At 39.1% G+C, this 72,089-nt stretch overlaps 2 protein-coding genes across 2 annotated transcripts; both read left to right on the top strand.

Annotated features, from left to right (window-relative positions):
- The first annotated feature begins 37,750 nt into the window (after nucleotides 1–37,750).
- Nucleotides 37,751–40,849, top strand: LOC130472084 (protein FAR1-RELATED SEQUENCE 6-like). The gene is made up of 2 exons (XM_056842511.1): nucleotides 37,751–39,404; nucleotides 39,612–40,849. The coding sequence occupies exons 1-2, from the start codon at nucleotides 37,751–37,753 to the stop codon at nucleotides 40,847–40,849; spliced, it is 2,892 nt and encodes a 963-aa protein (XP_056698489.1).
- On the top strand, nucleotides 40,623–42,008 carry LOC110787412 (uncharacterized). Its single transcript, XM_056827277.1, has 2 exons — nucleotides 40,623–41,078; nucleotides 41,159–42,008. The coding sequence occupies exons 1-2, from the start codon at nucleotides 40,869–40,871 to the stop codon at nucleotides 41,714–41,716; spliced, it is 768 nt and encodes a 255-aa protein (XP_056683255.1). The 5' UTR covers nucleotides 40,623–40,868; the 3' UTR covers nucleotides 41,717–42,008.
- The last annotated feature ends 30,081 nt before the right edge of the window (nucleotides 42,009–72,089 follow it).

Genomic DNA, 72,089 nt, shown 5'->3' with positions numbered 1-72,089 from the left:
AATAAATAACAAAGTAATGTAAGAGTCATGGATAACTACAAGCCTACTCTATTTACACTGAGGGTAGTTCACAATCGTTGAAGTAAGTAGCCCGCTTGTCTCGAACTTCATCCAACTCCTCTTTGGTAAAGTACCCCTCCCTTGGAGTTTTGAAAACCTTTAAAAGAACAACGTACGTACATGCAAACCAATAAATTAAATTAAGTTTCATATGCGAAAACAGAAATTATATTGGTAGCGAAAATAACTTTATGAGTTTACTAAGATTCATTTCAAGTTCTTTATGCACATCTGAGGCTCATTTGGCTCGATATAGATCATATTTGTCCAAAAGTAGCCTATGGGTCATTTGGGTCGATATAGGTCATTTATGGCCAAAAATGGCATTTTCGATCCCAACTACCAACAAGAGAACCTATTTCCACATTCTAACCCTGTTTCATGATTCATATGATTAGTTATATGTTTATGAAACTCATTTCAAGTTCGTTATGCACGCTTATGGTTCATTTGGGTTAATATAGGTCATTTATGGCCAAAAATGACATTTTCGATCTCAAATATCAACAACCGAACTTATATTCAAATTCTAAACCTTTTTCATGAGTCATATGATTAGTTATATGTTTATGAAACTCATTTCAAGTTCGTTATACACGCCTATGGTTCATTTGGGTTGATATAGGTCATTTATGGCCAAAAATGACATTTTCGATCCCAACTATCAACAAACGAACTTATATTCAAATTCTAAACCTTTTTCATGATTCATATGATTAGTTATATGTTTATGAAACTCATTTCAAGTTCGTTATGCACGCCTATGGGTCATTTGGGTCGATATAGGTTATTTATGGCCAAAAATGGCATTTTCGATCCCAACTACCAACAAATGAACCTATTTCCACATTCTAAACCTTTTTAATGATTCATATGATTAGTTTATGATTATGAAACTCATTTCAAGTTCGTTATGTACGCCTATGGTTCATTTGGGTCGATATAGGTCATTTATGGCCAAAAATGGCATTTTCGATCCCAACTATCAAAAAACGAACTTATATTCAAATTCTAAACGTTTTTTCATGATTCATATGATTAGTTATATGTTTATAAGACTCATTTTAAGTTCGTTATTGTGAGGGGGTCGAAAAAGCACGAGGCTAATGCGTGACCTCGTCCCTCGTAGGTGTGACGCTTCTTTTTGTCAAATCAAGTGTAATTGGATTTCATGTGAGTTTACACCCAATTGACTAGTAATATAGGAGTCGCCATTCAGTTTTTAACGACAATGAGAAAAACTGACAAAACCCGGTTATCGTGACATAAAGGGAGTGCAATTATGTTTGACCACGACGGCCGTTGGTTCCCTTGTGATCCCTGGTGGTGGGGATCGCTCAACGTACACCCGCAGGGTAGAGATTGAGGGTTCGGGGGACTGTAACTACCGAGAGGAGTACTCGCTCTTCGATAACTCCAGAGGCAGGATATCCTTACTAGCTCAGCATAAATAATTGAAGGGACATGCGTTAACTATTAAACTAATCTGAGTTGATTTTATCAATATTCAGCATATAGTACTAGATCGAACGCGATTATCTGATTTAGATTGTTTTAAGGGACCTAGCATGATAATCCAATTTCCCAAAAATATCATATTTGTTAAGCGTGATCGAACAATAAGATTTTAGTTAGTTTAACAGTTCATAAAAGGGCGAGGAAAGCAATTAAACCATGGAAAAGGGACACATTACGACGCACCCTTGAGAGGTGCGTCACGGTTCTCAGAAAACTAACCACTTTGACTTTGCTATTTCTCCTTTTATTTAACGAATCTCAAATTATGGGACGGGATACGTTCTGTTCGATTTATGGATTCGATTGCGACAGAACGCGTGATCAGTTTTGCAGCGTGAGGCTTAGGCTTAGGGGTTTAGAGTCAATACTTAGAATATAATTGTGTGTTGTGTGTCCTTTTCACATCGAACTTAAGGGTCTATTTATAGGAAAGAGTTCATGGAAAGATAGAATTGCAGAATTCTAATCCACGAGGAATTAGGAAAAAACACGTACCAGGTATTTTCAGCGTCCAGGCCTGGGCGCCGAAGATTTCGGCGCCCAGAGCCAGGCGTTGAAAATAGGGTCTGGGTTGTTTTTCTTAGTCAGATTCGGATTCCTAGAATCCGGAGTATTTGAGATTTAATTGAGTCCTTTAGTGCGTATTAACCTTGTGACGGGATGCGTCTGGGCCCGTTACGAACTCTAGGCTCGTTAGGATTTTAATTAATACGTGACTCTTACTTTTGAATCATATTAGGAATAGGATTCTCTCGCAATTTCTATCTCATTTAGGATTTATGTTGGAGTGCAACACCTAATTCTGACAGGTTTCTATCTTTTATGACTTGCCACTTTCAACAACTACCTATTACGGCAGTTACTATTTCTAGCAGGTTTCCATAAATAGCAGGTTTCTATAAATAGCAGGTTTCGGGTGAAATGAAAAGGGGATTTGAGATTCATTATTTTATAGGAGATGCGTTGTCAAGTGGAGATTTATGTTTTCATCATCGAACCTTTTCCCTTTCGGGAATGGGGACAAAAGTAGGTGTGTACAGTTAGCCCCCACTTTGACTGAGTCTCGGGATGAGACGATGGTCAAAGTACTAGACGGAATGCGCCACACAAGCCATGGTGTATGTGACCTGTTTTGCGAGGGTCTCACGAGCCCCCGAGTGATAACATTTGACTTAAGGGTCATCACTTGAAATGTCGACATATCCCTCACGTGTCATTGGGATTTGTCAACGGATAGTATAGAATACTCCCTCACTTTGTCATTGGAAGTATCTAAAGAGGCGTAGAAACTCCCTCACTTTGTCATTGGGAGTAGCTACAGATGTTTTCGAAATCAAAGCTATAAAGTGTAATTGGGCCTGGCCAAGCCCAACCACGAGGTAAAAATGTTTTTTAAAGATTCTCATTGTCAAGGCTAGTTAAAAGAGAAAACCCCCTTGTTTTTATGGGACGTAAAACGAAGGAAAATCCAGCACATCGTTCTTTTTTGGAAAAAAGGAAAACCAATCACATCGTTCTTTTTTTGGAAAAATGGAAAACCAATCCTTTAATTTTTGGAAAAAGGGAAAACCGATCCTTTAATTTTTGGAAAAAAGGGAAAACCAATTTCATCGTTCTTTTTTGGAAAAACGGAAAACCAATCCTTTAATTTTTGGAAAAAGGGAAAACCGATCCTTTAATTTTTGGAAAAAGGTAAAACCGATCCTTTAATTTTTGGAAAAAGGGAAAACCGATCCTTTAATTTTTGGAAAAAGGGAAAACCGATAAAGGTTATCGCTGCAACGACTAAGGACCTGCGCGGTTAGTGACGCAGACCCCGCCGGCTAAAGATGGCGAGCTTGTCCGCTAAGGGTAGACACCCCGTCCGATATAAGTGGACGAATCTGTTTTTGAAATTTGAAGATAAGGACCTACGCGGTTTGTGACGTAGACCCCGTCGGCTAAAGATGGCGAGCCTATTTTGAATTTGAAGACTTTATTTTTCGAAAACTGAGGACCTGCGCGGCTTAGTGACGCAGACCCCGCCCGTTTGAAGGTGGGCGAGCCCATTTTAAATTTCTTTCTTTCTTTTCATTTTGCCTATGTAGAAGGGCTTTTGTGATTACAACCTGTTGGTGGGACGCAACATTTCCTGATTAGGTGTGTCCTATAAGTATATTTCTGTTAGCGATATTTTTAAAATACCGTTTTTTTTTTTTTTTTTTGAGATTATCCAAACACGGGACTTGTGTATAACGCAGCCCGGGAATGTGATTTTGATCGCGCGCTCTCTGTTGGAGTATACTTTTCGTGAGCCCCCAAGCACTCGGGCTTTGGTGGTCATTTTTCGCATACTTCACAACGTTTTTTAATCATGTTTGGGGTCGAGCTCGTATGTGCGAGCGACCTTTCATAGTGGTCTGCTACTTTGGCGAAGTCATGGGGTGCGACTTCAGTCTTCGGGCGACAAGGTTTAATATCATTCGGTTCAGCTTGGCCCGATTTAATCCTTTGACAGACAAACATTTTTTATTTGAGAAACCAACGACTTAACAACATATTTTGGTGTTTCGAAGAATGACCTTGATATTTTTTGTTTCGAAAAGTGTACATATATGTTTCTTGAGACAAGTCTAAGTTTCGACCAAGTTTTACCATTCATTTTTGCTATTTGGGAACTTAAAGGTGCTTTTGGGCTTGATCTTAATTGTACATAGGGCCTCGTGTCTAGCAACACGGTTTTAAGTCTGTTCCTGTTCCGCGTTTTGTGAAATCTGGGCCTTGGGCTGCATTTTCGGCGCCCAAGGCTGGGCGTTAAATATTTCGGCGCCCAGCTTCGGGCGCTGAAAGTCTTTTCCTGGTGAATTTTGACTTTCGGATTTCTTAACGCGTTTCCGAATGGGATCAGGATGTCACTTGATGCGTTCAGCTATATATAGGGGCTAGATACGTCCCTTATTTTCCATCACTCTCAATTTCCTTCTCTCTTTGCTGTGTTTTAATTACTCCCTGCTTTTGTCATGTCAATTCCCACTTTCTCACTCCAACGGGCTGTTAGGCGTTGGCTACGGGCCCTTAATCCTACAGAAAATGCTTTATTGAAAGAATACCACTTAGAGGCACTTTTAGGCTTACAACAAATTAACATTGACTATAATTTTCTGCACGCAACCCTAAGCTTTTGGGATTCTGATCATCATGTTTTTGTCTTTCGGGGCAACAAAATATGTCCTTTTCCAGATGAATTTGCTGCGATCCTTGGTTATCCTACTAATGCTACCCCTGCCACTCCTGGCACTATTGAAGAGAGTAAAACAACCATAGGGGCTTTCCTAGGACTAGATGCTAACATGCTTGCTGAAGTTGTTGTAGGTGATGAAGTTAATTTGGCAAAACTTGTAAAACACCACTTTAGGCCTAGTAAGAATATGACCGAACATAAATTGAATATTCGAGCCCTTGTATTTTGCTTGTTGAATCATTATTTGCTGTCGAATAACAATGGCGAGTTCGGTGACATAAGGTTGATCCCCTTGATTAGCCAGATGGAAAGTTGCTATTCCATTATGCCGTTGGTTGTTGCCGAGACTTTGCTGAGTGCGGATGAGCTGAAGAAGGATGCCAAATCTGAACATTTTAAGGGAAGCCCCCTATTACTGCAGGTAATCGATTTTTTTTTTCTTGCGCACGTATACACGTTTTTTTTTGCGTACACATTTTTTATTCGTCCTGCCTTGGGGCTGAGTTTCAGCGCCCAGGGCTGGGCGCTGGAATTTTCGGCGCCTGGTCCTGGGCGTTGGAACTGCGCCCCAGGAACCGTTTTCTTGTATTATTATTTTTTGATCGTGCCCGTTTTTTGCAGATTTGGCTCGTGGAACGGCTTAGACTCTTGGAAGCTCCTGCCGATCCTAAACATTATCGCCCTATAGCCTTGGGTAACCGAAAATACTTGCACCAAGGCCAGGACGAGGCCGAATGGACCTCCTTTTTTACTTATGGCATTTGTTCTATTAAGTGGGTGGTACCATGGTGGGGTTTGACTACTATGACGGGGGGTTCTGATGTATCGGTTTATGTTTCCTTGTTGGGGTTATCTCGTCCCATTTATATTTTCCCTTACCGAGTCATGCGTCAATATGGTTTAAGGCAGACTATCCCCTTTTCTGATACGATACCACCTAAGGTAGCGGCCTTTTCACAAGCACGGGTTCTAGCGTGGGCTAAGTATTATGATGGTCTCCCGCGTTGGGCCGTACAAATGGCTTTGTGGGTCTTTCTGAAAACTACAAGTTGTGGATGAGCTCCGATGATAAAGCTGTGAGGACCGAGGCTCGAAATGGGGAGCCGGCTGAGCTTTTGATACCTCGTATTCGTGTTAAGTATGAGGGTCCTGATTCTGCCAAACCTCGTACCTATAGTATTAAGACTGTGAAAGCTCGTCCTGATCGAAAGCGAAAGGAAGTTCCTCCCCGTTCCAGTTTCAGGCCTAAAAAGATGCCTAACATGAAGGGGCCTGCTGTTGTTAAAAGAAATGCAAGCTCTCGCGGAGATCGTCGCCGGAACAATGTATGGGTTAGGAAGGCTCAGCCGCCTGTAGAAACAGTGGCTAGTCTAGTTGATGATAATAATCCTTCTCCCACCATTGTCTGTGCCCTTGAGGCTGAGCGGGCTATAACTGAGAATGTTTCTGAAGCCTTGACATCTTTGGAAGTTAGTGTCCAGGAGCCGGTTCTTATGGAGATTGATATTGGGGCAGCGCAGAAGACTGTGGGGGTGGATCCTGCGAACATTGCCCTCTACAAGACTTTATTTGATGATCCGGAAGAACTAGAGTAGTGTAGTTCTTGCTAGGGTGTAGGTGCCCTTTATTTATTTTAGTTGTGTTTGTTTTTTCATTCCTTAGCACTTTGTTTTCCTTCTTATTATTTTTCAATAAAGGTGTATTTTATTTTTTCATTTTCATTTTTTGTTTCTCCTTCTTTTTATATTTTTACATGTCTAACACTTTTTGCACAATTTATGTATGTTTGTTTTTTGATTGGAACGAATCCTGGTAAGGATTGCCTACGTATCTTGTCAGAATCAGGTCGCGCGTAGTTCTGGCTAGAATAAGTTCTAGGATGCCAGATTTTAATAGATATGCCCTGAGGTGGTAGCATATTACTTAATCGGTCAAACGAGTGAAGTATTATCATTATTTTCGTCTGCCGTTTTTTTTTGCCGTAAGTCGCGTAACAAATGAAATTCGACTACTTTTTGTATGGCTATATTTTTTGGTGAGCCTATTTGGATACGTGCTGTACCCCCCAAGTGTTCGTTATTTTTCCGTTATGTGCGGATAAAATGACGAGCACTTCTAAAAAAATTTAGGCAGGCAGAGAGTTTCAACGCCCAGGCTGGGGCGTCAAAGATTTCGGCGCCCAGCCCTGGGCGCTGAAAATGACTTGGGCGGTCAATTTTGACGCTTTGCTTCACGTGTTCTTGCATTTATTTCTTTTTTTTTCCTTTTTTAGTGCTTTGATTTTTCTCGTATTTAAAATCAATTTTGAGGCTAATTCGGGGGCTTTTTTGACTGTTAGCGTGAGATGCATTTTTGTCCGGATTAATTTTTTCTATCCGTGACTTGAGACGGATTTGAAAATGGAGTTAAGGTGTGGAAGATATGAACATTTTTGTGTAGGCTTTTTGAGTGGATTGAGGTGCGCGTTGTTAGTGAAGGGTATGATGGAATTATGTTTTATGAATCTGTTTTTTTGGTAATATTTGCATTGTTTTGGATTTTGATTTCCTTTGTTTTTTTGGGTTGCATGGATTGACTCTTGTGATAACACTGGTCGACTTTTTAGGTTTTTGGGGATATGAATGGGATGATGCGGTTTATTTTGTGGGTTTCGGGAACTGGTTCCCATAGCACTATTTCAAGACCGAATGGGCCTCGTTCGTTGGGCCTTAGAGTGGGCCGCCTCTTTGTGTTTTGCAAGTACATTTGGTGTTTACTTAGTGTTAGAATAAAATTTTAGGAGAAATATTACGCCTTTATTAATTTGGAAAGTAAGGAAAACACACTGAAACAAACTTGACCTATATTCTAAGGGGTCTTAGGACCATCTAAAGTCTTTATTATTTTTCTACCAATCTAAAGAACTACTAGGCGCTTTTTACTACGGTGCTCTATGTGGCTCAAGCCTTGGGTTTAGTCTCGTAAAACTTTGGTCCTTCACCAGTACTCATCTTGAATTCTATTCCTTTTGCATTGACCCACTGATATGTCTTCACCCATCCGTTCTCGATCTCTTCTAGTGTTGATGCAGGAGCGATTAACCGGGTTGGATCGAAACCTTCATCTTGTAAAGCTAGGGTAGTCGTCACAGTCTCGTCCTCCATAGGCCTCGATTCGTTAAACAATGTCCATAGAGCCTGGTCGTCCAATATTTCAGTTGTTTTAGTCTTAGTGAGGTGGGGTGCCTCATCCAAAGTGTGGCAGTCATGGAAGATTTCAAATCCTGGTTTTAGCAAGCCATCCTGAACGAAGGGTTCAGGGAAATCACAGCATGGCTGTCCTTCTCCTTCCCAAACGAACATCCCGTTAAGGGTTCTTTGATATGGGGAAAGGAGGGCGGTTTGTTTGGCCTTGTTAAGGCGTAGCCTAGACAGGCGGTCAGCAATATCTTCCTCCGTTGGTTCATAGCCTAAGCCAAAGGGAGTAGATTTGTTGGGTAAAGGATGGAATGTGCATTCCTTCTTCCTTATGGCCAATGGGGTTCCAGGGAAATAACCTTGAGCTAACAGCATTCTGGGGATGACTCGGGATGCATGCGGGTCTAGGAATGCTGGATCATAATCTTCGATGAACTGGATTGTTTTTTCCATTTGAAACCCGTAAAGGTCGTCTGCAGTTTCGGCCGTTCCAACCATAGTACAACTGACGTCGAGAGGAGGGGCGCGAATTTCTAGTATTACCCCGTTATGGTTAAGTTTAACCATTTGGTGCAAGGTAGAAGCTTTTCGCGATGTTCCTTTGAAGTACACATGAGATCCCATATGGTAATTTCAGCTTTGGTTCTTTTTAGTTGTTTCAAGAGAGGATTTTCAATGACTTCCGCGACGGTGGTGTGCCGTCCATTCTCAGGAGTTTGCCTAACTGGGATATCGCCCATAGGAGGTGGGTGAATATCCGGTTGGTATATCCTTCCGGATCGGGTGAGGTTGTCGACCTTAGGCTCCTGAGGGGTGGTGTCAATGACAGCATACCCGGGCCAAGTTTCAGTAAAGAGGTCCTGGCCCGACACTTGAGATAGGTAAATATCTTCAGCATCATCATTCCACACCACATACTTCTCTCTCGATTTGATCCATAGGGACCACAGCGGGTGGTGCACCTTGGGGTGTAATGTACACCACAGGGTCGAAGTTCTCATTTTCTGGTTGGTCGAGAGAGATGTGACAAGAGCCGAGTGGGCTCTTGTTGTTGTTGGGTTTGCCAACGTTAGGGAGAGGTATCACTTCATCCTCTATCATGTCCTGGATCGTATGTTTTAGATTCCAGCAGTTTTCGGTGTCATGCCCATTTCCTTGATGGAATTTGCAGTAAGTACCTTCGACCCAATATTTGTTCTTGACAGGAGGGTCACGGGTGGGGCCTATAGGTCTCAACTTTCCTTGATTGGTTAGCCTTTCGAAGGCTTGTACCAAAGTCGACCCGAGTGGGGCAAACTTTCGGTCTCGGACCCATCTTCCAGGGCTTCTTCGGGCGGGAGTCTCCTCTACGGCATGGACTTCTTGGGCTTGGGATGTGTTGCCCCTGTTGTAGGTATTGCCTTTATATGCGGGTTTACTTTGTATTGTTTTTGCGAGATCATCCTCGATCTTTATTCCCACATCATAAACTCTTTTGAAAGTGTCAAGTCCCAGGTACCTAAGGTGCTGTCTGTAGGCCGGGTCCAGGTTGTCAATGAATTTTTGGACCAATTCTGTTTCGGGAGGCCTATTGATTAGCTGGGCCGCCTGGTCCCTCCATCTAGCAAAGTAGGTTGTGAAACCCTCATTTTTCTTTTGGAAGAGAACATCCAGCTCGCGCATGGTGACTTGGAAATCCATGTTCGACGAGTATTGCTTGATGACGACATTGACAAAGTCTTCCCAAGTGGGGAAGAGATTAGGGTCCTGGTGATAGTACCATTTGAGCAGCACAGGTTCCAAGGACAAAGGAAAGGCAGGTAAAATACATGGACTTGTCCACGCCTTTCAAGTTCATGGCATTCACAAAGCTCAATAGATGGTCACGGGGATTGTCCGTGGCTTTAAACTTTGGTAAGTCAGATGAACTAAAATTTTCTGGTAGTTTGCCAGGAAAAGGTTCAGGATCGAGGGAGAAGTACTTGCTCCCCATGGTTTGCTATAGGACCATTTTTTCAATCCTCTTCTCGTTATCGAGGTCATTTTTGGCTTGTGCAGCCGCTAAGGCTTCGTTTTCCATTTTCAGTTGGCTCATGAGTTGGGTCATTTGAGCCATCTGCTCTTGAAATTCTTCGATGGACATGTTTGAGGGTGCGAATCGAGATTGGGGAAGCGGAGATCCTTGAAATGAGGGATAACGGACGGAGCTTGGAGTCACTAAACCTGGTGCTGGTGATGTATCTTCGAGGCGCACTAACCGTTGATTTCCTGATCGGCACCAAGTGGCAGGACCAGTCCTATGCATAAGATAAGCTAAAGTTTAGGTCCCAAAGTTTCAAGTGTTACTTAGTCTAGACTTCGACTCTCTCTATTGGTTTTTCACTCTTTCTTTTGTTGGTACACTTTTTAGTTTTTTTTTTCTTTTGGTCATTCTTTGGATTTTCGAAACACTTGCCCGTGTGACATTCATAATTATTAGCATGTTCGGTTTTTAGTGCCGAGCATTGTTGTCGTAGGAGGCCTAACAACGACGCAAAGAGTTATTAATTTTTTACGAGTCGCTTTTGAAATCGAGTGCTTTTCTTACGCCCCCGTAGCAATTCTTTTTACGAACGTTTTTTTTGTGTGCTACATATTTTCCTTTTGCGCGGGCACCGAGGCTGCTGCGCCTGACCAGAAGGCCAAGCAGCAACTTCAGCGCCCAGCGTAGGGTTTGAGAAATTCTGGCGCCCAGCCAGGGGCGTTGAAAATGCGTCCCTGGCTGGTTCTCGTTTTCTGTTTGCGTCTACTTTTGTTTACGCGACTTTGATCTTGCGTGCTTGCCTAATAACGTCCTTTACGCGTTGTGTAGTGTTTTGTGGGATTCGTTACAGGCCATCCCGAGCGTCGCTTATTTTTGTGGCGATCGTTCGGGTTTGCGGAACACGTGTTTCGGTATAACTCTTTGGCAAATTGGTTTATGAATGTTTGGGCAATTTTTAAGGTCGTTGGTTTTTCTAGGACGGTTTGTCACACACAATCATATATTTCGCTACACATAACTAACATTCCATCATGAGGCAATAATAATATGTCACGTAGTTTATGATAGGCTTCTATGGGTAGTTATTTGCGCCTGGCTTGGTACCGCTTCTATCGTAGATCCAACACATGCCCCGGTCGAGGTAGTGTCTTCAACAAACGAATTTCGCTCAAGAGGCCAACCCGCAAGTGCAAGCCAAGGGGGCATGCAGGCGAGAGGGACCTAATGGGCGAGCGATTGGGTTTGGGGCGGGTGTACTACTAGCGAAAGTGTCGAGTGGACAACATTCGAAGCGTATGCACCCCCCGGTTGGCGATGGGTATCCTTAGTCCCAACTCCCAAGATGAAACACCAAGGGAGCCAAGATTCGTTATGCGGTTCTGTCCGTTCACATTAATATGCTGATTTTCAGGTCGTCCCAACTTGATTGGGAAATAAACGCGGGGTAGGGTTGTTTCACCATTCGGCTATTTTGATTACCTACAAGCACGAGTATTTCCTTCACTATCCCCAGTGGAGTCGCCACTGTGAGGGGGTCGATAAAGCACGAGGCTAATGCGTGTCCTCGTCCCTCGTGGGTGTGACGCTTCTTTTTGTCAAATCAAGTGTAATTGGATTTCCTGTGAGTTTACACCCAATTGACTAGTATTATAGGAGTCGCCATTCAGTTTTTAACGACAATGAGAAAAACTGACAAAACCCGGTTATCGTGACATAAAGGGAGTGCAATTATGTTTGACCACGACGGCCGTAGGTTCCCTTGTGATCCCTGGTGGTGGGGATCGCTCAACGTACACCCGCAGGGTAGAGATTGAGGGTTCGGGGGACTGTAACTACCGAGAGGAGTACTCGCTCTTCGATAACTCCAGAGGCAGGATATCCTTACTAGCTCAGCATAAATAATTGAAGGGACATGCGTTAACTATTAAACTAATCTGAGTTGATTTTATCAATATGCAGCATATAGTACTAGATCGAACGCGATTATCTGATTTAGATTGTTTTAAGGGACCTAGCATGATAATCCAATTTCCCAAAAATATCATATTTGTTAAGCGTGATCGAACAATCAGATTTTAGTTAGTTTAACAGTTCATAAAAGGGCGAGGAAAGCAATTAAACCATGGAAAAGGGACACATTACGACGCACCCTTGAGAGGTGCGTCACGGTTCTCAGAAAACTAACCACTTTGACTTTGCTATTTCTCCTTTTATTTAACGAATCTCAAATTATGGGACGGGATACGTTCTCTTCGATTTATGGATCGATTGCGACAGTACGCGTGATCAGTTTTGCAGCGTGAGGCTTAGGCTTAGGGGTTTAGAGTCAATACTCAGAATATAATTGTGTGTTGTGTGTCCTTTTCACGTCGAACTTAAGGGTCTATTTATAGGAAAGAGTTCGTGGAAAGATAGAATTGCAGAATTCTAATCCACGAGGAATTAGGAAAAAACACGTACCAGGTATTTTCAGCGCCCAGGCCTGGGCGCCGAAGATTTCGGCGCCCAGAGCCAGGCGTTGAAAATAGGGTATGGGCTGTTTTTCTTAGTCAGATTCGGATTCCTAGAATCCGGAGTATTTGAGATTTAATTGAGTCCTTTAGTGCGTATTAACCTTGTGACGGGATGCGTCTGGGCCCGTTACGAACTCTAGGCTCGTTAGGATTTTAATTAATACGTGACTCTTACTTTCGAATCATATTAGGAATAGGATTCTCTCGCAATTTCTATCTCATTTAGGATTTATGTTGGAGTGCAACACCTAATTCTGACAGGTTTCTATCTTTTATGACTTGCCACTTTCAACAACTACCTATTACGGCAGTTACTATTTCTAGCAGGTTTCCATAAATAGCAGGTTTCTATAAATAGCAAGTTTCGGGTGAAATGAAAAGGGGATTTGAGATTCATTATTTTATAGGAGATGCGTTGTCAAGTGGAGATTTATGTTTTCATCATCGAACATTTCCCTTTCGGGAATGGGGACAAAAGTAGGTGTCTACAGTTATACACGCCTATGGATCATTTGGGTCGATATAGGTCATTTATGGCCAAAAATGGCATTCTCGATCCCAAATACCAACAAACGAAACTATTTCCACATCCTAACCCTTTTTCATGATTCATATGATTAGTTATATGTTTATGAAACTAATTTCAAGTTCGTTATGCACGCCTATGGTTAATTTGGGTAGATATAGGCCATTTATGGCCAAAATGGCATTTTCGATCCCAACTATCAAAAAACGAACTTATATTCAAATTCTAAATATTTTTCTTGATTCATATGATTAGTTATATGTTTATAAGACTCATTTCAAGTTCGTTATGCACGCTTATGGGTCATTTGGGTCGATATAGCTAATTTATGGCCAAAAATGGCATTTTCGATCCCAACTACCAACAAACGAACCTCTTTCCACATTCTAACCCTTTTTAATGATTTAAATGATTAGTTATATGGTTGTGAAACTCATTTCAAGTTCGTTATGCACACCTATGGTTCATTTTGGTCGATATAGGTCATTTATGGCCAAAATGGCATTTTCGATCCCAACTATCAACAAACGAACTTATATTCAAACTCTAACCCTTTTTAATGATTTATATGATTATTTATATGTTTATAAGACTCAATTCAAGTTCGTTATGCACGCCTATGGGTCATTTTTGGGTCGATATAGGTCATTTATGGCCAAAAATGACATTTTCGATCCCAACTATCAACAAACGAACTTATATTCAAGTTCTAAGTCTTTTTCATTATTCATATGATTAGTTATATGTTTATAAGACTCATTTCAAGTTTGTTATGCACGCCTATGGGTCATTTGGGTCGATATAGGTCATTTATGGCCAAAAATGGCATTTTCGATCCCAACTACCAACAAACAAACTTATATTCAAATTGTAAACCTTTTTCATGATTCATATAATTCGTTATATGTTTATAAGACTCATTTCAAGTTCGTTATGCACGTCTATGGGTCATTTGGGTTGATATAGGTCATTTATGGCCATAAATGGCATTTTCGATCCCAACTATCAACAAACGAACTTATATTCAAATTCTAAACCTTTTTCATGATTCATATGATTAGTTATATGTTTATAAGATTAATTTCAAGTTCGTTATGCACGCCTATGGGTCATTTGGGTCGATATAGGTCATTTATGGCCAAAAATGGCATTTTCAATCCCAACTATCAACAAACAGACTTATATTCAAATTCTAAACCTTTTTCATGATTCATATGATTAGTTATATGTCTATAAGACTCATTTCAAGTTAGTTATGCACGCCTATAGGTCATTTGGGTCGATATAGGTCATATGATTTTTATACTAGTGATTACAAGTTACTGCAATAGAAAATCCATAGATACGCATGGGTGATATCAAATAAATTGAGCACACAGGAGGATACATGTTAAATGACATGCTTCAAGTTTTCCAAAAAAAAAAAGATATGCTTCAAAGTTCAAATTAAAGAGTGGATTAGTTGCTTAAATTAGTTCTTGGTCAATTTGCAATAATCCAATTTTTAATTAGTCAACATTTTTAGTGGCATAAATTTATGTTAAGTGTTGATCATGGAATTTGCGTCAATAACAAAATGTCTAATCAAATACCAGCTTTAACTTGTACTTGAGATCGTCCACGTGGAATGCAATAATGACTTTTCACACTACAATAAGCAGAAGCTAATGATTTTTTAGTGGAGATCATGAAACACGTTCTTCAACAGTTTGATAACTTTGAAGCCAAAGCTCAACCAATGCAGTACTTTAAGTTGTATTGATTCATCTAGCCATCTGAATCAGTCATTGATGAGCCGAAATGGAATATTTATACTTTGAGGTCCTTTCAAGAACTTGCATCACAAGCTTCGGTCAGAATAAAATATTCGACACCAAGTCACCTACAACTTACCTAGTCTAGTATTCTACTGTGCTACTCCAACTGTACAATAAACCATGCTTCATATGTGCTTGTACATTAAAGTCCTTACTTCATACCTCTGAAAAAACCCTCATGTATGTAGATGTTCTAAAAATTAGAAGCACTTCAGTTGCTATTCAAGTTTGTTCTTTTATCATGCTTCCTACTCTCTATCTGACAATATTTTACTGTGTAACATTTTCTGATCAAGAATGAGCTTGCACAATCTTTCACCACATGAGCTAGCTATCTTTATGTAGTGACCAATAGAATTGCTATTTAAGTTATTAAGTACCCACAATAGGGTTGTTGTGTAGATTTTGGCTGGATGATTATAATATGATCAGGACCTCAATTTATAATGTTGAACTGGAGTTCAATGTGAACAAAGGAACACGTCATGAGGGTTATCATGGTCTTGTCAACTGTTGCTATGTTTTTTATGGTGACAATCTCTATACCAATAAGCTACATAACACTTGTATGTTGCTGATTTATGTTCTTGCTTTCAGATTGAAGTGGAATATACCATGCTAAGGAGTGCATTTGAAGGAATAAATATGACAAAGGAAAACTTGAAATGTATCCTCTTTATTTGAGTTAATTGCATAGTGTCAGCAATACATTCAATATTAGACGAAAAATCCATGAAGCAGCTGTGATCTTTGACAACACTAGTTTTATCGGAGCAATGGTTTGCTGGTGTGTTGGCTCGTATACGTATTAATGCATTTCGAATTGAAATGGTTGCTGGGTCATATGATGATCTTCATACACTGGCTGCAGCATCTATAGAAGGTGAAGCTGGAGTTGGGAATGCTGTTTATATTATTCCTTCATTCTACAATCATGATTGCGGTGAGCTCTCTCCTATCAAAAACAAGATTTGTGTATGAGTGTTCAAATTTTCTTGATCCATGTACATACCCGATAGAACCTATGTTACTAGGCACCTTCTTTTCACATCAAGTACCCGTGTCGGACCCTTTGAACTTTGACACTTTTGTTTGGGACTTTTGACTAGCTGAGATTGACACTTGGACAAACCCAGTGTTTGACAGTTTGACACCAATACTCGAGTCCAAGTAAGATAGGCTGAAGTTCAAATTTTTATACCTAAAAATATTGCCTATTTTAAAGCTCAGATTCTATGAGACTCCAAAAGTACCCCTAAATCCCCTAATCTACTGACCCCAAATTTAAAGTAATGAAAATGGACTGGGCTAGGGGTACACCGTACACCTAATGGAGCATTAAGTAAAATGTTCGACTTGTCATAATTGGTACTGATGAAAATAGATGTTTCTTTCAGACCCGAATGTGCATATTATGTGGATGGACTCTGTTCACGCAAGACTGAAAGCACTCCGTGACATTGAAGAAGGTTTGCCTAAATATTGCGTAGTTTATGTGCAATTTGATAGCTTGTCAATGAATTATATTTAACAAGTCATGCGCATTTCTAATCATAGCCATAACATACTATTTGAAATTATATTTGGGGACGATGCTTTGCTTGGTCTATAAGAACAGTGCATGTAAAGTAGAAAGTTTTATCACCTTATGTTGTTGCATATAAGTGCTAATAAACGATGGCGAAAATTCTGTGGTGTGGATTCTTTTGGCCATTGATGTTCAAAGATGTGTAGGGAGATCCTGCAACCAAGGGCTTCAACCTCAAGGCATGTGGGACTGGTGTAATGGACCAGTAGAGTTTTTTATGCCCTTAAAGAACAATCATAAATCGGGAATTCTTTGATGTTTGGTTGGTCATTTTCCTTCTTTATGCGGGAACAAGTACAACTTAGTTGTCTTCTATTATTTCTCGAATTGGTTTATCATCCGCTAATTACACTAAGGTGGTAGTATGGTATAGGTGTTCAAAAGGTTCCATCTATTTGGGTTTGGAGTGCCACACACGACAAGATTAGTGTTGCATGATCTATTTTTTTGAAGATCCTTCCAAACCGTTATTGCAAAATACGATGTGTGGCACGAGATTGCACTAACCGAGATATCTGACTTAGTAATATTTGTTGAAGTGTAATTAAAAACAGGTAACCGATCATTTTGTTGCTGTGAAAATTGCTCTTTCATACTCCGTATTACTTATGTTATCATGTAAGATATACTTGAGCTTGATAGGTTATGATACATATGACAAAGCATAAATCATGCGGAAAAACCATAAAGCCAGGAAAGCATATTATTTACACATAATCATTTAGCATAGTTTAGGTGCATACACTTTGTTGCGTGCCCTCCCTAGCTGCGCCCGAACCGAACAAGAACAAGTCTTTAGGACTCCAAGTGTCGTCCCTCCGTAGATAGTCCACAGCACGTCCGGATCCGCCTTAAGCTTGACCAACTAGAATCGCTCTTAAGGTAGTATAGATTTTCGGCTGGTTAGGGGCAAGAGAGTGGCTGATTTTTCTTCAAAATCTTACCTTTAGAATACTTCAATCGTATCTATAAATTATGACCCTAGGCACCTATTTATAGAGGTATGGAAAAGGAACTGGAATCCTATTAGGATACGAATTAATTTAATTAGAATCCTGCTAGGACTCTTATTAAATAAACTTTATCTAATAGGTTTAGGATTTAGTCTTTTATCGAATCCCGATAGCTTTAGGATTCGCACACGAGCATCGCACGAGCACCGTACACCCGCGCAGGCCTTGCAGCCCACGCTGAGCGCACAGCGCCTCGGCCCATGCCCGCTGCCTTTGTCCGCGCGCGCGCCCAAGGCCTTGGATGGGCCTGGCTTGCGCTGGGCCTGGTCGAGGCTTGGCGTGTGTTGTTGATGCGTACGGATTGCTGGGCGACGGCCTGGCTTCGTGCTAGGCCTTCTTCTAGCAAGCCTCGTCCGATGCTAATTTGTACGATACACTTCCGATTGAATTCCCGATTCCGGAATTCATTTCCGATACGAACAATATTTAATATTTCCGATTCCGGAATTAATTTCCGTTTCGATCAAATATTTAATATTTCCGTTTCCGGAATTATTTTCCGATTCCGATAATATTTCCGATTCTGACAATATTTCCGTTTCCGGCAATATTTCCGATTCCGGTAATATTTCTATTTCCGATAATATTTTCCGATACGTACCATGTTTCCGTTTCCGGTAACATCTACGGCTTGGATAATATTTATATTTCCGATACGATCCATATTTCCGTTTCCGGTAATATCATCGTTTCCGGAGTATTCTTTTCTTGCTTGTGACGATCTCAGCTCCCACTGAAACCAAGATCCGTCGATTCCGAATATCCATAGATGGGGTATTTAATGCCATTAAATACTTGATCCGTTTACGTACGATTTGTGTGACCCTACGGGTTCAGTGAAGAATAAGCTGTGGATTAATATCATTAATTCCACTTGAACTGAAGCGGCCTCTAGCTAGGCATTCAGCTCACTTGATCTCACTGAATTATTAACTTGTTAATTAATACTGAACCGCATTTATTAGACTTAACATTGAATGGATACTTGGACCAAGGGCATTATTTCCTTCAGTCTCCCACTTGTCCTTAAGGGACAAGTGTGCATTACCTAATTCCTTTGTCGCTTGATGCTTTCTCTTGAACATAAGGTAAGAGTTGTCATCCTTATTATGTCTAAAGGTGTTTCTCGGTTTCAGAGTTCAACTGATCAAATAAACAGATAATCATAACCTATGATTCATCCGAGCACGGCCATGCATTTTACAGTTTCTAGCTCTCCGAGTGGCATTGTACAACTTTTAAGCATCTCATCCCGATTTATGGGAGGACAATCCCAATCTTGCGATCTTGAGATTAGACTTCGTTTGATAGGTGATTACCTGAGCGTTGCCTTTGTAGCCTCCTTTTACGGTGCGACGGTTGGTCAACGTCAAAGCAACCAGTTCTCAAACAAGTAATCTCAAATCACTCAGGTATTGAGGATTTAGTGTCTAATAATTTTAATGAAATTTACTTATGACAGATTTTCATCTCTTACAGTAAAGTTTCATAGGTCTGTCCGATACTAGTCTTCCCGAAGTAAGTATCTATGCAAATGATTATGACATTGCCATGTCCACATAGTTCAAGAAACAGAACTAATAGTCATCTTGCATTCTAGTCGTCTAACGTTTTCTATGCGTCCAATTTTATAGAAAACTCCGACCAGGGACCATTTTCAACCTTTGACATTCAAGTTCACTTGATAGACATTTCTTAGTCACAGGACTGGTCCTGACAGTCTATCTTGAATATATCGTCAAATTGAAGGGACTCATCATTTAATAAACCACAAATTAAATGGAAAAATGAATTCTATTCATTTATTGTGAATGATTAACCAATAATGTTTTACAAAGAATTAAACTCTAAAACTTTAAAACATTAAACAAGGACATCAAAGCCATTCCCCAATATGCTTGATTCCCATAGCTGCAGTGTGCGAGTTGTGCTTCGCTTGCGGCTGAGGTTTAGTCAATGGATCTGATATGTTGTCATCAGTTCCAATCTTGCTTATCTCGACTTCTTTTCTTTCAACGAACTCTCGTAGAAGGTGAAATCTACGAAGTACATGCTTGACTCTTTGGTGGTGTCTAGGCTCCTTTGCCTGTGCAATAGCTCCGTTATTATCACAATACAGGGCTATTGGTCCTTTAATGGAGGGGACTACACCAAGTTCACCTATGAACTTCCTTATCCATATAGCTTCCTTTGCTGCTTCATGGGCAGAAATGTACTCCGCTTCAGTTGTAGAATCCGCAATGGTGCTTTTCTTAGCACTTTTCCAGCTTACTGCACCTCCGTTGAGGCAGAAGACAAACCCAGACTGTGATCTGAAATCATCTTTGTCGGTTTGGAAACTTGCATCCGTATAGCCTTTAACAATTAATTCATCATCCCCACCATAGACCAGGAAGTCATCTTTGTGCCTTTTCAAGTACTTCAGAATATTCTTGGCAGCAAACCAATGTGCCTCTCCTGGGTCTGACTGGTATCTGCTGTAACACCCCAACAATTCCCATTTTCTAAAATAACCTTTTTTTAAATATAACTGTAGGGAATTATCAAAGTATTATCGCCCGTGTGAAAACGTTACGGCTTATTCAGAATTTTGCAGCGGAAAACATAAAACTAACTTTTAGGTTCATAAATAATCTATTACATATTAGGTCCAAACCAATTAACTGAATTAAGGAAATACGAATAGTACGACAAATTTCAAATCCAAGTTAACAAATTAAATCACTTAATTAAACGAATAGGACTACAAGCTCTCTAATCCCGATCCCAATGATGCATCATCTTCAAACCTGTAGATGGGCAACGCTTATTGATCCTTAGAGACTGCTCACCAAAGATGGGTCATCACAGGATCAATAAGGCATAGCCATGATCAACACACACAAACAAAGCACGTAATCAGCAAAGCTGAGTACTACATACTAAAACAACAACAATCCTAGCATGATACTATCAAACCCACAACCCTAACATGATACTAATAAATATAAGTAAGGACAGACAAAACATAATAATTTGACGATTATACTTGACTAGACTAAGCTAGACTTAATAACCATAATATTATTTTAGTTGAAATAGACAATGGACCGAGTTGACCATCCAGAAGTCTTCACTAAGGAAGACGAGGTACGGGCGTGACTCCGTAACCTCAGTGACCTGCGATATCGAGGAACGTTTAAATAAAAATAGGACACGGTGATCAATCCGGTCCCAGAAAAGGCCATGGGCTACCACCATGAACCCCAACTCCTGTTTGTCCGTCACTTCAGACGTGCACAGTCTAAAGCTATTGCTATTCAGTTTCACTTTACATGATTTACAAATTGAGATTCCGTTATGACTCAACCATTACATAAGACAGACAATTCACATTTGTTCACAACTGTTTTTATCTTGGAATTAAGTAAGTGATCATAAAAGCATCAATCAAGACTCATTCCAACTTAACCAACCTTTCCTTTAACCATGAGCAACCCTGTATATGGGCATAAAGTTTCAACTTACTAAACAAGGTCCTCCGCCCTCATAAAGTAGTGAAAAGATAGAAAGGGAACACAATCAATCGATCCAACCCAATCATATAGAATTATCTAGTGTTCCCAACCAACATGTTTGTATCAACCATCCATACTAACATGTTACAGTCCTCAAAGTGCAAAATAAGTTCAATAAGTTTGTCCGACAGTATTAAACATGCACATTCAATATAACCCAGTTCGTCCATAATATCAACATCACCAAGTTCAACAATAATATCAACATAACCAAGTTCAACAACAAGATTCAACATGGTTTCAACAATTAGCACACATTCCAAGCACACAAGTATGTACGTACCTTGTGTAAACAAACTGATAGGCCACTTTAGCACTCTCAAAAGTCGCCTAAAGAGAATTCTCCGCCTAAAACAACCAACCAATAATCCCAATAAATCTCTAATCATTGACAACCATAAGAAAGCATTCTAAATGCATCCTAAACATATTTAGAACTATTCCCACTATCAAAACTTAAACATTTGATTTCCTAGAATCATGATTATTGAATTAGTGATTGAAATTCGTTGAAACTTTTGCAAACATCGTACTTTAAATTTTCAGCAACATAACTAATTTCACACTACTCCCTAAGCTTTGGAATCCTAAAAACAATAACTTTAATAATTTATAATCATCCTACCATGATCTCGAAACTATTAAAACCATTAAAATTCATACTTTAATAATTAAAACCATTATTTCAATCAAATTGCATAATCTGAAAATTAAATATATTATTTGAGCATACTACATAAATCTGAAAATCCAATTAACTCATAAAAATCATAAATTTATTAAATCAACTCATGAATTAAATAAACAAAAATAAAATCAAAATATTTAGTTTACTTAGGGTTCAAGAAATAACCAAGAATTTGAGAGGGGAGAGGAGGCTGGCCGGCGGACGGACGGTGGTTCGCGGCAAGGCTGAGCAAGGAGTTGCGTGCGGTGGCGGCACGCGGTGGTGGTGGCTGCGTGGGTGAACAGAGGTCAGCCACGAAAGGGAAGGGAACATGTACGAAAATAAAAGAAACAAGAGGGAGGAAGAGTGACTACCGGGACGGTGGCCAGGGACGTGCTGGCGGCGGCGGAGTATCGACGGCGGCGAGCTCACGGTGGCTGGTTCGCACAAACACACGGGTAAAGGGATTTGCAAGAACCGAAAAAAAAACAAAACAATATGGAGGAACGAAAATCAAGAACGAACGAAAGAAGAGGAACGAAGTATTACCGGCGTTATCGGCGGTGGCTGTGGCGGCTGGGACGGCGCCGCGAAGAGCAAGGTGGAGAGGAGGGCACAGCTGATGTCGTGCGTGAGATTGGAAGGAGGGTGGAGGATTTTTTTTTTTTCTCTTTCTTTGGTTTCACGTGAGAAATAGAGAAGAGAAGGGGATGGTTTGTTGGGTTTATTGGCTTGGGCTTTGCCCAATTGGGCTAGGAGTAGAATTTAGAATTTAGGGATTTGCTTTCTAATTCCAATAGAACGTGATTCCAAAATCCTAATTCGTTTTAACGTAAAAATCAAAAATCAATTTTGATTTCATAAATCATTTAAAATATTCAAAATGTAATAATATAATTATATTTTAATTACATATTCATTTCTAAAATTCGTAAATTACATTTAAATATATTAAATATACGTTAAAATATATAAATAGAATATAATAAAATTACGGGGGATTACAATCTACCCCTCTTAAAAGAAGTTTCGTCCCGAAACTTGACACGAAAATTCACATGTTTTTCCAAACTTCTCAACTTATTCTAATTGTAGAAGTACTTTGTGCCACTCTTGTGCACTCTTTTGCCACTAAGAGTTACTTATTATATTCACGAACACATTTCCTTATGCGGAGAATCTATTTACTTGCATCAACATGTAAAGGTTGCTAAAAATTAAGCATAAAATGCATAAAAATACCATGAAAATAGGTAAAAAGCGCGAATTTCTATCGCATTCTACCCCCCTTAAAGAAAACGAGTTACGCCCTCGTAACTCACCTCAGAAAATAACTCTGGATACTTGATCTTCATGTCATCTTCGGCTTCCCACGTTGCCTCTTCGTACTCGTGGTTCGACCAAAGCACTTTCACTATGCTGACGTCCTTATTGCGTGTACTACGCACTTTTCTATCAAGGATTTTCACAGGCCTTTCTTCGTATGTGAGGCTACTATCAATCTGGATTATCTCAGGCTCTAAGATATGACGCTCATCAGGGATATAGCGCTTTAGTTGGGAAATGTGAAACACGTCGTGCATCTTTTCGAACTCCATTGGCAAGGCTAACTTGTATGCTACTTTCCCTATTCGTTGCAGAATCTCATATGGGCCTACATACTTGGCACTTAGCTTGCCCTTCTTCCCAAATCTCATCACACCCTTGGTTGGTGATACTTTCAAGAACACTTTATCACCTACTGCAAATTCATCATCTCTTCTTTTCAAATCAGCATAACTCTTTTGCCTATCCTGGGCAGCTTGAATTCTAGCCTGAATTATTTTCACATTCCTGACAGTCTCCTCAATGAATTCCGTTCCCAAGACTATATTTTCACTGAAATCATTCCAGCAGGTGGGACTTCTACATTTTCTCCCATATAGTGCCTCAAAAGGTGCCATCTTAATGCTTGCGTGGTAGCTATTGTTGTATGAAAATTCGATCCAGTCTAGATGGTCTTCCCAACTACCCTTAAAGTCAATTGCACAAGCCCTCAACATATCTTCCATAGTCTGATTAGTTCTCTCAGTCTGACCATCGGTTGCAGGGTGGAAAGCAGTGCTCATTTTCAAAGTTGTCCCAAGGTTCAACTGGACTTTTTGCCAAAATTTCGAGAGGAATCTTGAGTCACGGTCTAAGATAATATCGGTTGGGACCCCATGCAACCTCACTACATGCTTAATGTATGTCCTTGCAAGCTGTTTCTTTTTCCAAGTCTCTTTAATCGGAATAAACACGGCTGATTTTGTTAGACGATCCACAATCACCCAAATGGTATCGTTTCCGTTCTTTGATCTAGGCAAGGCAGTAACAAAATCCATAGAAATGGAATCCCACTTCCATCCAGGCACTTCTAAAGGTTGAACTTTCCCCATGGGTCTTTTGTGGTCTATTTTGACTTTCTGACAGGTTAGGCATCTAGACACAAACTCAGCAACTTCTCGTTTCATATTAGGCCACCAATAGATTTGTTTCAGGTCTTTGTACAACTTGTCACCCCCAGGGTGCACAGAATATGGAGTATTATGCCCCTCGTCCATAAGACGTCTCTTGAGTTCTTCACACTTCTGTGGTACACACCATCTTCCTTTGAACCTCAAACTACCATCCTCATGAATTTTGAAATCCACTTCCTTCCCTTGACCCATCTTTTCTTTGATCTTCCCTAAGTACTCATCCCCAGCTTGACTTTCTCTAATCTCCTCGAATATGGACAACCCCAATGACAATGCACTCAGTTTTGCTTTGGTTTCCCGAGGATTTACTATTTCCAGGCTAAGTTTCTGCATGTCTCGACACAACTCTTCAGGCACTACCAAGACATTCATACTATGGCTAGATTTCCTACTCAATGCATCGGCAACTACATTTGCTTTCCCTTCATGGTACTGAATGTTCAAATCATAGTCCTTGATCAACTCTAACCATCTTCTTTGTCTCATGTTGAGATCTTTCTGGGTGAAAATGTATTTTAGGCTTTTGTGGTCTGTGAAGATCTTACATGTTGCCCCATAGAGGTAATGTCTCCAAATTTTCAAAGCGAAAACAATCGCAGCTAGCTCTAGATCGTGGGTAGGGTAATTAGCCTCATATGGTTTTAATTGACGCGACGCATACGCAATCACCTTCCCATTTTGCTGTAATACACACCCCAACCCATTCTTCGACGCATCACTATATACCTCAAACCCTTCATTCCCATCAGGCAAGGTTAAAACAGGTGATGAGGTTAAACGTTCTTTGAGAATTTGGAAGGCTTCCTCACATTTTTCGCTCCACTCAAATTTTGATTCTTTCTTCATCAAGTTGGTCATGGGTCTTGCTATTTTTGAGAAATCTCTCACAAATCTCCTATAATACCCAGCTAGACCTAAGAAACTCCGAATATCAGACACATTCTTCGGGGTAGGCCACTCACTCACAGCTTGAATCTTGGCAGGATCCACAGAGACCCCTTCCTTTGACACATAATGCCCCAAAAATGCTACCTTTTCCAGACGGAACTCGCACTTAGAGAACTTTGCATACAACTGGTTCTTCCTAAGCGTCTCCAAGATAACCCTCAAATGTTCGTCATGTTCCTTTTCATTCCTCGAATAGATCAGAATATCATCAATGAATACCACCACAAACTTATCTAGGAACTCATGGAAAATCCTATTCATCAGATCCATAAAGATGGCGGGTGCATTGGTTAACCCAAAAGGCATTACTGTAAACTCATAATGACCATAACGAGTCCTAAATGCAGTCTTAGGAATGTCTTTTTCAGCTACCCTCAATTGGTGATATCCCGAACGCAAATCAATCTTTGAGAATACACTTGCCCCGTTCAACTGGTCAAACAGGTCATCTATCCTAGGCAAAGGATATTTGTTTTTGATTGTTACGTTGTTCAACTCCCTATAATCAATACATAGCCGCATACTCCCATCTTTCTTTTTGACAAACAATACTGGGGCTCCCCACGGTGATGCACTAGGCCTAATGTACCCCTTGTCGAACAAATCCCGCAATTGTGTCTTTAACTCACTCATTTCTGGGGGTGCCATCCTATAAGGTGCTTTGGATATAGGTGCAGTTCCGGGATTTAACTCTATGGTAAATTCAAGGGTTCTAGCCGGTGGCATGCCCGGAATCTCATCCGGAAACACATCTACAAATTCTCTTACGACTGGGACATCCTCTATCTTTACCCCAACTTTCTTACTCACATCTTGGACACTACAGAAAAATAGCTCACACCCTTTATTGACCAGTTTCCTCACTTGTAATGCGGAGATTACCCCAAAGTTCCTAGACTTCCCAAAACGTCTATATGATATTGATTTCCCAGTAGGGTTCTTTAGGCTTACTTTCTGAATCTCGCAATCTATCCTGGCCTTGTATAAGCTTAGCCAATCCATCCCCAGAATCACATCTAGGTCCCCCAAACTAAATTCTATCAAATTAGATGGAAAAGTGCAATCTTTTATCTTCAAAGGCAAGTTCTTAAATGATTTCGCACACCTTATTGTTGCACCATTAGGCATACTAACAGGTAAATCAATTGCCTCAAAATCTACTAACTTCAAATTTTTAACAATAGAGGTCGAAATAAAAGAATATGTTGCCCCTGAATCAAACAATGTTTTAACAGGTAAGGAGTTGATAGAGAAAGTACCCGAAACTACGTCTGCAGAACGTTCAGCTTCATTTCTACTCATTACGAACAGCTTTCCGGGAGTCTTGTTGTTATTGTTGCTTCCATTGGCAGGTTTGTTTTGGTTTCCCTGGTTGTTTGGTGCCCCAGTAGACTTCGAACTTTGGTTCCCCGAATGGTTAAACCCTGGTTTCCCTGGGTTACTACTCCCAACACTATTTTGCTCTCTCTTCTGCTTTGTGAAGCATTCGAACTCCCTATGTCCCTTCTTATGACAATAGTTGCAAATTACCAATTCCCCCTTACAATCCATCCCAGGGTGGTTGTTGTTGCACCTCTTGCAGTGGTACACTCTGACAGTTTGGTTTCTGTTGTTATAGTTATTCCCCTGGTTGTTTCTTCCCTGGAAATTACCATTACCATTACCATTACCATTACCATTCCCATTTCCATTTCTATTCCTTTTGAAGTTCCCCTGACTTCCCCCAGCATTAAACTCTTTCCTTTTATCCCCAACAACAATATTCTTTTTGTCTCTCCTGGTCTGAAGGCCATAGATATGAGCAGCTCTCCCATAAACAATGTCTAAGGACGTAAAGGTTTCCCCGCCTAATCCCAGTTGGATCTCATCGGTTAACCCTTGCTCAAACCTCTGAGCCTTTAGTTCCTTAGTAGCTACCACCTCAGGTGCAAACCTCGACAAAGCTATAAACTTACTGTAGTATTCAGCAATGGTCATATTCCCCATCCTAAGGTTGATAAATTCCTGGGCTTTCTGCTTCCTCATAAAAGGAGGATAAAACTTCCCCCTCAAAGCAACAATAAAAGAATCCCAATTGAATCCCTCAGCAGCGCTTAGTCTAGTCCCATTTTCCCTCCACCAAAGGTCGGCCTCATCTTTTAGGTAGAGGACGGCTTGGCCTACTTTCATATGCTCAGGACAGTTTACTGCCCCAAATAGTTTCTCAAATTCCCTGATCCAGTTTTCAAGGAAGGTGGGGTCTGCCTGCCCCTTAAAGTATGGTGGCTTAACTTTCGCAAGCCTTTCAAACATGTCCCCTGCAGAATCGGGGCGCTCATTTTTTTCCTGGGTTAGTTTTTCCGCCAAGAGGCGAATAGCAGCAGCTAGGTCACTATTATTGGCCATCCTAGAGCGCGGCCTGAAATTTATATGCTCTAATTCAGGTTCAAAACTTTACTTACATTATCCTCTAGCAATGCAATATCACATTAACATTCAAAATGCACACGAAATGAACAATCATGTAAAACATTCAACTGAGAGACAAGGAATAACTTCAATCATCACGAATAATAAGTTAGAATAAAAGAAGGAAACATTCCCCTTGCGTGCCTGTAAAACTCTGATCTTTTAGATAGTCAATAATCTAACTTTTATTCCTCAGAAGAATGTCAATAACAATCCTAAATATTAACACACACACCTGTTCTCAAAATAAAGTAAAAAGGTTCTACGATATAAACATAAACTATGGTTGGGCGGATTGTCCAACATTTTTCTCACACACAACTAAATATGTAAGCAAAGCTAAAGGGAAACATCATCAGACTTGTCCTTTGATTCGCTATAACCTTCTAGGGTGAATAGCTCATATTTAAGTTCATCATCGTCATCCATATCAAAATAATAAGCTTCTTTTCTTGGCCTAGAGGATCTTCGTAGACCTTGAAGTTGATGATTAGCTTCCTCTGGCTCAGGCTCAGGTTCAGGTTCATGTTCGGGCTCAAACTCAAACTCAGGTTCAACCTCTAATTCATGTTCGAACTCAAACTCAAATTCTTGTTCGAACTCAAACCCAAATTCATGCTCAAACTCAGGCTCCGAATCGCTTTCAGGTCTCAAAACAGCTTGATAAATATCGACCCTAGTTTGCCCTCTAGCACGATCAAATTCACGAAGGGCTTCATCAACACTATCCGGTTCTCCTGCTCTTAAAACTCGACGCAGAACGAGTTCATGGCTGGTGTAACTGTTAATGTCAGACTCGTAATCCATTTCATTTTCATCGTCGCTTAGAACAATAGGGTTAGAATTGCTTCCTATTCTATTTCCTTGTATGCCAGACATGATTAGTGATCTATAACAATTAAACATAGTTTCTATGTTAGTAATTAGTACTCTCGCTTACCGTATGATCCCACAATACACAACAAGTAAGAATATGTATTAATGTCAAAGCATAGGAAAGACACGACAGTTAGCAGGTAGAGAAATTACAATCATGTTGACATAATGCAGACACAATGCTTCTATTCTATATGCCCTTTCCTATACTACCCAACTCTCAAAATAATCATAGCATATCAAACATTGAAGCATAAAAGAATAAAACACGAATGATTTATAAGAATTTGATTGATTAAAAGAATAATTATTAAACGATAAATAATTATTATTATTTTTTTTTTTTTTTTTTACGGTACTGTAGCAGCAGCAGCAGTAAATTTTTTTTTTTTTTTTTTTTTTTTTTTTTTTTTTTGAAAATATTAATTTGAATTTCAAAAGAATCGAAATACATTAATTCACATGAACAAGAACGCATTTCAAAGCACGTTTCAAGAGTCAATATTAAAATAAATTCAAACATTTCTAGCTAATAACTTTAAATTTATTCACTAGTGTGAAATTACTTTTACGTAACTAATTAGTTAGTTAGGCGCCTAAATTATAAAAGGTAGACACGAAATGTCAGTAAAACCTTTAGCTCAAAAATACCACTTTGTAACACCCCAACAATTCCCATTTTCTAAAATAACCTCTTTTTAAATATAACTGTAGGGAATTATCAAAGTATTATCGCCCGTGTGAAAACGTTACGGCTTATTCAGAATTTTGCAGCGGAAAACATAAAACTAACTTTTAGGTTCATAAATAATCTATTACATATTAGGTCCAAACCAATTAACTGAATTAAGGAAATACGAATAGTACGACAAATTTCAAATCCAAGTTAACAAATTAAATCACTTAATTAAACGAATAGGACTACAAGCTCTCTAATCCCGATCCCAATGATGCATCATCTTCAAACCTGTAGATGGGCAACGCTTATTGATCCTTAGAGACTGCTCACCAAAGATGGGTCATCACAGGATCAATAAGGCATAGCCATGATCAACACACACAAACAAAGCACGTAATCAGCAAAGCTGAGTACTACATACTAAAACAACAACAATCCTAGCATGATACTATCAAACCCACAACCCTAACATGATACTAATAAATATAAGTAAGGACAGACAAAACATAATAATTTGACGATTATACTTGACTAGACTAAGCTAGACTTAATAACCATAATATTATTTTAGTTGAAATAGACAATGGACCGAGTTGACCATCCAGAAGTCTTCACTAAGGAAGACGAGGTACGGGCGCGACTCCGTAACCTCAGTGACCTGCGATATCGAGGAACGTTTAAATAAAAATAGGACACGGTGATCAATCCGGTCCCAGAAAAGGCCATGGGCTACCACCATGAACCCCAACTCCTGTTTGTCCGTCACTTCAGACGTGCACAGTCTAAAGCTATTGCTATTCAGTTTCACTTTACATGATTTACAAATTGAGATTCCGTTATGACTCAACCATTACATAAGACAGACAATTCACATTTGTTCACAACTGTTTTTATCTTGGAATTAAGTAAGTGATCATAAAAGCATCAATCAAGACTCATTCCAACTTAACCAACCTTTCCTTTAACCATGAGAAACCCTGTATATGGGCATAAAGTTTCAACTTACTAAACAAGGTCCTCCGCCCTCATAAAGTAGTGAAAAGATAGAAAGGGAACACAATCAATCGATCCAACCCAATCATATAGAATTATCTAGTGTTCCCAACCAACATGTTTGTATCAACCATCCATACTAACATGTTACAGTCCTCAAAGTGCAAAATAAGTTCAATAAGTTTGTCCGACAGTATTAAACATGCACATTCAATATAACCCAGTTCGTCCATAATATCAACATCACCAAGTTCAACAATAATATCAACATAACCAAGTTCAACAACAAGATTCAACATGGTTTCAACAATTAGCACACATTCCAAGCACACAAGTATGTACGTACCTTGTGTAAACAAACTGATAGGCCACTTTAGCACTCTCAAAAGTCGCCTAAAGAGAATTCTCCGCCTAAAACAACCAACCAATAATCCCAATAAATCTCTAATCATTGACAACCATAAGAAAGCATTCTAAATGCATCCTAAACATATTTAGAACTATTCCCACTATCAAAACTTAAACATTTGATTTCCTAGAATCATGATTATTGAATTAGTGATTGAAATTCGTTGAAACTTTTGCAAACATCGTACTTTAAATTTTCAGCAACATAACTAATTTCACACTACTCCCTAAGCTTTGGAATCCTAAAAACAATAACTTTAATAATTTATAATCATCCTACCATGATCTCGAAACTATTAAAACCATTAAAATTCATACTTTAATAATTAAAACCATTATTTCAATCAAATTGCATAATCTGAAAATTAAATATATTATTTGAGCATACTACATAAATCTGAAAATCCAATTAACTCATAAAAATCATAAATTTATTAAATCAACTCATGAATTAAATAAACAAAAATAAAATCAAAATATTTAGTTTACTTAGGGTTCAAGAAATAACCAAGAATTTGAGAGGGGAGAGGAGGCTGGCCGGCGGACGGACGGTGGTTCGCGGCAAGGCTGAGCAAGGAGTTGCGTGCGGTGGCGGCACGCGGTGGTGGTGGCTGCGTGGGTGAACAGAGGTCAGCCACGAAAGGGAAGGGAACATGTACGAAAATAAAAGAAACAGGAGGGAGGAAGAGTGACTACCGGGACGGTGGTCAGGGACGTGCTGGCGGCGGCGGAGTATCGACGGCGGCGAGCTCACGGTGGCTGGTTCGCACAAACACACGGGTAAAGGGATTTGCAAGAACCGAAAAAAAAAACAAAACAATATGGAGGAACGAAAATCAAGAACGAACGAAAGAAGAGGAACGAAGTATTACCGGCGTTATCGGCGGTGGCTGTGGCGGCTGGGACGGCGCCGCGAAGAGCAAGGTGGAGAGGAGGGCACAGCTGATGTCGTGCGTGAGATTGGAAGGAGGGTGGAGGATTTTTTTTTTTTTTTCTCTTTCTTTGGTTTCACGTGAGAAATAGAGAAGAGAAGGGGATGGTTTGTTGGGTTTATTGGCTTGGGCTTTGCCCAATTGGGCTAGGATTAGAATTTAGAATTTAGGGATTTGCTTTCTAATTCCAATAGAACGTGATTCCAAAATCCTAATTCGTTTTAACGTAAAAATCAAAAATCAATTTTGATTTCATAAATCATTTAAAATATTCAAAATGTAATAATATAATTATATTTTAATTACATATTCATTTCTAAAATTCGTAAATTACATTTAAATATATTAAATATACGTTAAAATATATAAATAGAATATAATAAAATTACGGGGGATTACATCTGCTCGTAGCACTGAGTGCGTACGCAACATCCGGGCGTGTACATATCATAGCATACATTATTGAACCAATCAATGATGCATATGGAATCCCATTCATTCGTCTACGCTCATCAAGTGTTTTTGGGCACTGAGTCTTGCTTAGATTTATTCCATGAGACATGGGTAGGTAGCCTCGCTTGGAGTCTGCCACCTTGAACCTATCAAGCACCTTATTTATATAAGTGCTTTGACTAAGTCCAATCATCTTTTTAGATCTATCTCTGTAAATCTTGATGCCCAATATGTACTGTGCTTCTCCTAGATCCTTCATCGAAAAACATTTCCCAAGCCAAATCTTGACAGAGTTCAACATAGGAATGTCATTTCCGATAAGTAATATGTCGTCGACATATAATACTAGGAAAGAAATTTTGCTCCCACTGACCTTCTTGTATACACAAGATTCGTCTGCGTTCTTGATGAAACCAAAGTCACTGACTGCTACATCAAAACGTATATTCCAGCTCCTTGATGCCTGCTTCAATCCGTAGATTGATTTCTTTAGCCTGCATACCTTTTTAGCATTCTTTGGATCCTCAAAACCTTCAGGCTGTGTCATAAACACAGTTTCTGTTAAAACGCTGTTTAAGAAAGCGGTTTTGACATCCATCTGCCATATTTCGTAATCGTAATATGCAGCGATTGCTAACATTATCCGAATAGACTTTAGCATTGCAACTGGTGAAAAGGTTTCATCGTAATCCACACCGTGGACTTGCCTGTAACCTTTTGCAACCAATCTAGCTTTGAAAACTTCAAGTTTCCCATCCTTGTCCTTTTTCAGTTTGAAAACCCATTTGCTTCCAATGGCTTGGTAGCCATCTGGCAAATCGACCAAATCCCATACTTGGTTTTCTGACATGGAGTCTAATTCAGATTGCATGGCTTCTTCCATTGCTTGGAGCTAGGGCTCGTCATAGCTTGTTTGTAAGTCGCAGGTTCATCACTTTCAAGTAATAGAACATCATAGCTCTCGTTCGTCAAAATACCTAAGTACCTTTCCGGTTGAGATCTATATCTCTGCGATCTACGCGGGGTTACATTTCTAGATTGACCATGATTCTCACCAGATACTTCTAAAGATCTCTGAGTTTCATCCTGAATGTCATCTTGAGCATTCTCTAGAGTTTGTTGTTCGACTCGAATTTCTTCGAGGTCTACTTGTCTCCCACTTGTCATTTTGGAAATGTGATTCTTCTCCAAAAAGACACCATCTCGAGCAACAAACACCTTGTTCTCAGATGTATTGTAGAAGTAATACCCCTCTGTTTCCTTTGGATAGCCCACAAGGATACATTTGTCAGATTTCGGATGAAGTTTGTCTGAAATTAATCGTTTGACGTATACTTCACATCCCCAAATCTTAAGAAAATACACTTTTGGAGGCTTTCCAAACCATAACTTATATGGAGTCTTTTCGACAGTTTTAGACGGAGCTCTATTTATAGTGAGTGCAGCTGTATTTAGTGCATGTCCCCAAAATTCTAATGGAAGTTCGGCCTGACCCATCATTGACCTAACCATGTCTAGCAAGGTTCTGTTCCTCCGTTCTGACACACCGTTCCATTGTGGTGTTCCAGGAAGAGTTAATTCTGATAGAATTCCACATTCTTTCAGATGGTCATCAAATTAATAGCTCAGATATTCACTGCTAGGTTATGATACATATGACATTACATAGATCATGCGGAAACAACCATTAACCCAGGACAACATATTATTTACACATAATCATATAGCATAATTTAGATGCATACTCTTTGTTGCGTGCCCTCCCTAGCTGCGCCCGAACCGAACAAGAACAAGTCTTTAGGACTCCAAGTGTCGTCCCTCCGTAGATAGTCCACAGCACGTCCGGATCCGCCTTAAGATTGACCAACTAGAATCGCCCTTAAGGTACTAGAAAATTTCGGCACTTTTATGAGCAAGATGTGTGTTTTAATTTTCTCTCAAAAACTCACTTTTTGAATACTTTGAAACTTCTTATAAATTGTGAGCCCTAGCCTCATATTTATAGGGGTATGGAAAGGGAATCGAAATCCTATTCAGATACAAATTAATTAAACCTAGAATCCTACAAGAACTCTAATTTAATTAATTTATCAAATAGAATTAGGAATTTAATCATTAACCGAACTCTGCATGTTTTAGGAAACGTGCACGAACACAAACACTTGCACACACACGCACGGCAGCCACGATGGGCCCCCATGCGTGCGCGCGAGCAGCAGCCCACGCAGCGCCCGCGCGCGCTGCGCGCTGCGCGTGTTGTGCGCGCTGTGCGCGCTGCGCAGCCTGCTGGGCCTGGCCTTGCGCTGGGCCTGGCGTGGCTGTTTGTGCGGCGCGCTTGGCTTGCTGGGCGATGGCCTGGCTTCGTGCTGGGCCTCGTCCGGCAGGCCTCGTCCGATGCTTATTCGTACGATGCGCTTCCGATTAAATTTTCCGATTCCGGAATTCATTTCCGATACGAACAATATTTAATATTTCCGATTCCGGAATTAATTTCCGTTTCGAACAAATAAACAATGCAAACATATTAATTGAAAACATAATCAATCTAGAATAATAAGAGAAGGAATGAATTAATACCAAAATTGTGAACGACGAATTGAATGAAAGGTTCGAACTTTGAATTGAAGAAATTAAAGTGTTTAACAAAGTTTGAGAGAATAAAAGTGTTATAACGGATGCAAAGAAATAATAAAGAACGTAATAAAGAACGCAGAGAATTTAACGTGGTTCACTAACAATGTGTTAGCTACGTCCACAGGCAGAAGGGAGGAAAGTTTTATTGATCTTGAGGAGTACAGATTACAGAATACAAATAGGTTATGACCTAGAGAGTTTATATAGTACTCTCTAGACAGATGCGGAAAAGCCCAGAAAATAGGCCAAAAACAGATAACCCTAGTCCAGAATAACAGATATCGTGCTGGGGAGTTGCAGTAAGGGGCTTGACCGATTCAAGGCATTATTCTAACAAAAAGCTAAGTGAAAATAAATTAAGTGTTGAAAATTAGATGTCTTACAATGAACTAAGGGCTTAATATTTATAGTCTTGCCCAAAAAACAAAACAAAAACCAGAATTAAACTAAGTAAAACGCGCCCAAGGTTGTCGTCGCCCGATCGGGCATCCAGCTCGCAACCCGCCCGACGGGCAGGCATCCGCTCTTAGGGCGGATTTAAATCCTTCCTTGTTTGCAGCATGACAGGCGCCCAATGGGCGCCAGGCGATGGGCGCCTGATCCGGCGCGTGCTGAAAGGGGAATTCTCCTTTTAGCTCGCCCGATTGGTCTCCCTTCGCCCACCGGTCGTAGGGAGACCGGCTCGACGCGTCATTCTTCATCAATATCACCAAGTCTAACTCTTGGAGCTCAAACATGAACATCCTAGGCTCTCAAGAGGTGACAATGATCGTCCTGAACCTACTCGGGATCGTATAGTGGCCCGTAATATCACGAAACGAGCTAAAAAGGCCAATTTCTCTTCAAACAACCTGAAACTCAAGGCACACTCCACAACACATATTAGTACTAAAAATGGCTCCTAAGAGCTCATTTAACGCAAAAAAGTACTAAGGGACGAGGGTAAAAACACTATAAATAATGTATATATCAAACTCTCCCAATTAAGCTAGATTTTTGCTTGTCCCTAAGCAAATAAATCATCAATGAATACATAAATCAACTTCACCCCACAGACATCTCAAAACAATGGATACAATTCAAGGTAAAATCCAACAAGTATGCTTCAATGCCAACCAATCAAATCCATTCGACCATAAATCCTCCCTAACAATCGTCACGCAGAGCGAACCACGAGTGCACATGGAATTCAAGACTAGTGCTTACACACTCTTCACTCATTTATGTGGCGGGTAAAATATATACCCGTTCTCTCTCCTCCCATGCAACAATGTATGCGAACAATGCCCTTCCAAACTCACAACACTCGTGTGTTTAAAAGGATATGCACTCAACCTAAAAGTCGATTCAGATTGATTTTGGATATTTGGTTCGCATCAGTTACGGGTTGATTCAAATTTTACAGTTATTTTCGGTTCGAATTACTTCGATTTCGGATGAAGATCGGTTCGAGTTAATTCGATTCGGGCCGATTTGGAAATCGGGTCTAATAGATCAAATCATTCGGATCGGGTCAGTTTGGCCAGGTCTACGATCCTGATTCTTCTCTGAATACTTAAATAAAATAAAATCAATCACTACAAAAAAAAGAACTAAATGTCTAAATCACTACATGGACCATTCCAACTCACTCCATTATTGATACGGAGTATCATATTTTTTTACTTGTAGATTAAATAAAATATATAATAGATAGTATACCATAAATAAAATACATATTTATCGTTTAGATTGTAATATATATTGTTCAGATAGTACCATATATTGTACAGATTCTACCAGATACAACGTACCATAAATAACACACATGTATTGTTATGATTGTACCATATAGTACATATTGTACCATATATTGTACATATTCTACCAGTAGAATTATATCATTAATACAATACAAATTGTCTATTATATCAAATTTGATGTTTCATAACACAAATCACAAGTAACTGTGAACTTTACCAATAATACTCCGTATGGAGTAATTGTGAAAATTTATGGCTTCAACACTGAAGAAAGCCCATTCACAAGAAGAATCATACTATACAAAATTCAAACTCAAAATTCAGCTCCCAATGTGATAGCCTCTGACAAATGCATCTGTTAAAGACTAAAGAATTTGTGATGGGAAAATGCTCCTACCTAATTAAGGAGAGTTTCTGAATCTATAATTATTATAGATTGCAAAACCTATAATGGCAATTAAATAATGGTATATATTCATATGGTACAATTGTGGGGCTACTAAACTGAGAAAATAAAAGCAAAATGGTATATTACTTGGCGCCAACTGAAATCCTAGAGAGAGAGTGAAATTTTTACCAATTGCGCCAAAGTTCCGTGAAATTTTGTTGGCGGCAAAACCAAAGGTTCCCACTTCCTCTTTCATTTGTTAGTTCTTCATTTTAGCAGTTCTTCTTGTTCCTTCCTCCAAAAATTTGTTTCTCTTAATATCCGCGATCCAAAAAAATTATTACAAATTAATCTTCTCTACTCCAAATTAAAACAATTACAAATGAATTTGATCCAAATAAAAACCATTTATTAATTCTACGAAATTATTTTGTCCAAAATCTTGAAATAGTTCTTCATTTGCAAATGGGCACTGAAATAGTTCTTCATTCGCAAATGGGCACTTAAAGGGCATCCATATCCGGTTCAGTTTCCGTTATTCCTATTAATTTAAATCCAGAGCTGGGTTGGGTTTGGACACTTAAAGGGCATCCGACCCGGTTCAGTTTACAAGCTATGGAGGGAAGCAGGACAGTGGAGGGAAGAAGGAGAAGATTACAACTAGACGAGGTAAATTTGCAATAATTTGAAAGATTTTCATCTTCCTAGAATTGTAAGTTTACAAGCATGAATGAATCATTTAATTTAATAATTAGGGTTATGGTTAATAAATTTATTGATATGATTTGCTTTGGAACATAATCAGATTAGGAACACAATGAAATTAGGAACTGAAATGAAATAGTTTTAAAGCATAATGATGTATTGATATTCTATACGATTGAATTATGATGAATGAACGATTTTATTAATGAGTGATTATACGATTAATGATTTATTATTACTGATTAAACGATGTTTGATACATTATACATTATTATTATTGAGTTAGGATGTTATTGTTACTGTACCAAACTATATACATTTATGGAATATATATAGTTTAGTACTTCTGTTGTTTATTTTGTTTAGTCAGTAAGTAAGTTGTGTTGGTAATGAAGGTTGTTGATAATCAACTGGATGAAGATTCTTTAGATGAGCATTGGGATTTACTTGGTGATGAGGATGATGAGGTTGAGGGTGATGAGGGTGATGAGGGTGAGGGTGATGAGAGTGATGAGGGTGATGAGGGTGATGAGGGTCATGAGGTTGATGAGGATGTTGATGAAGATGTTGATGATGGGGTTGAAGATGGTAATGATTACGAAGTAATTGATGATTATGATGAGGAACTGGATGCAGGTGATGAATTGGATGAAGAAGTATTTGTGGCAAATGATGATGACCTTAATGAGGATACGGAGTTGGATGAGGTTGTTGGAGATTTAGGTAATGGGGAAGGTGGAGAAGGAAGAAGTTCTGCAGTTTATAGTACCCCTATTAAGAAGACAAAAGGTACAAATGGTCCGGTCATGGCGACCCCTGTTGTTGGTATGAGTTTTAGTAGTTGGGAAGCTATGAATAACTATTATCGTTTGTATGGGGAGCAACAAGGATTTGGTGTAGTTTGTGTTGGTGGAAGTATATCTAGCAAAGAAAGGAAAGAAAGTGGCAAAGAAAGTGGGAAATCAAAATCCCTTAAGAGCTATGTATGGAGGTGTGAATGTTATGGGAGAACCACTTACCGGCGCATGATTAATGGGAAAAAAGTGACTTGTTTTGAAGAACCAATGGTTAAGAAGAAGTCGAAGAAGTGTAATTGCCCTGTGATGTTGTATGGTTCTCGTACCAGTGAGAATAACTGGGTTGTGAAGACTGTTGTAAACGAACACATGAACTATAACCCTACGCCAATCAAGTCTAATCATATTTCGATGTATAGGGTGAAAAAGATTACAGATGTCTTATTGAAAAATATGGAAAATGATCATGATTCAGGGACGCCCATTGCACAGATTTTCAACAACTTAGCAGGAAGAAGGAATGGGGTTGAGAATATAGGATTTTCGAAGAAAGATATTCATAATGTTTTGAATAAGAGGATGAGACTGAGGCTTAGGGATGGTGATGCTGCAGCAATGATCAACTACTTAGATAAAATGACCAAGGATAACCAAAACTTTTTCCATCTGCACCGGTTAGATAAAGGAGGAAAGTTGCAGGACGTAATGTGGGTGGATGCTCGTAGCAGAGCGGCGTATCAGTATTTTGGTGATGTTGTATGTTTTGACTCGACCTACTTGACAAACAAGTATGAGTTGCCGTTCTCGAACTTTGTGGGGGTAAATCATCATGGACAAACTATATTGTTAGGATGTGCGTTATTGTCCCATGAAAATGCAGAGACCTTTGTGTGGTTGTTTAGGGCTTGGTTGTCATGTATGGGAGGAAAAGCTCCAGCCGCAATAATGACTGACCAAGATGCAGCAATGAGGAAGGCAATTCGAATAGTGATTCCAATGCCACATACCCGACATCGGTGGTGCATGTGGCACATTATGCAAAAGTTCAGCCGGAAACTTGGTTCTCTTACAGATTATCCCCAAATTAAAGTGGCGTTACAGAATGTAATCTACATCAGTTTATCACCAGAAGAGTTCGAGGAAGGTTGGGCTGAAGCAATTAAAAAATATAAGCTGGAGGTATGTGTTGATGACACAAACAAGGACACAAACAAGGACACAAAGCAAAGCTCTAAGTGGCTTCAAGGTATGTGTTGATATTATCAGTTTCAGTGATTCTCTGCTAATCCGTTTGGTATAATTACTTTATATATTTGGTACTTATTTAATCAATGAATCATACCATAGGTAGTAACAGTAGTTTAATTGAATAAGTAGTTTAATTTCCTGGAGGACACAAAATTGTTCATAGTGTATGTTAAATTGAATATATTTCATAATTTGTAAATGGCAGTTCTGTACAAGCAGAGAGATATGTGGATACCGGCGTATGTCAAACATATATTTTGGGCAGGGATGCAGACGACTCAGCGGGTTGAAAGCATAAATAGTTTTTTCGACAGGTACCTGAAGAACAACACGAGATTGTATCAGTTTGCTCCTAGATATTGCAAGGCCATGGAGAGTAGGGCGAATGATGAAAGAGCTGCGGATGTGAATTGTAGCCGTTTTACAAGGCCCTTGGTTGGGGAGTTTGCGTATGAGAGAAAATGTCAGAAAGTATATACGGATGCGAAGTTTGTTGAAGTTCAGGTCCAGTGCACGCGGGTATGTTATGTGACCCCTGTTAGTAAAAAAGACATTTCTGATGTAGAGGTAGAGCATACCGTCTCCGATAGAGTGTGGATATGGTCGAAGTTTTTAAAAAAGGAAATATCTTTGGGTGGCCCTAAGCGTACTTATGTGGTATTGTTCAACAAAGAAACCTTATTTGGGAAGTGTGACTGTAAATACTTTGAGTGCCACGGCATTATTTGTAGGCATATAATAAAAGTGTTAGACATGGAGAATGTGGTAACAGTTCCTGCATCATACATTATGGATCGATGGAGGAAAGATATTCAACGTAAGCACACCCTTGTGAAGGTAGCTTATCATGATCCTGAGAAAACAGAGGAAATTAATCGGTATGACAAAATTATGAATGCAGTAGAACCTGCTGCTTTACTTGGGTCCCAGAATGAGCAAAAACTTGACATAATGCTTGAGATGGTTCGGGCTGCTATGTTACGGATGGATGTAAGTGACGTAGTGACAGCAGAAGTGGCCGATAATGAAGGCGGTGCAGCATCCGTCCTTAACAGAAGGGGCAGTGACGGACCACCAACGCCTGGGTCGGTTAATAAACCGCCTAATAGTTCTAGAGAAGAAAGCCCTTGTCATTCACCACCCATTATTGCCAAAGATCCTGTTCCGCGAGGTGGGGTAAAGGCTCATAGGCCTCGTGAGAAACGTTTTATCCCTCCTGGTGAGAATACAAAGCCAGATAAAAAGCAAGTACGGAAAAACAAGAAAGGCGTGGCTGAAGATGCTCCTCCTGAACAACCTGCTACTAATCTTCCTGTACCTTTTAAACAACCTATGGATCCGGTAGCTATGAATCCTGATTACACCGGGCACCAAGGAATAAAGTACGGTAACGCACAGAACAACTTCCATCCCGGCTGGCCAAATCAATTTGTAAGTTCCTGACTGCGCAACATATTGTTCTATGATTATTTGTTGTTTGTTGTTTGTAAGTGATATTGTGTTGTCCCCTCCCCAACAGCAGGTAATGGCTGGGTATAATACGGTGAATGTAGTGGATCCGCAACATCAAGTTGGAGGAAGCAATGTCCGTGCTTGTGTAGGTCAGATGAGTGGGACTCTTATATATCCGCAACACAACTACAACAATGGAGCACCCATGCAAAACTATCAGGTGATTTTATTGATCATGTATTATGCAGTATTATGAACTACTTCACGTTTTTTGGTCAATGACTTAATGCTCTGATTCAGGCATCTGCTACTAGAGTAGGAGGTGGTGTTGCTACAAATTTGTTTCCACAGTCTCAAGTTCGCATGTCCGTCGGTGGGATTCGTATGTCCAAAGATGGGGATGGTTTGATAGGGTCTCAAGATCCATGTGTTATGCCCCTGTCACAAAACATGAGTGGAGTTCAAATGTCCCAAATATCTTCAAATGTAGGTGGTGTTCATATGTCACAAAACCTAAGCGGACAGGGAATTTTTCATATGTCACAAAACCAAAGTGGAACTCAAATGTCCCAAAACGCAGGCAACATTAGGTACTTCACCGGCAACGTAGGTGGAACCTTTGAAGGATCCGGAAATCAGTTTATACAGGGAGGCAATGGTAACCACAATTTTCAAGGTACTCCAGGTTTTCAAGGTGACGGTAGTGACATAAACTATCAACGCACAGATAAATATCAATGCTTTGCTGGAAATAATAGCAACCAGGTTCAACGCAACAGAAATCATACATTTCATGGAAGTCGTACTCCTATATTCACACAAGACCTATTGAGTTGTCATGACTTGACGAAGAACTAATACAAATAAGACTCAAATTCAGAAGTCCTCTCAGAAGTCCTGTTATACCTTAATAAACGTTGTAGTTGAGTTGTCTAATATTTGTGATTATGTACCATTCTGTATGAATATGTAAGTTTAATTGTTGTTTGGTTTACGTGTGTAACTGTACCATTCTGTATGAATATTGTACGTTTAGATAAATGTATGTGAGACTAGCTACCTGATTTTTTTACTCAACACGTTTTCGACTGATTGATTAAAGTAAAATTAGCAAGTACAATGCAAGTGGATGAGGGTAAAATAGTCAATGTACAAGGGAAAAGATGAGGGTAAAATAGTCAATGTACAACGAAATTTTTTCCAAAAAAGGAAATTTGTATATATCGTGTTAACCATGTATTAATACGTTGATGTTGTTTATATAAAACAACTAGATTTTAACTCGTGCGATGCACGGATTATATTAAATTGTTATGTTTAAATAAAAATCCTATGTATATACAACTTTTATATATTAGATTAGATTAGTTTTTGATTTTGCATTGAATTTTAATTTAGATATTTTTGTTATTATTATGAAAGTGTCTGTTTTTGGATGAAATTGTATATACGTAATATTAATAAATAATTAATAAAAAATATCTACGTGAATGTTAATCATTTCTTTACGTGGCACTCGACTTTTTTAATTCAAAATATTTTGAAATCTTATACTTCATTGGCCGAAACCATCAGATTTTTCTATGTGGGGCTCTAATATTGGATTAATGTTTGATTTTAAATTGAATTTTATTTATTTTATTTTAGATTATTGTTTGATTTTGGATGAATTTTATTTTAGATTTATTTTTTAATTATTAGAGTGTTTGATTTTAGACGGAGTTGTATATATTAGTAATTAATCAATTAATTAATTAAAATATCTACATGGCACCTAATTGATTTTCTACGTGGAAATCGTTTATTTTTTAATTATTAGAGTGTTTGATTATCGATGGAGTTGTACATATTAGTAATTAATTAATTAAAATATCTACGTGACACCTAATTAATTATCTACGTGTCAGTTGGCTTTTTAAATTCAAAAAGAAATTAGAAATATTATTTTTTCATTGGTAAACAACCATTAGTAATCCTAGGTGGCGCTCTAATATTTTAGCAAATATTCTTCCATTGGCCGAAGCCATTAGATTTTTCTACGTGGCGCTCTAATGTTGGATTAATGTTTGATTTTAAATTGAATTCTATTTATTTTATTTTATATTATTGTTTAATTATTAGAGTGTTTGATTTTTGATGTGAAATCTCATAAATTATTATTTTTTTACATCTAAAATGAAATTTCATACAAAATCAAAAACTTATTTTTAATTCGAAGTATATAAAATTGGTATATGCATAACAATTTAATAGAATTCATATATCGCACGGGTTAAAATCTAGTTAGAAATATAATAAGATGGCAAGAGAGTTATTTTTCAAACTCGAGGTCTAGGGAAACCACCAAACATTGTTGTATGATTTTTAGTTGTCAACAATATCGCATAACCTTGCCTAACAGATCACGTAGCGTAAGCATGATCGTTCTACGTGGCATATGAGCGTAAGCATGATCGTTCTACGTGGCATATGAGCGTAAGCATGATCGTTCTACGTGGCACCCTAAATATCATAACCCTAAATGACCAAACGTCACAGTACATAGTACCATGTCTTGGCTTCACGCATACCAAACCAATCTTATGTTTTATTGGAATATAGTAACTATAATAACATGAAAGTTGAAATTTTTATGTTTATTAATTCTAATATTTTTTTATTTGTAATGTATGTTTGAATCTTATGTTTGAATCTCATTCACAAGCGTTCTCCTTATTCCAAAAAAACCCTAAATTACCAAACTACACAGTATAAAGTACCATATCATATACGCACGCGATTCGTGTGAGAGTACATTTGACCTCTATTTTATAATAATATCATTCCGTATCCCTTTCAATTAAATAAGAAGTCAATTATAATGAATTAAACCCCGTGCCGGTCAAACGGTTTCAAGTATTCCGGGACGGAGGGAGTATTTACTAAAAAACATAAATACTACAAAATATTTACTAAACATAAATAAATGTAACATATGGGCTAAGTATGATACTAAAAATATAATATCAAATTGTAACATATGGCCCATATGTTTGCACCTTCTTAATTCACTGGTATATAATTGAAAGAACATATGGTTACGAGAAAAGAACATGTTATAACAAAAAAGTGAAATATTATATCGCATGTTCTTTTGCTTATGCACATATGTTCTTTTTGTGCACCATGGTGCACCATGCTCTATGTGCACCACGGTCCATAGTCCACGGATTTGGTAGTAGGGTTGTTGGGCCCTTAGATAAGGTAAATAATAAAATATTATGTAAATTTTCCATTTTTAGAAGCGTTCAAGTAATCCGGGACGGAGGGAGTATTAGACAACGATGTTAATTGATTTGGACCACCGTTCCTTTCGGGAGGGAGTAATAGGGTTTAGGGTTCAAGGGTAGTGTAGACGTCTACTTTGTCCCCATTCCCGAAAGGGAAGGTTCAAGGGTAGTGTAGAAGTCTACTTTGTCCCCATTCTTGAAAGATGTAAACATAAATCTCCACTTGGCAACGCATTCCTCCTATAAAAGAAGAACGAATCTCATTTCCCCTTTCATTTCAGCCAAAACTGCTAAAAATAGTAACTGTTTTACTTATTTAATTCTTGTTCTTTAATTTCGTGATGTATATTCTGTTTTGAGGGTTTTGTAGGCAATCAAATTAACCCTAAATTACCATACTTCACAAAAAAAAGTACCATATCATTGCCTATACGCATACCAAACTGTTTTTTCAGGGTATTTTTTTTATCACTGAGTACCATACATTGCCTATACGCATACGAAACTGACACTTATGGTATTTTTATATCATTCCGTACCATATCATTGCCTATACGCATACCAAACTGGACACGTATGGTATTTTTACATCCTTGCCTACAATTTTGATGATTACAATTATAAGGCATTAGTATTCGCAAAAAACATTAGTCTCCGCAAAACCCAAAAAAAGATCTTAGTATTCGCAAGACATTTAACCCAAAAATACTTAATGTTTCAAAAAAAATTCAACTTCATTACTGTTAGAGGCTGCAATCAGTGACAATGGGTCGCCATAATCTCCGGTAGCAGAGGGCGGCATAAGTTGTAGTCGGAATTCAAATGGGACAAAAACAGAGATTGACGAGCACTCCGAACATCACCCTAGGCGGTACAATAAAAATATTAGTATATAATACAATGTTAACTCACGAAATCGTACTTATTTTTGGAACAGATTAATAATACTCACGATGTTAATGGATTTCAGAAACGATTCTGCAGTCTCTCGAATTGCAATGAGCATCACCACCCCGCATGCACGACTGAGAAATAACATAACAGATTACATGTTCAAACCCATTAAATTATTAAAATCCACAAGTATAGACATGAATACCAAGTTACCAAACCACTAACTTGTCATTATAATCGGGAAACTTTACAGAATCCACTGGCCAAATACCCATTTGATTCGGTTTCCAAGCTGGGACTGCGTTGAACTCCTTGTCATTTTCTTGCAAAACGTAATCCAACGCCGGAATCTGGAAATTTAAAAGAATAGTCAATGACTGACATTGAATAATTACAAGAATTTGGAACCCTAAATCCCTACAAATCTATCCTCCAGTCCATATACCAATTTCTTTACTTCCTCAGAATGCTCGCAAGCGGGATTATTAAACATGATGTCAATGAACCATATCTTCTTGTCTTTCAATGCGAAAGCAACACACCACCAGTGTTCATGTTGTACAACTAGAACATAAACCTGGACCATCATATTACAAAAATATATAACATCTTAAGATACAGTAAACCAGTGTTTATACATAAGCTACAAAACCAGATATTTATTTATGTATATATCATTACTATGTGTAGGTTGTTTACTCCCTATGTGTTAGAAGAATTTAAAAACCTCATATGTTTATTTATTAATTAATTAATGTATCACATACACACAAACACCATTATGTTTCATACTATGTTTCATACAAGTCAACATGAGTCAACTTTGGTAAAAATATCATACCACAGAGATGTCCGAAGAAACCACCTTCCTAAGGGGCTGCGACCACTTCTTCAACAAACCCGCATAGGTCTCCCTTGTGTTCAGCTTCTGATACTATAAATCAATATAATTAAAATGGATTGACTACCCAACACAACAATCAATTATGTATTAGTATTGTTAAATTGTCAAGTGTAGAACGTACTGAAAAGGAGGAGTCCAACATGATTCGTCGGGAAGAGTTCGGGTAATCAGCAGCCCATTCCTTGTTGTATAGATTTGCTACGGTCCGAACATACTGGGAATTAACACAGGCTCTAGGATTAACAACTGAATAGCACATCCTCTGACTAGCGTCATTCCCATCACATTCAATCAACATAGCTCCCCTTGAAAACAAATTAACAATCATTATTATACATTTATTTCAAAGAAAATTAAGAAATTAATACAGTAGAATAACATACTCTGTCTTTGTTTTAGGGTTGCAAGACTCCACGTATTTCAGAATTGAAATCTCAACCTCATTCAGGGGCTCCTGTATGAATGCTTGTGTACGTGTTCGGATTGAACTGGGAATTTTAGGTGGTTTACTAGACCTTCCACGACCACGTGTGTTGGGTGGTGCATTTGTTTTACTGATCACCGTCAGAACCTTGTTTTCTAGAGCCAGAACAATTTTTGTATTGCCTTCCCCAGAACCTTGACCATCTGCACTATCACGTTGTTCTTTGTCCTCACTCGGCGGTGGTTTCTGATTGTCACTGGGAGTACCAGTACCAGAATTAAGGTCCATCACAGGTGCCGTTCCACCAGTACTACCATCACCTCCGTCACCATCTTTCTTGTCCTTTTTTAGATGGCCATCGTCATCTTTCTCTTCATCATCTTTCTCTTCATCATCCATCTCTTCATCTTCTTTCTCTTCTTCTTGTTCGTCATCCTCCTTGCCTGTAGGGTTTGGCACAACATTTGCCAGAGGCACCAACTTGCCAGCAGTATCAGTTGGCACATACACTTCAACAGACACTGCTTCAGCAGGCTGAGCCATTGCAAAAGGCACTGTCACAGGCACAGAGACTTCTGAGGGCACTTGGACAGGGATGGGTACTTGCACAGGCTGAGCCATTGCAAAAGGCACTGTCACAGGCACAGGCACAACCACGGGCACTTGTGCAGGCACATGCACAGCCACAGCCGGGATAGGTTGTACCTCTGAAAAAGAAGGAGTGTCAATACTAAAATCCCCTACATAATCAAGCATACTCATAAACGAATTTCCCAGTTCACCTCGGAAATTTTCACTAGCATAAAAACCAGGATCACGGAACACCAGAACTTTTTCAGATTGCTGCCTTACGAACTCAGAGAATCCGGGAAAATTTGGATTTCCTGAGGGGTGGAAACCACCCTCCGCAGGAACCTTTTCACGCAAACCCACCGTTGTGTGTACATCTTCTTCATCACCAGAAACATCGTCAGAAACATGAACTAAGTCGACGTCTAACAGCACGTTTTTAACACACTTATTAACAACCACTTGCTCCCCATTCACATCAACACGCGCATGATCGATTACACGCTCACTACTGCCAGAAGTCTGCGTATATTGCTCAGGTTCCTTGGCCCCCAGTCTGCGTATAATGATCTGAACACTGCTTCGGAGTTCTTGAAGTTGTTGAAGTACAGGGGTAAGCTTTTCCATAAACCTAGATTCCACACGAGTATAAACCTACAGTACAACAACATTCACAGGGGTCACTTATGGTGTACTATTATACTTTGGTTTGGTACACATAGAATACTTTTTTTCAGTACTATTTCAACGTGGTTTGGTACACATAGACTAGTAGTTCACTGTGGTTTGGTACACATAGACTACTAGTTTTCAGCATACAAAAACTTGACTGTTCCCAAGTGTTCAGGGGAGTTTACTGAAGTATGTCTCCACCTTCTGAAGTCTTCATTCGCTCTTTAAGACCTCATAATAATACTTTGGGGGATTATGCATTCCTTAAATAAATTAACTATCCATTCATTGTCATTGGACTGCAGAATCCCCCCAAGGTATTATTATAAGCCTCAAGATAGCTAGATCTAGAGATATTAACGCAATTTGGAATCTTGCCTTAATAAGTAATAAGCATACCAGTTCTAAATAACAACACAAGAAGACAGGTAATGAATGCAAATAATTATACCAGTTCAGCAATCTGTTCAGCAACCTCTTCTGCTATTGGCCGTTTCCCTTCTTTACCAAAAAGTGGATGAGGTTCCGAGTACACAACGTCATCAAGCGTCTGGTGAAAAACACATGAACTTAACAGATTAATTAAATAACTAACTACATTTCATTTATAAACTCAGGTGGATGGTTACAGATTACACACCATCAACTTCCCATAATCATCGGTGGGTTTCCTATCTTGATATTTCACCTTGTCCACTTCCTCTTCAGTCCAGACTTTAAGTCTTGGGAACTCTCTTCACCGGACAGGTTGCCGACACAAACGGTCAAGGTAGAATATATACACAACAACGGAAAGAACGCAATATGTGCTAAAACAAGTGGAAATATATTGTGTGCAGACACATAAAATATTTGCAAATACTCCAACACATTCAACAACAGATAAAAAACAAAACTATAGCTCTTACCAGCAAAAACAACACACAGCCACCCGTCCCGGCAGCATATCCCTGAACTTCAAACTTCCTCTGGCAATTAACGGCGTACACCAACAGCCATTTGTGACAAAATTCACACCAATTATACTTATCGGCGTCCTTCGCAACGCATACAGCCCCAAGTAGTTTGGTGGACATGTTGCCACCGTCAGTGGAAGGACACAAAATCTGTCCCAGCAGCACAATCATGAAGTTCTCCATGAACTCGGTTCTTTGACGATTATTTGCCAGGGGTTTTATCTTACCCGACTCGTCCAAGGGACCTTGCAAAGCACGGGTTGAGTTTGATATACCTATAAATGTCTTGCTGTTTTTTGCATTTTTCTCACCGTATTTAACAGCAATGTCATGAGCCCCCCCAGGGTTGGGCAAATCATCATCGTTTGCCGGAACAGGCAGCCCGCTGTTCTTCATTCCAAAAACATATTCCCAATGGGCAGGGCTGATAGGCATGAAATTCCCGTCACCACCAACAAGAAAGCTGTTGACTCCATCTACCCTGGTCATCAGCCAGTAGCAAAGCTGTCGCGGAAGCTTCGAAATTTTCAGCTCCAAAAGTCCACCAAATCCCATCTTTTTCACACAGTCCTTCCTTGTTTGATCAAACCCAGCTATCAACTTCGAGAACGCATCGGTGCGACAAATAACACTTGGTTGCTACAAAAAATGGATTTATTATAAACACACAAGACAAACAGATGAAACATACCCATCCAACAACTACACAAACACTAAAACATAATTTTATACCTTACGCTCACAATTAGCCATTTGAGTGGCAACTACCAAGTCATGTTGTCTCGCATATTCACCCCTTAACATCCGCTGTACTGGAATAGGAACCTGTTTCAACACAAGTTCATAACCAAATTAGTATATCAAATGGGGTATATAGTAAAATTTAAAATTTTTAAGTCACTCTACTAACCCGCAGAAAATCTTTCTTTTTCGGCCCTCTCTTTTGTTTCACGGGACACTCTCTTTTCCCTCCATCTGTTACTCCTCCCTGTCTTATACGCCCACTTTCCTCAACCTTCCTACGCTTATTCTTCTCCAGCACCATCTTCTTCACAACTTTCCCCCCCTCATCCTCCTTACGCCTCTGCCTTAATAACTTCAAACGCTTCAATAACATCTGTTCTTCATTTGAATTCCCACCCCTAACAGTCTTCCCTGGATGCCTTAACAACTGTTCCTCCTCATAACCAGCATCCTCTGCATACTCTTCCACATCATCTACAGCAGCACGCCGGCTCTTAACATACAATTTCTTATTGTTCTGCTTTCTCTTATTTGACTTACCACCACCTTCATCTTCAGAATTTGTAAAATCATCATCATCATCATCTACATCTTCATCTTCCACTCCTTCATCCTCATACAGAGAATCCTCACTATCATCCCCTGACACAGCCTCATCAGATTCATAGTGTTCTTCGTTTTCTTCATTTTCCGGTTCCGGTTCCGGTATACGCCTCTTACGCTTACTGGTGCCAGCTTCCAGGGGTTGGCTACCAGCAGGCACAACATCACTAGCAGCAAACTTCTGCATCAAAAGCATCATATGCCACAGTTAAGGATTACACTACATCATACACTCCATTTTTAGACTTACACTGCATGATATATACACTCCAAATATAGAATTACACTCTGTGGGTACAACCCAAATTTAACAACTAATAACACTCACCCATGGTTGTTTGGCTCCAGTGTGTCCCTTTTTGAAAACCATCCTGAAATAATTTAGGTAAATAAACAATAAGATTAAGAACAGTACTAATTGAATATTCCTTTTAGATTGAATACCAAACTATATACAACTTTCCATTTAAAAGAACCACCATGTACCAAATTTATTATTTGCCACACATTCTATGTGGTTTGAACTCAAGGCAGTCACATTCTCAATCAATTTTGAACAATACATTCGTAAAATACATAATAATACAAGTTCAACACCCGCCCTTTCACCAGAAAACAACAAATATTTAAATTCAACACCCGCCCTTTCTTTACATTCACCAAATATGATAAAACAGGCCCCAAAAAATTACAATATAATATCAAATTTGATAAATTCACACTCCAAACCAAACATTCTTTATCTAAACCCTAAAGATTCATGCATCTCCAAAACATAAAACCCCAAAAGGTTGAAATTATTTGATTAACCCTAACTAAAACACACTGGTAATTGAAAAAAATGATGAAAACATTCCAGCATGAAATGATGAATTACCCAGAAACAAACGAATTTCTAGCAGGATAATCTACCCAGAAACAAACGAAACCCTATAAACCAAAAAAAAAAACAAACAATTCTTCATCAATCCAAACCCTAACTTCAACAAAATTCAGCAAAAATACCCAATTATACACAAACTACAACAATGAAATCAAAAAATTACGGAATTAAAATGAAATATTTCATCTTTACCTGGAATTGAATGAAGGATTAGTCTTCGCTCCAACAAACTCGCCCAAACTTCAAGCTTCGTTAAACTCGCCAAAATTACTCAAATTCGAAAAAAAAGTAAGTTTAAGAAAATCTGATGATAAAGAAATCGTGGTGTAGCAATGGGGATGAACAATTTTGCGGGAGATGGTGTTTTCTTCTATGGTAAATAACGAAGGAGAGAGAAAATGAGAGAGTAAATGAAAATAACGAAGGAGAAGGTTTTACAATTACTGATGTGGGCAATTTTTTAAATTCAAAAAACAAAAAATTTTGAATTTCAAATTTTTGCATCAGAAATGTAGAGAGAGAAGCAGAAATAAAAAGGAGAAAGGAAAAAAGGTGGGCCAAAGCACAAATGGTACTTGAAAATACCATTTTACCCCCATTATAGGATTTGCAATCTATAATAATTATAGATTCAGACTTTCCCCCTAATTAAGTTTCAAATTACTCTCCTCTATCTAATTTTAATTGCTGCTATCTATCTACTCTCCATTCTATGGTTGCTGCCCTCTCTCTCTTTTATCGCTGATGAACTTCGAACAGCCCTTTTATGCGCTGCTCCTTCAAAACCCCCCTCAGTTCGCCAAAAATAATCAACCCAGAAATGGGGGCAGCTCCGTGTTCATGCGTGGGTGCGTTAAATTGGTGCGGGCTCGTGGCTACGCAAACCTCAAATCTAACACAAACAGAATGAATTTCAGATAAACGTTTGGTGAGGCTGCGGGCGCAGTGTGTAGGCGCATAGCCTGCGACGCTGCTACTTGTTGATGCTTAGCTGCTGTGGTGTGAGCATGACAGTAGCTTCGTGCACGATGACTGAAAAAGCTTTAGCAATGACAGATACGGAAATTCTATGAGAGCATACGCGGAGCTGCTACTGTGCTTGTTGTAGATGCCCATACTTTGGCTCGGGGATGCTGCGTTGTAGCTACGTGCAGTACAGTGGGCCTGATTGGTTGTTGCTGTGATGCGTGTAATGACAGTAATTTTGTGAACATTGACAGAAATGCAAGAGCAATGACAATATAAATCTCGTAGCTGCTGCTTGAGCTTTATGATGTATCAAAGTATCAAACCAATGGTTCACAATATGCATTGGTACTTGGTTGGCTATTGCCAAATGATGCTATACTACCCAATACCACATTTATACATCATCTTGCAAGTCAATGCTACATCCAAGTATTGACTATTGAGACTATTGACATTGAACGGAATTGTTGATTGACCATAAACATCTCATCAACTTAAAGGCTCGAAACTGATAGGGAATGCAGAAATGGACATACATGAGCAAAAAGTGAATGCTGAAAGCTTCTATTAGTTGGATATTGAAACTTAGGCACTCAGCTTATCAAACATATGTCTTTATCAGCTTGACTGAATGAAGAACTATTGCACATAAACCAACTCAATTTGTGCAAACCTTAAAGTAGTTTTGTCCATTCAAAAGGATTGTATACCAACCTCAGTTTTTGTCTCGCATTTCACATCTAATTGTTGCAACCTCAGTGTGAGATACCCAGCAATGTTACTCCCCAAAATCCAAGGAACAAAGTGGCATCCTAGCTCAAGCACCTCAGAAAATCTGTCAACCTTAACAGCTACTAGTGCGCCCAACTTGTGGACGGCAAAATAAGTTGCCCATTTCAGTCTATCCTGCACAATTAGTTTGGTTAAACTGCTGGTTTTGTGTTATCAGGCTTATAGTACCCAAAATTTGGATTTTGATTATCCTGCACAATTAGTTTTGATTAACTCACAACTATTTATCTATCTATTTTCAGCTTTAGCTAAGTTTCTAGTGCATCAATCTATTATAACACGATATGACAAGAATGCAGCACAAACCCATATTCTTTAAGACTACCAAGGTTACAACATTCTAAAAAAAATGACATGCATCTTTTACCACATTGCCAAGGGACGAAGGTGCTGCAACAGATAGTGGTATAGCCAGGTCACAGTACCTGCATCTTTTACCACATTGCCAGTGCCAAATAAACAGTCCTGAAAAGTTTATGCCTCTAATTTAGCTAGTTTATGTATATTGTATGATTATGTAGAATGTATTAACTTCTAGCCCGCAAGAAAACATAAACAAACCTAGAGAAAAGAAACTACTCCTACATTTAAGTGGTGGTTGTTTGTCAATAAATATATGAAGGAAATAATGCCCTTGGTCCAAGTATGCATATAATATTAAGTCTAATAAATGCGGTTCAGTATTAATTAACAAGTTAATAATTCAGTGAGATCAAGTGAGCTGAATGCCTAGCTAGAGGCCGGTTCAGTTCAAGTGGAATTAATGATATTAATCCACAGCTTACTCTTGACTGAACCCGTAGGGTCACACAAATAGTACGTAAACGGATCAAGTATTTAATGGCATTAAATACTCCATCTATGGATATTCGGAATTGACGGATCTTGGTTTCAGTGGAAGCTGAGATCGTCACAAGCAAAAAATGAATACTCCGGAAACGATGATATTACCGGAAACGGAAAAATGGATCGTATCGGAAATATAAATATTATCTAAGTCGTAGATGTTGCCGAAAACGGAAACTATGGTACGTATCGGAAAATATTATTGGAAATGGAAATATTACCGGAATCGGAAATATTGCCGGAAACGGAAATATTGTCAGAATCGGAAATATTATCGGAATCGGAAAATAATTCCGGAAACGGAAATATTAAATATTTGTTCGAAACGGAAATTAATTCCGGAATCGGAAATATTAAATATTGTTCGTATCGGAAATGAATTCCGGAACCGGGAATTTAATCGGAAGCGCATCGTACGAATTAACATCGGACGAGGCTTGCTAGACGAAGGCCCAGCACGAAGCCAGGCCCGCGCCCAACATGAAGCTGCCACAGCCTCGCCAGGCCCAGCGCAAGGCCAGGCCCAGCAAGGCCTTGGCGCGCGCACGCTGAGCGTGCTGTTGGGCTGCGAGCAGCGACTGCTCACGTGGGCCGCAAGGCCTGCGCGGGTGGTGCGATGCTCGTGGCCATACGATGCTCATGTTCGTAACGAATCCTAATCCTATCGGAATTCGTGTATTGATTAAATCCTAATCCTAATAGATTACGTTTATTATTTAGAGTTCAAGTTGGATTCTAATTAATAAATCCAAATCCTAGTAGGATTATAATTCCTTTTCCATACCTCTATAAATAGGTGCCTAATTTATAGAGACAATTGAAGTATTCTAAAGGTAAGATTTTGAAGAAAAATCAGCCATACACTTGCACCTAAATAGCCGAAATTCCTAAGCAACCTTAAGGGCGATTCTAGTTGGTCAAGCTTAAGGCGGATCCGGACGTGCTATGGACTATCTACGGAGGGACGACACTTGGAGTCCTAAAGACTTGTTCTTGTTCGGTTCGGGCGCAGCTAGGGAGGGCACGCAACAAAGTGTATGCATCTAAACTATGCTAAATGATTATGTGTAAATAATATGTTTTCCTGGCTTTATGGTTTTTCCGCATGATTTATGTTTTGTCATATGAATCATAACCTAACAGTGGTATCACGAGCCTCTTATTATTTTCATAATCTAAATTGCATAAACATGGTTAAATATTACAAATTTGCAAGGAATTAAAAGGGGTGATTAATTTTCGTAATTGTTAAGTAATTGCAAATTGCGTTTATTTAATTATATGTACGCAGTTTTTCGGCAGTTTCTTCGTTACTCATCCAAATCGAGTGATTTTTGTGTCAATTCCACATGTAAAAGGCATTCTAAATTTTTTGGCCGAACCCAGAATTCCCAAATTCGAAGCCTAACTATGACTTTCGGAGGTTTTAGTTTTTCGAACGCAAAAGTTTGTAAATTTAAGATGTTAAATTAAATATTTGCGATTCTTGTTGATAAATCTTGAATATTTGATTGACCTACTGTATATGTTTAACAAGTTTGAATGTCTAGCCTTGTTAATTATACAACCTAATTTGTAATTATGATTAATTTGTTGAAATTCGAATAATTTAGAATTGATATTGATTTTCATAATTAATTAATAATTTAATTAGGTACCAATGATTAAAAACCACCATAAAAATTGTTAATTTGTGTTAAATTTTAAATTTTTATGACCTAGATTTGAATCCATGTTAATCGGAAATTAATTGATTAATAAATTTTCGATTTTTCACCCTAAAATTATGAAATTAATATGATTTATTAATTTGTCATTAATTTTGGAAATAAAAGTTTTAATTTTTATGCAATTCGCTCATAAAACTTGCACGCATAAAGCAATGGACGCTACGTGTAACCCTTAAGGGGTGTTGTAGTGCGGGCATGCGACGACGAGCAAGGGAGCTCGTCGCCCATGCGGTACGAATGCAGCGAGCAAGGCGAGTAGCACGCAAGCACAAGGCAGCAGCCCTGCCTTGCGTCGAGTGCTGCGATGATGCATGGGCGGATGGGCGAAGAAGCAAGGCGAGCGAGTAAAGGCAGGCGCGCGCGCGCGGGCAGCGAGGGGTGCCTCGCAGCAGCGAGCGCTGCCTCGCCCAGCCTCGCCAAGCAACTGCTGCGCTACGAAGCAGCGAGCGATGCTGCGCGCAAGTGTGGCTCGGCTTGCTGCGTTTGCGCGTGGCAGCTGCTCGTGCCTTGCTGTGCGATCACTCGTGAGGGGCGATGCTGCCTCGAGGAATCGACGGGGCATTGGCGCAAGCCCATGGCCTCGTCTTGACCCGATTGATGCGCTTTGAATTTAATTTTTAATTTTCAGTTCGGAAACGATTTTAATTAATTTTAAAATTCGTAATTTAAATTGTTTTCTTGGATTTTAATTTTGAATATTATAATTATTATAAATTTTATTTATACTAATTATTTTACTAAAATTAAATCTTGAATTAATTTAAATTCGTTTAATTCAACTAAAATAAATTAAATAAATGGATTCGATTATAAATTTATATGAGCTTTAAATTTTAATTAAATTTGTATGTTTCCGTTTAGACTAGAAATACATTTTTATGTTTAAAATTAGTAAATCATATGAATTTATTGGTTTAAGTGGGAGCATTTTTAGTCATAAACTCTTGATTAGGTCTACAAATCCTTTAAGGTTAAACAACTTGATTAGAATTAATAAGGAATGAATAATTGGTAGATTATTGGTGCCCTTAATTAATTGCTGCAAATATTTATGTGATGCATAACGTGTTTTACTAGCCAGCTATGTGGGCCATTCATGATAATGAATGGGTGAATGGTATATATTGTATATGTACTGTTTTGCAGGTTATGGAGTGACTAGTATGGCCCAAATAGGATAGAAAATATGGTCTGCGTACCATTAATTTGAATGTAATTGGTCTAATGCACCAAAGTTTGTTTTTCAATTCAAATACGGTCTGCGTACCATCAAATAGTTGTAATTAGTTTAATTATTGCTGATCCTATTTGAAGAAAATGGCGCCTCCCACGTTGAAATTCAAGACGGAGTTTCCAATCCATTTTCAAGACGGACTTTGAAGTTGAAGCTTCAAGATGAAGTCGGGCCATACTAGATCACATTTATCTTATGCATGCTTTAAGTTATTTATTGCTGTTAAATATGTCTTAATTATGCATGAGATTGTGGCTTGATTATGTTGCATGATTAAGGATTTTAGTTCACTTAAAATCTAACCAACATAGTAAGAGCCTTAAGTTCCAAACTTAAAAATTGAGTTAAAAGGTGCCATGCCAAAATAAACACTTGCTTGGATATCCTTTACATCAATCTAGTAATAGTTTTCGCTCAGCGAGGTGTTACTTATTGGTCCTAAAGGGGTAAGGTACACAAATAATTGTGAGTACATGTTAGTTTTGGTGAAACTCAACGATATAAGTAAGGAGTCCTTTTATGTCGTGGCAAAATCGATAGGTTTACCTAATAAGTTCTTAGACGTACCTATCAACCAAGAGTAGTTTCTAGACTATTAGCAAAAGGCTTTTGCTTACCTAAAAGATTTTAGAATTAAGTCTAAATACATAATGTGCTTAATTCTTCAATGGATTTTAGGGTCTTGGAATCATTTTATTCACACCTGCCGGAACACATAACTTGAATAAAATGCTTAATGAACATTGAATTATGCATGTATGCTAGAATTTAAGTTTATTAAGAGAAACTGTGAATGATTATTTATTTGTTTATTCTTTTCAATTGTAGTTTTAATTATGGCAAACAACAATTCATTCAACATTCGATCAATTCTCGAAAAGGAGAAGTTGAGCGGGAAAAACTTCCTTGACTGGCAAAGGAACTTGCAAATAGTTCTTATGCAGGAAGAAAATGAGTATGTCCTGGAAGAGGCAATGTCCGAAGCCGCAGGCGAAGGGGTCACTCAAGCAGCCCTCAATCGTTGGATTGATGCAAACAAGGATGTGAAATTTCTAATGCTTGCAACCATGAGTGTAGATCTACAGAAAACGTTCATCAACTCAGATGCTTTCACGATTATCAGTGAGTTAAAGAACATGTTCCAAGATCTAGCTCGAGTCGAAAGATTCGAGACTCATAGGCAAATTCTTGAGACCAAGCTTAAGAAAGGCTAGCCCGTAAGTCCACATGTTCTCAAAATGATTGGACTCATTGAGAATATGAGTCGGCTGGATCAGCAATTCTCTCAGGAAATGGCTGTAGACACCATCCTCCATTCTCTTCATAGCGGGTATGATCAGTTCAAACTGAACTACAGCATGAATAGTCTGGACAAAACGCTCACTGAGCTTCACGGTATGCTGAAGACCGCTGAAAAGACGCTCAAAAGTGATAAGCAAGATGTGATTATGGTGCGTGGGGGCAAGTTCAAGAAATCTGGAAAGAAGCGGAATGCTAAGAAAGGTGGCAACAAGGATAGCCCAACTAAGCAAACTGGCGCCAAAACTGAAAAGAGGAAGGTCAGTCAACCCACTTCTGAATCTGAATGCTTCTATTGCAAGAAGAAGGGGCATTGGAAGAGAGATTGCTTGAAACTTAAGGAAGATCAGAAGAACGGAACAGTCGTTCCATCTTCAGGTATTTTCGTTATAGACTGTATACTTGCTAATTCAACTTCTTGGGTATTAGATACAGGTTGTGGCTCACACTTATGTTCCAATCCACAGGGACTAAGAAGAAGTAGAAAGTTAAGCAAGGGTGAAGTCGACCTACGAGTGGGAAATGGAGCACGGATTGCTGCATTAGCTGTAGGAACTTATTATTTGTCGTTGCCCTCTGGGCTAGTTTTGGAACTGGAAGAGTGTTTCCATGTTCCAAGTCTTACTAAAAACATCATTTCTGTTTCTTGCTTAGATGCTAAGGGATTTTCCTTTTTAATAAAAGACAATAGTTGTTCGTTTTATTTTAAAGAGACAGATTAGTCAATGGACTTTATTTATTAGATCACGACAAACAAGTTTATAACATAAATACCAAAAAGGCCAAAAAGGATGATTCAGATCTCACCTATCTGTGGCATTGTCGATTAGGCCATATTAACTTGAAACGCATGGAAAGACTTCAAAAGGAAGGAATTCTAGAACCATTTGACTTTGAGGATTATGGTAAGTGCGAATCATGTTTACTTGGCAAAATGACAAAGCAACCTTTCTCTAAAGTTGGAGAAAGAGCAACTGAACTATTGGGTTTAATCCATACAGATGTATGTGGACAAATGAGTACAAATTCTAGGGGTGGTTTCAGCTACTTTATCACTTTCACTGATGACTTCAGTAGATATGGTTATGTCTACCTAATGAAGCATAAGTCTGAATCCTTTGACAAATTCAAGGAATTTCAGAGTGAAGTAGAGAATCAATTAGGCAAGAAGATTAAAGCACTGCGGTCTGATAGAGGCGGTGAATATCTGAGCTATGAATTTGATGACCATCTGAAAGAATGTGGAATTCTATCAGAATTGACTCCTCCTGGAACACCACAATGGAACGGTGTGTCGGAACGGAGGAACAAAACCTTGCTAGACATGGTTAGGTCAATGATGGGTCAGGCCGAACTTCCAATAGAATTTTGGGGACATGCACTAAATACAGTTGCACTCACTATAAATAGAGCTCCGTCTAAAGCTGTTGAAAAGACTCCATATGAGTTATGGTTTGGAAAGCCTCCAAATGTGTCTTTTCTTAAGATTTGGGGATGTGAAGTATACGTCAAGTGATTAATTTCAGACAAACTTCATCCAAAATCTGACAAATGTATCCTTGTGGGCTATCCAAAGGAAACAAAGGGGTATTACTTCTACAATACATCTGAGAACAAAGTGTTTGTTGCTCGAGATGATATCTTTTTGGAAAAGAATCACATTTCCAAAATGACAAGTGGGAGAAAAGTAGACCTCTATTAAATTCGAGTCGAACAACAAACTCTAGAGAATGCTCAAGATGACATTCAAGATGAAACTCAGAGATCTTTAGAAGTATCTGGTGAGAATCATGGTCAATCTAGAAATGTAACCCCGCGTAGATCGCAGAGATATAGATCTCAACCGGAAAGGTACTTAGGTATTTTGACGAACGAGAGCTGTGACGTTCTATTACTAGAAAGTGATGAACCTGCGACTTACAAGCAAGCTATGACGAGCCCTAGCTCCAAGCAATGGCAAGAAGCCATGCAATCTGAATTAGACTCCATGTCAGAAAACCAAGTATGGGATTTGGTCGATTTGCCAGATGGCTACCAAGCCATTGGAAGAAAATGGGTTTTCAAACTGAAAAAGGACAAGGATGGGAAACTTGAAGTTTTCAAAGCTAGATTGGTTGCAAAAGGTTACAGGCAAGTCCTCGGTGTGGATTACGATGAAACCTTTTCACCAGTTGCAATGCTAAAGTCTATTCGGATAATGTTAGCAATCGCTGCATATTACGATTACGAAATATGGCAGATGGATGTCAAAACCGATTTCTTAAACGGCGTTTTAACAGAAACTGTGTTTATGACACAGCCTGAAGGTTTTGAGGATCCAAAGAATGCTAAAAAGGTATGCAGGCTAAAGAAATCAATCTACGGATTGAAGCAGGTATCCAAGAACGTAGACGAATCTTGTGTATACAAGAAGGTCAGTGGGAGCAAAATTGCTTTCCTAGTATTATATGTCGATGACATATTACTTATCGGAAATGACATTCCTATGTTGAACTCTGTCAAGATTTGGCTTGGGAAATGTTTTTCGATGAAGGATCTAGGAGAAGCACAGTACATATTGGGCATCAAGATTTACAGAGATAAATCTAAAAAGATGATTGGACTTAGTCAGAGCACTTATATCAATAAGGTGCTTGATAGGTTCAAGATGGAAGACTCCAAGCGAGGCTACCTTCCCATGTCTCATGGAATGACTCTAAGCAAGACTCAGTGCCCAAAAACACTTGATGAGCGTAGACGAATGAATGGGATTCCATATGCATCATTGATTGGTTCAATAATGTATGCTATGATATGTACACGCCCGGATGTTGCGTACGCACTCAGTGCTACGAGCAGATACCAGTCAGACCCAGGAGAGGCACATTGGTTTGCTGCCAAGAACATTCTGAAGTACCTGAAAAGGCACAAAGATGACTTCCTGGTCTATGGTGGAGATGATGAATTAATTGTTAAAGGCTATACGGACGCAAGTTTCCAAACCGACAAAGATGATTTCAGATCACAGTCTGGGTTTGTCTTCTGCCTCAACGGAGGAGCAGTAAGCTGGAAAAGTGCTAAGCAAAGCACCATTGCGGATTCTACAACTGAAGCGGAGTACATTGCTGCACATGAAGCAGCAAAGGAAGCTATATGGCTAAGGAAGTTCATAGGAGAACTTGGTGTAGTCCTCTCCATTAAAGGACCAATAGCCCTGTATTGTGATAATAACGGAGTTATTGCACAGGCAAAAGAGCCTAGACACCACCAGAGAGTCAAGCATGTACTTCGTAGATTTCACCTTCTACGAGAGTTCGTTGAAAGAAAGGAAGTCGAGATAAGCAAAATTGGAACTGATGACAACATATCAGATCCATTAACTAAACCTCTGCCGCAGGCGAAGCACAACTCGCACACTGCATGGGAATCAAGCATATTGGAGAATGGCTTTGATGTCTCTGTTTAATGTTTTAAAGTTTTAGAGTTTAAATCTTTGTAAAACATTATTGGTTAATCATTCACAATAAATGAAATGAATTCATTTTTCCATTTAATTTGTGGTTTATTAAATGATGAGTCCCTTCAATTTGACGATATATTCAAGATAGACTGTCAGGACCAGTCCTGTGACTAAGAAATGTCTATCAAGTGAACTTGAATGTCAAAGGTTGAAAATGGTCCCTAATCGGAGTTTTCTATAAAATTGGACGCATAGAAAACGTTAGACGATTAGAATGCAAGATGACTAGTAGTTCTGTTTCTTGAACTATGTGGACATGGCAATGTCATAATCATTTGCATAGATACTTACTTTGGGAAGACTAGTATCGGACAAGACCTATGAAACTTTACTGTAAGAGATGAAAGTCTGTCATAAGTAAATTTCATTAAATTATTAGACACTAAATCCTCAATACCTGAGTGATTTGAGATTACTTGTTTGAGAACTGGTTGCTTTGACGTTGACCAACCGTCGCACCGTAAAAGGAGGCTATAAAGGCAACGCTCAGGTAATCACCTATCAAACGAAGTCTAATCTCAAGATCGCAAGATTGGGATTGTCCTCCCATAAATCGGGATGAGATGCTTAAAAGTTGTACAAGGCCACTCGGAGAGCTAGAAACTGTGAAATGCATGGCCGTGCTCGGATGAATCATAGGCTATGATTATCTGTTTATTTGATCAGTTGAACTCTGAAACCGAGGAACACCTCTGGACGTAATAAGGATGACAACTCTTACCTTATGTTCAAGAGCATCTCTCTGAATTAGATAATGCTCACTTGTCCCTAAGGACAAGTGGGAGACTGAAAGGAAATAATGCCCTTGGTCCAAGTATGCATATAATATTAATTCTAATAAATGCGGTTCAGTATTAATTAACAAGTTAATAATTCAGAGAGATCAAGTGAGCTGAATGCCTAGCTAGGGGCCGCTTCAGTTCAAGTGGAATTAATGATATTAATCCACAGCTTACTATTGACTGAACCCGTAGGGTCACACAAATAGTACGTAAACGGATCAAGTATTTAATGGCATTAAATACTCCATCTATGGATATTCGGAATCGACGGATCTTGGTTTCAGTGGGAGCTGAGATCGTCACAAGCAAGAAATGAATACTCCGGAAACGATGATATTACCGGAAACGGAAAAATGGATCGTATCGGAAATATAAATATTATCCAAGTCGTAGATGTTGCCGGAAACGGAAACATGGTACGTATCGGAAAATATTATTGGAAATGGAAATATTACCGGAATCGGAAATATTGTCGGAAACGGAAATATTACCGGAATCGGAAAATAATTCCGGAAACGGAAATATTAAATATTTGTTCGAAACGGAAATTAATTCCGGAATCGGAAATATTAAATATTGTTCGTATCGGAAATGAATTCCGGAACCGGGAATTTAATCGGAAGCGCATCGTATGAATTAGCATCGGACGAGGCTTGCTAGACGAAGGCCCAGCACGAAGCCAGGCCCGCGCCCAGCAAGCCGAGCGCCCAACATGAAGCTGCCACAGCCTCGCCAGGCCCAACAAGGCCTTGGCGCGCGCACGCTGAGCGTGCTGTTGGGCTGCGAGCAGCGACTGCTCGTGTGGGCCGCAAGGCCTGCGCGGGTGGTGCGATGCTCGTGGCCATACGATGCTCATGTTCGTACCGAATCCTAATCCTATCGGAATTCGTGTATTGATTAAATCCTAATCCTAATAGATTAAGTTTATTATTTAGAGTTCAAGTTGGATTCTAATTAATAAAACCAAATCCTAGTAGGATTATAATTCCTTTTCCATACCTCTATAAATAGGTGCCTAGGGTCATAATTTATAGAGACAATTGAAGTATTCTAAAGGTAAGATTTTGAAGAAAAATCAGCCATACACTTGCACCTAAATAGCCGAAATTCCTAAGCAACCTTAAGGGCGATTCTAGTTGGTCAAGCTTAAGGCGGATCCGGACGTGCTGTGGACTATCTACGGAGGGACGACACTTGGAGTCCTAAAGACTTGTTCTTGTTCGGTTCGGGCGCAGCTAGGGAGGGCACGCAACAAAGTGTATGCATCTAAACTATGCTAAATGATTATGTGTAAATAATATATTTTCCTGGCTTTATGGTTATGCTAAATGATTATGCTAAATGATTATGTGTAAACAATGATGAGTCCCTTCAATTTGACGATATATTCAAGATAGACTGTCAGGACCAGTCCTGTGACTAAGAAATGTCTATCAAGTGAACTTGAATGTCAAAGGTTGAAAATGGTCCCTAATCGGAGTTTTCTATAAAATTGGACGCATAGAAAACGTTAGACGATTAGAATGCAAGATGACTAGTAGTTCTGTTTCTTGAACTATGTGGACATGGCAATGTCATAATCATTTGCATAGATACTTACTTTGGGAAGACTAGTATCGGACAAGACCTATGAAACTTTACTGTAAGAGATGAAAATCTGTCATGAGTAAATTTCATTAAATTATTAGACACTAAATCCTCAATACCTGAGTGATTTGAGATTACTTGTTTGAGAACTGGTTGCTTTGACGTTGACCAACCGTCGCACCGTAAAAGGAGGCTATAAAGGCAACGCTCAGGTAATCACCTATCAAACGAAGTCTAATCTCAAGATCGCAAGATTGGGATTGTCCTCCCATAAATCGGGATGAGATGCTTAAAAATTGTACAAGGCCACTCGGAGAGCTAGAAACTGTGAAATGCATGGCCGTGCTCGGATGAATCATAGGCTATGATTATCTGTTTATTTGATCAGTTGAACTCTGAAACCGAGGAACACCTCTGGACGTAATAAGGATGACAACTCTTACCTTATGTTCAAGAGCAAGCTTAACTTAAGGTAAGAGTTGTCATCCTTACCTTATGCTTAATAAGGATGACAACTCTTACCTTAACTTTGTCGCTCGATGCTTGCTCTTGAACATAAGGTAAGAGTTGTCATCCTTATTACGTCCAGAGGTGTTCCTCGGTTTCAGAGTTCAACTGATCAAATAAACAGATAATCATAGCCTATGATTCATCCGAGCACGGCCATGCATTTCACAGTTTCTAGCTCTCCGAGTGGCCTTGTACAACTTTTAAGCATCTCATCCCGATTTATGGGAGGACAATCCCAATCTTGCGATCTTGAGATTAGACTTCGTTTGATAGGTGATTACCTGAGCGTTGCCTTTATAGCCTCCTTTTACGGTGCGACGGTTGGTCAACGTCAAAGCAACCAGTTCTCAAACAAGTAATCTCAAATCACTCAGGTATTGAGGATTTAGTGTCTAATAATTTAATGAAATTTACTTATGACAGACTTTCATCTCTTACAGTAAAGTTTCATAGGTCTTGTCCGATACTAGTCTTCCCAAAGTAAGTATCTATGCAAATGATTATGACATTGCCATGTCCACATAGTTCAAGAAACAGAACTACTAGTCATCTTGCATTCTAATCGTCTAACGTTTTCTATGCGTCCAATTTTATAGAAAACTCCGATTAGGGACCATTTTCAACCTTTGACATTCAAGTTCACTTGATAGACATTTCTTAGTCACAGGACTGGTCCTGACAGTCTATCTTGAATATATCATCAAATTGAAGGGACTCATCATTTAATAAACCACAAATTAAATGGAAAAATGAATTCATTTCATTTATTGTGAATGATTAACCAATAATGTTTTACAAAGATTTAAACTCTAAAACTTTAAAACATTAAACAGAGACATCAAAGCCATTCTCCAATATGCTTGATTCCCATGCAGTGTGCGAGTTGTGCTTCGCCTGCGGCAGAGGTTTAGTTAATGGATCTGATATGTTGTCATCAGTTCCAATTTTGCTTATCTCGACTTCCTTTCTTTCAACGAACTCTCGTAGAAGGTGAAATCTACGAAGTACATGCTTGACTCTCTGGTGGTGTCTAGGCTCTTTTGCCTGTGCAATAGCTCCGTTATTATCACAATACAGGGCTATTGGTCCTTTAATGGAGAGGACTACACCAAGTTCTCCTATGAACTTCCTTAGCCATATAGCTTCCTTTGCTGCTTCATGTGCAGCAATGTACTCCGCTTCAGTTGTAGAATCCGCAATGGTGCTTTGCTTAGCACTTTTCCAGCTTACTGCTCCTCCGTTGAGGCAGAAGACAAACCCAGACTGTGATCTGAAATCATCTTTGTCGGTTTGGAAACTTGCGTCCGTATAGCCTTTAACAATTAATTCATCATCTCCACCATAGACCAGGAAGTCATCTTTGTGCCTTTTCAGGTACTTCAGAATGTTCTTGGCAGCAGTCCAATGCGCCTCTCCTGGGTCTGACTGGTATCTGCTCGTAGCACTAAGTGCGTACGCAACATCTGGGCGTGTACATATCATAGCATACATTATTGAACCAATCAATGATGCATATGGAATGCCATTCATTCGTCTACGCTCATCAGGTGTTTTTGGGCACTGAGTCTTGCTTAGAGTCATTCCATGAGACATGGGTAGGTAGCCTCATTTGGAGTCCGCCATCTTGAACCTATCAAGCACCTTATTGATATAAGTGCTTTGACTAAGTCCAATCATCTTTTTAGATCTATCTCTGTAAATCTTGATGCCCAATATGTACTGTGCTTCTCCTAGATCCTTCATCGAAAAACATTTCCCAAGCCAAATCTTGACAGAGTTCAACATAGGAATGTCATTTCCGATAAGTAATATGTCGTCGACATATAATACTAGGAAAGCAATTTTGCTCCCACTGACCTTCTTGTATACACAAGATTCGTCTGCGTTCTTGATGAAACCAAAGTCACTGACTGCTTCATCAAAACGTCTATTCCAGCTCCTGGATGCCTGCTTCAATCCGTAGATTGACTTCTTTAGCTTGCATACCTTTTTAGCATTCTTTGGATCCTCAAAACCTTCAGGCTGTGTCATAAACACAGTTTCTGTTAAAACGCCGTTTAAGAAAGCAGTTTTGACATCCATCTGCCATATTTCGTAATCGTAATATGCAGCGATTGCTAACATTATTCGAATAGACTTTAGCATTGCAACTGGTGAAAAGGTTTCATCATAATCCACACCGTGGACTTGCCTGTAACCTTTTGCAACCAATCTAGCTTTGAAAACTTCAAGTTTCCCATCCTTGTCCTTTTTCAGTTTGAAAACCCATTTGCTTCCAATGGCTTGGTAGCCATCTGGCAAATCGACCAAATCCCATACTTGGTTTTCAGACATGGAGTCTAATTCAGATTGCATGGCTTCTTGCCACTGCTTGGAGCTAGGGCTCGTCATAGCTTGCTTGTAAGTCGCAGGTTCATCACTTTCAAGTAATAGAACGTCATAGCTCTCGTTCGTCAAAATACCTAAGTACCTTTCCGGTTGAGATCTATATCTTTGCGATCTACGCGGGGTAACATTTCTAGATTGACCATGATTCTCACCAGATTCTTCTAAAGATCTCTGAGTTTCATCCTGAATGTCATCTTGAGCATTCTCTAGAGTTTGTTGTTCGACTCGAATTTCTTCGAGGTCTACTTTTCTCCCACTTGTCATTTTGGAAATGTAATCCTTCTCCAAAAAGACACCATCTCGAGCAACAAACACTTTGTTCTCAGATGTATTGTAGAAGTAATACCCCTTTGTTTCCTTTGGATAGCCCACAAGGATACATTTGTCAGATTTTGGATGAAGTTTGTCTGAAATTAATCGTTTGACGTATACTTCACATCCCCAAATCTTAAGAAAAGACACATTTGGAGGCTTTCCAAACCATAATTCGTATGGAGTCTTTTCGACAGCTTTAGACGGAGCTCTATTTATAGTGAGTGCAGCTGTATTTAGTGCATGTCCCCAAAATTCTAATGGAAGTTCGGCCTGACCCATCATTGACCTGACCATGTCTAGCAAGGTTCTGTTCCTCCGTTCTGACACACCGTTCCATTGTGGTGTTCCAGGAGGAGTCAATTCTGATAGAATTCCACATTCTTTCAGATGGTCATCAAATTCATAGCTCAGATATTCACTGCCTCTATCAGACCGCAGTGCCTTAATCTTCTTGCCTAATTGATTCTCTACTTCACTCTGAAATTCCTTGAATTTGTCAAAGGATTCAGACTTATGCTTCATTAGGTAGACATAACCATACCTACTGAAGTCATCAGTGAAAGTGATAAAGTAGCTGAAACCACCTCTAGCATTTGTACTCATTGGTCCACATACATCTGTATGGATTAAACCCAATAGTTCATTTGCTCTTTCTCCAACTTTAGAGAAAGGTTGCTTTGTCATTTTGCCAAGTAAACATGATTCGCATTTACCATAATCCTCTAAGTCAAATGGCTCTAGAATTCCTTCTTTTTGAAGTCTTTCTAAGCGTTTCAAGTTTATATGGCCTAATCGACAATGCCACAGATAGGTGAGATCTGAATCATTCTTTTTGGCCTTTTTGGTATTTATGTTATATACTTGTTTGTCGTGATCTAATAAATAAAGTCCATTGACTAATCTAGCAGATCCATAAAACATCTCTTTAAAATAAAACGAACAACTATTGTCTTTTATTAAAAAGGAAAATCCCTTAGCATCTAAGCAAGAAACTGAAATGATGTTTTTAGTAAGACTTGGAACATGGAAACATTCTTCCAGTTCCAAAACTAGCCCGGAGGGCAACGACAAATAGTAAGTTCCTACAGCTAATGCAGCAATCCGTGCTCCATTTCCCACTCGTAGGTCGACTTCACCCTTGCTTAACTTTCTACTTCTTCTTAGTCCCTGTGGATTGGAACATAAGTGTGAGCCACAACCTGTATCTAATACCCAAGAAGTTGAATTAGCAAGTATACAGTCTATAACGAAAATACCTGAAGATGGAACGACTGTTCCGTTCTTCTGATCTTCCTTTAGCTTCAAGCAATCTCTCTTCCAATGCCCCTTCTTCTTGCAGTAGAAGCATTCGGATTCAGAAGTGGGTTGACTGACCTTCCTCTTTGCAGATTTGGCGCCAGTTTGCTTAGTTGGGCTGGCCTTGTTGCCACCTTTCTTAGCATTCCTCTTCTTTCCAGATTTCTTGAACTTGCCCCCACGCACCATAAGCACATCCTGCTTATCACTTTTGAGCGTCTTTTCAGCGGTCTTCAGCATACCGTGAAGCTCAGTGAGCGTTTTGTCCAGACTATTCATACTGTAGTTCAGTTTGAACTGATCATACCCGCTATGAAGAGAATGGAGGATGGTGTCTATAGCCATTTCCTGAGAAAATTGCTGATCCAGCCGACTCATATTCTCAATGAGTCCAATCATTTTGAGAACATGTGGACTTACGGGCTCGCCTTTCTTAAGCTTGGTCTCAAGAATTTGCCTATGAGTCTCGAATCTTTCGACTCGAGCCAGATCTTGGAACATGTTCTTTAACTCACTGATGATTGTGAAAGCATCTGAGTTGATGAACGTTTTCTGCAGATCCGCACTCATGGTGGCGAGCATTAGACATTTCACATCCTTGTTGGCATCAATCCAACGATTGAGGGCTGCCTGAGTGACCCCGTCGCCTGCAGCTTCGGGCATCGCCTCATCCAGGACATACTCCTTTTTTTCCTGCATAAGAACTATTTGCAAGTTCCTTTGCCAGTCAAGGAAGTTTTTCCCGTTCAACTTCTCCTTTTCGAGAATTGATCGAATGTTGAATGAATTGTTGTTTGCCATATTAAAAACTACAATTGAAAAGAATAAACAAATAAATAACCATTCACAGTTTCTCTTAATAAACTTAAATTCTAGCATACATGCATAATTCAATGTTTATTAAGCATTTTATTCAAATTATGTGTTCCGGCGGGTGTGAATAAAATGATTCCAAGATCATAAAATCATTGAAGAACTAAGCACAGTTTGTCGACTTAATCCTAGAACATCTTAGGTAAGCAAAAGCCTTTTGCTAATAGTCTAGAAACTATTCTTGGTTGATAGGCACGTCTAAGAACTTATTAGGTAAACCTATCGAATTTGCCACGACATAAAAGGACTCCTTACTTATATCGTTGAGTTTCACCAAAACTAACATGTACTCACAATTATTTGTGTACCTTGCCCCTTTAGGACCAATAAGTAACACCTCGCTGAGCGAAAACTATTACTAGATTGATGTAAAGGATATCCAAGCAAGTGTATATTTTGGCATGGCACCTTTTAACTCAATTTTTTAAGTTTGGAACTTAAGGCTCTTACTATGTTGGTTAGATTTTAAGTGAACTAAAATCCTTAATCATGCAACATAATCAAGCTTTTGATCTCATGCATTTTAAGACATATTTAAAAGCAATAAATAACTTAAAACATGCATAAGATATTTGTGATCTAGTATGGCCCGACTTCATCTTGAAGCTTTGACTTCAAAGTCCGTCTTGAAAATCTCCGTGGGAGGCACCATTTTCTTCAAATAGGATAAGCTATAACTAATTACAACTATTTGATGGTTCGCAGACCATATTTGAATTGAAAAACAACTTTGGTACTTTAGACCAATTACATTCAAATTAATGGTACGCAGACCATATTTTCTATCCTATTTGGGCCATACTAGTCACTTCATAACCTGCAAAACAGTACATATACAATATATACCATTCACCCATTCATTATCATGAATCGCCCACATAGCTGGTTAGTAAAACACATTATGCATCACGTAAACATTTGCAGCAATTAATCAAGGGCACCAATAATCTACCAATTATTCAGTCCTTATTAATTCTAATCAAGTTGTTTTAACCTTAAGGATTTGTAGACCTAATCAAGAGTTTATGACTAAAAGCGCTCCCACTTAAACCAATAAATTTATATGCTTTACTAATTTTAAACATAAAAATGTATTTCTAGTCCAACCGGAAACATACAAATTTAATTAAAATTTAAAGCTCATATCAATTTATAATTGAATCCAAAAGTTTAATTTAATTTCAGTCGTATTTAAATTAATTCATGATTTTAATTTTAGTAAAATAATTAGAATAAATAACATTTATTATAATTATAATATTCAAAATTAAAATCCAGGAAAATAATTTAAATTATTAATTTTAAAATTAATTAAAATTACGTGAACTGAAATTTTCAAATTAAACATTCAAAACGATCTTTAATCGTAACGCAAACACCCTACGCGTTGCACGCCCATGGGCCGCACGCACACAGCCATTGCTGGCCATGTGCGCGCAGCCCATGCGCTCGTCGCATAGCTGTTGCATCCCCATCGCAAGCCTCTGCACGTATTGGTGCTCGCTGCGCGCGCCAGCGCTCATCGCACGCGAGCTATCGCTCGCAGTGCGCGCGCGACATCGCTCGCTGGGCGCGCGACATCGCTGGCTGGGCGCGCGAGCCATCGCTCGCTGGGCGCGCGACATCGCTCGCTGGGCGCGCGACATCGCTCGCTGGGCGCGCGACATCGCTCGCTGGGCGCGCGACATCGCTCGCTGGGCGGGCGACATCGCTCGCTGTGCGCGCGAGTAATGCTGGGCGCAGCGCTCGTGGCACGCGAGCTTGCGCTCGCTGCGCGCGAGGCTGCGCGCTCTTGTGCGAGGCAGCGCGCGTTGTGGCGCAGCTCGCTTGCTGCCCACACGCGACTGCCTTGGCTCGCCCTTCGCCCATGCCCATTCGTTTATTGCTCGTGGCACACGACACAAGGCAGGGCTGCTGCCTTGTGCTCGTGCACTACGCCTTTGCTCATTGCATTCGTGCCGCACGGGCGACGAGCTCCCTTGCTCGTCGTCGCATGCCCGCATTATACAACACCCCTTAAGGGTAACACGAAGCGTCCATTGCTTCGTGCGTGCAAGTTTTATGAACGAATCGCATAAAATTTAAAATTTATATTTAAAATTAATGACAAATTAATAAATAATATTAATTTCATAATTTTAGGGCGAAAAAATCGAAAATTTATTATCCAATTGATTTCCGATTGTTATGGATTCAAGTCTAGGTCATAAAAATTTAAAATTTATCATAAATTTACAATTTTTATGGTGGTTTTTAATCATAGGTTTCTAATTAAATTACAATTAATTATGAAAATCAAATTAATTCTAAATTATTCTAATTTTCAACAAATTAATCATAATTACAAATTAGATTGCATAATTAACAAGACTAGGCATTCAAACTTGTTAAACATATGCAGTAGGTCAATCAAAAATTCAAGATTTATCAACAAGAATCGCAAATATTTAATTTAACATCTTAAATTTACGAAATTTTGCATTCGAAAAACTAAAACCTTCGAAAAGTCATAGTTAGGCTTCGAATTTGAGAATTCTGGGTTCGGCAGAAAAATACTATTTTTGTCAAAATTTTAGAATGTCTTTTACATGCGGAATTGACACAAAAATCACTCAATTCGGATGAGTAACGGATCAAGTATTTAATGGCATTAAATACTCCATCTATGAATATTCGGAACCGACGGATCTTGGTTCCAGTGGGAGCTAAGATCGTCACAGGCAAGAAATGAATACTCCGGAAACGATGATATTGCCGGAAACGGAAATATGGATCGTATCGGAAATATAAATATTATCCAAGTCGTAGATGTTGCCGGAAACGGAAATATGGTGTTAGGTTATGATACATATGACATTACATAGATCATGCGGAAACAACCATTAACCCAGGACAACATATTATTTACACATAATCATATAGCATAATTTAGATGCATACTCTTTGTTGCGTGCCTTCCCTAGCTGCGCCCGAACCGAACAAGAACAAGTCTTTAGGACTCCAAGTGTCGTCCCTCCGTAGATAGTCCACAGCACGTCCGGATCCGCCTTAAGATTGACCAACTAGAATCGCCCTTAAGGTACTATTATTTTCGGCACTTTATAGGCAAATGTGTGACTGAATTTTTCTCTCAAAAACTCACTTTGAATACTTTTAAACTTGTTATAAATTGTGAGCCCTAGCCTCATATTT

Source organism: Spinacia oleracea, chromosome 4 (genome assembly GCF_020520425.1).
Source record: "Spinacia oleracea cultivar Varoflay chromosome 4, BTI_SOV_V1, whole genome shotgun sequence".
In the NCBI taxonomy this organism is placed as follows: domain Eukaryota; kingdom Viridiplantae; phylum Streptophyta; class Magnoliopsida; order Caryophyllales; family Amaranthaceae; genus Spinacia; species Spinacia oleracea.
Note: the sequence above shows the minus strand (reverse complement) of the source record. Positions and strands in the feature narration are given on the sequence as shown.

Excerpts from the sequence above, each read along its gene's own strand:
- LOC110787412 (XM_056827277.1), top strand. The coding sequence starts at position 40,869 with ATGATTATTTGTTGTTTGTTGTTTGTAAGTGATATTGTGTTGTCCCCT. Across the intron at positions 41,079-41,158 it reads CACCCATGCAAAACTATCAG|GCATCTGCTACTAGAGTAGG; the intron begins GTGATTTTATTG and ends GCTCTGATTCAG.
- LOC130472084 (XM_056842511.1), top strand. The coding sequence starts at position 37,751 with ATGAAGGTTGTTGATAATCAACTGGATGAAGATTCTTTAGATGAGCAT. Across the intron at positions 39,405-39,611 it reads AAGCTCTAAGTGGCTTCAAG|TTCTGTACAAGCAGAGAGAT; the intron begins GTATGTGTTGAT and ends TGTAAATGGCAG.